The sequence below is a fragment of the Triticum urartu genome, chromosome 3A, assembly GCF_056163025.1.
Source record: "Triticum urartu cultivar PI428250 chromosome 3A, HENAU_Tu73, whole genome shotgun sequence".
In the NCBI taxonomy this organism is placed as follows: domain Eukaryota; kingdom Viridiplantae; phylum Streptophyta; class Magnoliopsida; order Poales; family Poaceae; genus Triticum; species Triticum urartu.
Genome location: NC_141875.1, coordinates 55,616,460 through 55,688,548, shown reverse-complemented (window position 1 = coordinate 55,688,548; position 72,089 = coordinate 55,616,460). Strand labels below are relative to the sequence as shown.

Genomic DNA, 72,089 nt, shown 5'->3' with positions numbered 1-72,089 from the left:
TTTGGAGTAGTTTGTCATTTGCTCTAGTGCTTCACTTATATCTTTTTAGGGCATGGTGGTGGTTTTATTTCATAGAAATAGATGAACTCTCATGCGTCACTTATATTATTTTGAGAGTCCTAAACAGCATGGTAATTTGCTTTGGTTATGAATTTAGTCCTAATATGATGGGCATCTAGGAGGGATATAATAAAAACTTTCATATAAGTGCATTGAATACTAAGAGAAGTTTGATACTTGATGATTGTTTTGAGATATGGAGATAGTGATATCAAAGTTGTGCTAGTCGAGTAGTTGTGAATTTGAGGAATACTTGTGTTGAAGTTTGCAAGTCCCGTAGCATGCACGTATGGTAAACGTTGTGTAACAAATTTGAAACATGAGGTGTTATTTGATTGTCTTCCTTATGAGTGGCGGTCGGGGACGAGCGATGGTCTTTTCCTACCAATCTATCCCCCTAGGAGCATGCGTGTAATGCTTGGTTTTTGATGACTTGTAGATTTTTGCAATAAGTATGTGAGTTCTTTATGACTAATGTTGAGTCCATGGATTATACGCACTCTTACCCTTCCATCATTGCTAGCCTCTTCGGTACCGTGCATTGCCCTTTCTCACCTTGAGAGTTGGTGCAAACTTTGCCGGTGCATCCAAACCCCGTGATACAATACGCTCTGTCACACATAAACCTCCTTATATCTTCCTCAAAAAAGCCACCATACCTACCTATTATGGCATTTCCATAGCCATTCCGAGATATATTGCCATGCAACTTTCCACCGTTCCGTTTATTATGACACGCATCATCATTGTCATATTGCTTTGCATGATCATGTAGTTGACATCGTATTTGCGGCAAAGCCACCATTCATGATTTTTCATACATGTCACACTTGATTCATCGCAATCCCGGTACACCGCCGGAGGCATTCATATAGAGTCATATCTTGTTCTAAGTATCGAGTTGTAATTCTTGAGTTGTAATTAATAAAAGTGTGATGATCATCATTATTAGAGCATTGTCCCAGTGAGGAAAGGATGATGGAGACTATGATTCCCCCACAAGTCGGGATGAGACTCCGGACGAAAAAAAGGCCAAAAAAGAGAAAAAAATAGAGAAGGCCCAAAAAACAAAAAAAATATGAGAGAGAGAAAAGGGACAATGCTACTATCCTTTTTTCCACACTTGTGCTTCAAAGTAGCACCATGATCTTCATGATAGAGAGTCTCTTGTTTTTTCACTTTCATATACTAGTGGGAAATTTTCATTATAGAACTTGGCTTGTATATTCCAACAATGGGCCCCTTAAAGTGCCCTAGGTCTTCGTGAGCAAGCAAGTTGGATGCACACCCACTTAGTTTCTTTTGTTGAGCTTTCATACATTTATAGCTCTAGTGCATCCGTTGCATGGCAATCCCTACTCCTTGCATTGACATCAATTGATGGGCATCTCCCTAGCCCATTTATTAGTCGCGTCGATGTGAGACTTTCTCCTTTTTGTCTTCTCCACATAACCCCCTCATCATATTCTATTCCACCCATAGTGCTATATACATGGCTCACGCTCATGTATTGCGTGAAAGTTGAAAAAAGTTTGAGATTAATAAAGTATGAAACAATTGCTTGGCTTGTCATCGGGGTTGTGCATGATGAGAGCATTCTTGTGTGACGAAAATGGAGCATGACCAAACTATATGATTTTGTAGGGATGAACTTTCTTTGGCCATGTTATTTTGAGAAGACATGATTGCTTAGTTAGTATGCTTGAAGTATTATTATTTTTATGTCAATATTAAACTTTTGTCTTGAATCTTATGGATCTGAACATTCATGCCAAAATAAAGAGAACTACATGGATAAATATGCTAGGTAGCATTCCACATCAAAAATTCTGTTTTTATCATTTACCTACTCGAGGACGAGCAGGAATTAAGCTTGGGCATGCTGATACATCTCCAACGTATCTATAATTTTTTTATTGTTCCATGCTATTATATTATCAATCTTGGATGTTTTATATGCATTTATATGCTATTTTATATGATTTTTGGGACTAACCTATTAACCTAGAGCCCAGTGCCAGTTTCTGTTTTTTTCCTTGTTTTAGAGTATCGCAGAAAAGGAAAATCAAAAGGAGTCCAATTGACCTAAAGCTTCATGGAACTTATTTTTGGACCAGAAGAAGCCCACGGAGTATCGGAGTTGGACCAGGAGAGTCCCGGGCTACCCACGAGGGTGGGGGCGCGCCCACCCCCCTGGGCACCCCCCCCCCCTGCCCCGTGGACAGCCCGGAGGTCCACCGACGTACTTCTTCCTCCCATATATACCCATATACCCTAAAAACTTCGGGGAGCACAATAGATCGGGAGTTCTGCCGCCAGAAGCCTCCGTAGCCACCAAAAACCAATCTAGACCCGTTCCGGCACCCTGCCGGAGGGGGAATCCCTCTCCGGTGGCCATCTTCATCATTCCGGTGCTCTCCATGACGAGGAGGGAGTAGTTCTCCCTCGGGTCTGAGGGTATGTACCAGTAGCTATGTGTTTGATCTCTCTCTCTCTCTCTCTCATGTTCTTGAGGTGGTACGATCTTGATGTATCGCGAGCTTTGCTATTATAGTTGGATCTTATGATGTTTCTCCCCCTCTACTCTCTTGTAATGGATTGAGTTTTCCCTTTGAGGTTATCTTATCGGATTGAGTCTTTAAGGATTTGAGAACACTTGATGTATGTCTTGCGTGGGATACTCGTGGTGACAATGGGGTATTCTATTGATCCACTTGATGTATGTTTTGGTGATCAACTTGCGGGTTCCGCCCATGAACCTATGCATAGGGGTTGGCACATGTTTTCGTCTTGACTCTCCGGTAGAATCTTTGGGGCACTCTTTGAAGTACTTTGTGTTGGTTTGAATAGATGAATCTGAGATTGTGTGATGCATATCGTATAATCATACCCGCAGATACTTGAGGTGACATTGGAGTATCTAGGTGACATTAGAGTTTTGATTGATTTGTGTCTTAAGGTGTTGTTCTAGTACGAACTCTGGGATAGATTGAACGGAAATAGTAGCTTCATGTTATTTTACTACAGACTCTTGAATAGATCGATCAGAAAGAATAACTTTGAGGTGGTTTCGTACCCTACCATAATCTCTTCGTTTGTTCTCCGCTATTAGTGACTTTGGAGTGACTCTTTGTTGCATGTTGAGGGATAGTTATGTGATCCAATTATGTTATTATTGTTGAGAGAACTTGCACTAGTGAAAGTATGAACCCTAGGCCTTGTTTCCTAGCATCGCAATACCATTTGTGCTCACTTTTGTCATTAGTTACCTTGCTGTTTTTATATTTTCAGATTACAAAAACCTTTATCTACCATCCATATACCACTTGTATCACCATCTCTTCGCCGAACTAGTGCACCTATACAATTTACCATTGTATTGGGTGTGTTGGGGACACAAGAGACTCTTTGTTATTTGGTTGCAGGGTTGCTTGAGAGAGACCATCTTTATCCTACGCCTCCCACGGATTGATAAACCTTTGGTCATCCACTTGAGGGAAATTTTCTACTGTCCTACAAACCTGTGCACTTGGAGGCCCAACAACGTCTACAAGAAGAAGGTTGTGTAGTAGACATCACCATCCTACATGTGGGACCCATGTGTAAGTTATCTCTCCTTCCTTCTGTCTGTTCTTCTCTCCCTCTGCTCCAGCCACGACGTAGCTACCGAAGCAGTAGCAGGGTCGGCAAGGCAAGGAGGAGCAGCGACGGCGGCCGGAAATTAGCAGCAGCAGCAGGGTCGGGCAAGGAGCAGCAGCGACTACCTCGTCGGGCACAGGAGCCGCCGCACAGGTGTCCAAGATCCTGGGCATGGCCGACGCATGGACTGGCCCATTCACCGGCCGCCCCCGCCACCATTGTGTCAACAAGGAGCAGCAGCGTTCGGCCTAGGCCGCGACCTGGCCGCTGGCACCGTTGCTTAGGGTGAGGCCGGCAAGGAGCAGCGGCAGCGTTTGCCCGCATGGCTTCTTCGACCTGGGCCGCGACCTGGCCGTCGGCGAGCCGTTGGGGCTGTTGCTCAGGGCGGGGATAGCAAGGAGCAGCAGCAGCATTCGGCCGCATGGCTCCTTCGGCCTGGGCCACAACCTGGCCGCCGGCGAGCCGCCGACGCCATTGCTCAGGGCGGGCTGGCGCAGCTTCTCAGGGACCCGATTGCTTTTTTCAAAAACATATAGGGACCTAGTTGATTTTTTCAAAAAACTTACAAGGGTTATTCTAGAAAAATGAGGACATATATTGGTAAACTTACATGATATTTTTTTCATTGAAATACGATGAAGAGACACTAACATGTGGACCCCACATGTCAGTTAACGGTCAAATAACTGGTCAAACAATTAGTACTCTTACATGCGGGCCCCAACTGTCATAATCACGATCAATTGTAAAGCAGAAGGTGATTTGGGTTTTTTGAAATAGCCGACCCTTGAGTTGGTAGTTATCAGTGAAAAAAAATTCCAGTAGTTTTTTGGAACCCAAACGTGTAAAGTAGTAGTTTTATGCTACTTACTCAGTTTAACCCGAGTATTCCGCATGTGCAAAACTGTCTTGCACCCGTTGTATGTGAACGTAGAGCTTATCACACCCGATAATCACGTGGTGTCTCGGCACGATGAACGGTCGCAACGGTGCATACTCAGGGAGAACACTTATACCTTGAAATTTTAGTAATTAATCATCTTATAATGCTACCACCGTACTAAGTAAAATAAGATGCATAAACGATAAACATCACATTGAAGGAAATATGACCTAGAGGCAATAATAAAGTTGTTATTTATATTTCCTTATATCATGATAAATTTTTATTATTCATGCTAGAATTGTATTAGCCGGAAACTTAGTACATGTGTGAATACATAGACAAACAGAGTGTCCCTAGTATGCCTCTACTTAACTAACTCGTTAATCAAAGATGGTTAAATTTCCAAGTCATAGACATGTGTTGTCATTTGATGAATGGGGTCACATCATTAGATAATGGTGTAATGGACAAGACCCATCCATTAGCTTAACACTATGATCGTTTAGTTTATTGCTATTGCTTTCTTCATGACTTATACATGTTCCTATGACTATGAGATTATGCAACTCCCGGATACCGGAGGAACACTTAGTGTGCTATCAAATGTCACAACGTAACTGGGTGGTTATAAAGATACTCTACAAGTTTCTCCGATGGTGTTTGTTGAGTTGGCATAGATCGAGATTAGGATTTGTCACTCCGATTGTCGGAGAGGTATCTCTGGGCCCTCTCGATAATGCACATCACTATAAGCCTTGCGAGCAATGTGACTAATGAGTTAGTTACGGGATGATGCATTACAGAGCGAGTAAATAGACTTGTCGGTAACGAGATTGAACTAAGTATGATGATACCGACGATCGAATCTCGGGCAAGTAACATACCGATGACAAAGGGAACAACGTATGTTGTTATGCAGTTTGACCGATAAAGATCTTTGTAGAATATGTAGGAGCCAATATGAGCATACAGGTTCCGCTATTGGTTATTGACCGGAGATATGTCTCTGTCATGTCTACATAGTTCTCGAACCCGTAGGGTCCGCACGCTTAACGTCCGTTGATGATTTGTATTATGAGTTATGTGATTTGATGACCGAAGTTTGTTCGGAATCGCGGATGAGATCACGGACATGACGAGGAGTCTCGAAATGGTTGAGACGTAAAGATCGATATATTGGAAGGCTATATTCGGACATCGGAAAGGTTCTGAGTGGTTCGGGTATTTTTCGGAGTACCAGAGAGTTACGGGAATTCACCGGGGGAAGTATTGGGCCTTCATGGGCCATAGTGGAAAGGAGAGAAGGGCCACAAGGGGAGGTTGTGCCCCCCCCACCCCATGGGCTGGTCCGAATTGGACTAGGGAGGGGGCGGCGCCCCCCTCTTTCCTTCTCCCTCTCCTCTCCTTCCTTCTTCTCCTACTTGGACTAGGAAAGGGGGAAACCTACTCCTACTAGGAGTAGGAATCCCCCCTTTGGGCGCGCCCCTTGTGGCCGGCCCTCCTCCTCCCCTACTTTATATACGGGGGAGGGGGCACCCCATAGACACACAAGTTGATTTCTTAGCCGTGTGCGGTGCCCCCTCCAGAGTTTTCCACCTCGGCCATATTGTCGTAGTGCTTAGGCGAAGCCCTGCGTCGTTAACTTCATCATCAACGTCACCATGTCGTTGTGCTGACGAAACTCTCCCTCAGCCTCAGCTGGATCTAGAGTTCGAGGGACGTCACCGAGCTGAATGTGTGCAGATCGCGGAGGTGCCGTGCGTTCGGTACTTGATCGATTGGATCGCGAAGACGTTCGACTACATCAACCGCGTTACTTAACACTTCCTCTTTCGGTCTACGAGGGTACGTGGACACACTCTCCTCGCTCGTTGCTATGCTTCTCCTAGATAGATCTTGCGTGATCGTAGGAATTTTTTTAAAATACCATGTTCCCCAACAGTGGCATCAGAGCCAGGTCTATGCGTAGATGTTATATGCACGAGTAGAACACAAAGAGTTGTGGGTGATAATAGTCATACTGCTTACCAGCATGTCATACTTTGATTCGGCGGTATTATTGGATGAAGCGGCCTAGACCGACCTTACATGACCGCGTTCATGAGACTGGTTCTACCGTCGTGCTTCGCACACAGGTGGCTAGTGGGTGTCTGTTTCTCCAACTTTAGTTGAATTGAGTTTGACTACGCCCGATCCTTGTTGAAGGTTAAAATAGCACACTTGACAAAAAAATTGTTGTGGTTTTAATGCGTAGGTAAGAACGGTTCGTGCTAGAAGCCCATAGCAGCCACGTAAAACTTGCAACAACAAAGTTGAGGATGTCTAACTTGTTTTTGCAGGGCATGTTGTGATGTGATATGGTCAAGACGTGATGAGATATAAATTGTTGTATGAGATGATCATGTTTTGTTAAAGTTAGCGGCAACTGGCAAGAGCCTTATGGTTGTCTCTTTATTGCATAAGATGCAAGTGCCATATAATTGCTTTACTTTATCGCTATGCGATAGCAATAGTTGCAAAAGCAATAGTTGGCGAGATGACCATATGACGACATGTTGATAAAGATCAAGATGATGGAGATCATGGTGTCATGCCGGTGACGATAGAGATCATGATGGTACTTTGGAGATGGAGATCAAAGGCGCAAGATGATGATGGCCATATCATGTCACATATTTTGATTGCATGTGATGTTTATCTTTTATGCATCTTATTTTGCTTAGTACGATGGTAGCATTATGAGATGATCCCTTACTAAGTATGCACCGTTGCTCGTCAAGGTATAAGTGTTCCCCTGAGTATGCACCGTTGCGACAGTTCTTCGTGCTAAGACACTATGTGATGATCAGGTATGATAAGCTCTACGTTCACATACAACGGGTGCAAGCCAGTTTTGCACATGTAGAATACTCGGGTTAAACTTGACGAGCCTAGCATATGCAGATATGGCCTCGGAACACTGAGGCCGAAAGGTCGAACATGAATCATATAGTAGATATGATCAACATAGTAATGTTCGTCACCATTGAAAGCTACTCCATCTCACATGATGATCGGACATGGTTTAGTTGATTTGGATCACGTGATCATTTAGATGACTAGAGGGATGTCTATCTAAGTGGGAGTTCTTAAGTAATATGATTAATTGAACTTAAATTTATCATGAACTTAGCCCTAATAGTATTTGCATATCTATGTTGTAGATCAATTGCTCGCGTATAGCTTCCCCGTTTTATTTATGATATGTTCCTAGAGAAAAACTATGTTGAAAGATGATAGTAGCAATGATGCGGACTTGGTCCGTGATCTCAGGATTATCCTCATTGTTGCAGAGAAGAATTATGTTCTTGATGCACCGCTAGGTGACAGACCTATTACAGGAGCAGATGCAGACGTTATGAACATTTGACAAACTCAGTATGATGACTACTTGATAGTTTAGTGCACCATGCTTCACGTCTTAGAACCAGGACTTCAAAATGTTTTGAACGCCAAGGAGCATATAAGATGTTCCAAGACCTTAAATTGGTATTTCAGACTCATGCCCGAGTCGAGAGGTATGAGACCTCTGACAAGTACTTTGCCTACAAGATGGAGGAGAATAGCTCAGCCAGTGAGCATGTGCTCAGAATGTCTGAGTACTACAATCACTTGAATCAAGTGGGAGTTAATCTTCTAGATAAGATAGTGATTGACAGAGTTCTCTAGTCACTATCACCAAGTTACTAGAACTTCGTGATGAACTATAATATGCAAGGGATAACGGAAACGATTCCCAAGCTCTTCGCGATGCTGAAATCGGCGAAGGTAGAAATCAAGAAAAAGCATCAAGTGTTGATGGTTGACAAGACCACTAGTTTCAAGTAAAAGGGAAAGGGAAAGAAAGGGAACTTCAAGAAGAATGGCAAGCAAGTTGCCACTCCCATGAAGAAGCCCAAAGCTAGACCCAAGCCTGAAAGTGAGTGCTTCTAGTGCAAAGAAAATGGTCACTACAAGCGGAACTGCCCCAAATACTTGGCGGATAAGAAGGATGGCAAAGTGAACAAAAGTATATATGATATACATGTTATTGATATGTACTTTACTAGTATCCATAGTAGCCCCTAGGTATTTGATACTGGTTCAGTTGCTATGATTAGTAACTTGAAACGGGAGTTATAAAATGAACAGGGACTAGTTGAGGGCAAGGTGATGATGTGTGTTGGAAGTGATTCCAAGGTTGATAAGATCACCATCGCACACTCCCTTTACCTTCGGGATTAGTGTTGAACCTAAAATAAATGTTATTTGGTGTTTGTGTTGAGCATAATATGATTGGATCATATCTATTGCAATACGGTTATTCATTTAAGTCAAAGAATAATTGTTATTCTGTTTACATGAATAAAACCTTCTGTGGTCATACACCCAAGGTGAATAGTTTATTGAATCTCGATCATAGTAATACACATATTAATAATATTGATACCAAAAGATGCAAAGTTGATAATGATAGTGCAACATATTTGTGGCACTGCCATTTAGGTCATATTGGTGTAAAGCGCATGAAGAAACTCCACGCTGATGGGCTTTTGGAATCACTTGATTAGGAATCACTTGATTCTTGTGAACCATGCCTCATGGGCAAGATGACTAAGACTCCATTCTCTGGAACAATGGAGCGATCCGATGAGTGTTGAGGCTCGCGGCGGGTATCGTTATTTTCTGACCTTCACAGATGATTTGAGCATATATGGGTATATCTAATTGATGAAACATAAGTCTGAAACATTTGAAAAGTTCAAAGAATTTCAGAGTGAAGTGGAAAATCATCGTAACAAGAAAATAAAGTTTCTACGATCTGATCGCAGAGACGAATATTTGAGTTACGAGTTTGGTCTTCATTTGAAATGATGTGGAATAGTTTCGCAACTCACGCCACCTGGAACACCATAGCGTAATGGTGTGTAACCTTACTTTATTAGATACGGTGCGATCTATGATGTCTCTTACCGATTTATCACTATCGTTTTGGGGTTATGCATTAGAGACAGTTGCATTCACGTTAAATAGGGCACCATCTAAATCCGTTGAGCTGACGCCATATGAACTATGGTTTAGCAAGAAACCTAAGCTGTCGTTTCTTAAAGTTTGGGGTTGCGATGCTTATGTGAAAAAGTTTCAGCCTGATAAGCTCAAACCCAAATCGGAGAAATGCATCTTCATAGGATACCCAAAGGAAACTGTTGGGTACACCTTCTATCATAGATCTTAAGGCAAGATTTTCATTGCTAAGAATGGATCCTTTCTAGAGAATGAGTTTCTCTCGAAAGAAGTGAGTGGGAGGAAAGTAGAACTTGATGAGGTAATTGTACCTTCTCTCGAATTGGAAAGTAGTTCATCAGAGAAATATGTTCCTATGATGCCTACACCAACTAGAGAGGAAGTTAATGATGATAATCATGAAACTTCGGATCAAGTTACTACAGAACTTCATAGGTCAAGCAAAGCATGATCCGCACTAGAGTGGTACGATAATCCTGTCCTGGAAGTCATGTTACTAGACCATGATGAACTTACGAACTATGAGGAAGCGATGATGATCCCAAATTCTGCAAAATGGCTTGAGGCCATGAAATCTAAGATGGGATCCATGTATGAGAACAAAGTGTGGACTTTGGTGGACTTGCCCGATGATCGGCAAGCCATTGAGAATAAATGGATCTTCAAGATGAAGACAGACACTGATAGTAGTGTTACTATCTACAAAGCTCGACTTGTCGAAAAGGGTTTTTGACAAATTCAAGATGTTGACTACGATGAGATTTCTCACTCGTAACGATGCTTAAAGTCTGTTCGAATCATGTTAGCAATTGCCACATTTTATGAAATCTGACAAATAGATATCAAAACTGCATTCCTTAATGGATTTATTAAAGAAGAGTTGTATATGATACAACCAGAAGGTTTTGTCAATCCTAAAGGTGCTAACAAAATGTGCAAGCTCTAGCGATCCATCTATGGACTGGTGCAAGCATCTCAGAGTTGGAATATACGCTTTGATAAGTTGATCAAAGCATATAGTTTTATACAGACTTGTGGTGAAGCCTGTATTTACAAGAAAGTGAGTGGGAGCACTACAGCCTTTCTGATAAGTATATGTGAATGACATATTGTTGATCAGAAATGATGTAGAATTTTCTAGAGAGCATAAAGGAGTGTTTGAAAGGAGTTTTTCAAAGAAAGACCTCAGTGAAGCAGCTCACATATTGGGCATCAAGATCTATAGAGATAGATCAAGACGCTTGATCAGTTTTTTCAATGAGTACATACCTTGACAAGATTTTGAAGTAGTTCAAAATGGAACAGTCAAAGAAGGAGTTCTTTTCTGTATTGCAAGGTGGAAAGTTGAGTAAGACTCAAAACACGACCACGACAGAAAATAGAAACAGAATGAAAGTCATTCCCTATGCCTCAGCCATAGGTTCTATAAAGTATGCTATGATGTGTACCAAACCTACTGTGTACCTTGCCATGAGTTTGGTAAGGGGGTACGATATTGATCCAGGAGTGGATCACTTGACAACGGTCAAAATTATCCTTAGAAGACCAAGGAGATATTTCTCGGTTATGGAGGTGATAAAGAGTTCGTCGTAAAGAGTTACGCCGATGCAAGCTTTTACACCGATCTGGATGACTCTAAGTCTCGATCTAGATACATATTGAAAGTGGGAGCGATTAGCTAGAGTAGCTCCATGCAGAGCATTGTAGACATAGAAAATTTGCAAAATACATATGGCTCTGAATGTGGCAAACCCGTTGACTAAACTTCGCTCACAAGCAAAACATGATCACTCTTTGGGTGTTAATCACATAGCGATGTGAACTAGATTATTGACTCTATGATGTGAACTAATCACATAAAGATGTGAACTATTGGTGTGAAATCACATGACGATGTGAACTAGATTATCGACTCTAGTGCAAGTGGGAGACTGAAGGAAATATGCCCTAGAGGCAATAATAAAGTTGTTATTTATATTTCCTTATATCATGATAAATGTTTATTATTCATGCTAGAATTGTATTAACCGGAAACTTAGTACATGTGTGAATACATAGACAAACAGAGTGTCCCTAGTATGCCTCTACTTGACTAGCTCGTTAATCAAAGATGGTTAATTTTCCTAGCCATAGACATGTGTTGTCATTTTATGAATGGTATCACATCATTAGAGAATGATGTGATGGACAAGACCCATCCGTTAGCTTAGCACTATGATCGTTTAGTTTATTGCTATTGCTTTCTTCATGACTTATACATGTTCCTATGACTATGAGATTATGCAACTCCCGAATACCGGAGGAACACTTAATGTGCTATAAAACACCACAACGTAACTGGGTGATTATAAAGATACTCTACAGGTGTCTCCGATGATGTTTGTTGAGTTGGCATAGATCGAGATTAGGATTAGTCACTCCGATTGTCGGAGAGGTATGCTACCTCTTGAGCATTGCGTTGGTTTCCCTTGAAGAGGAAAGGGTGATGCAACAAAGCAGCGTAAGTATTTCCCTCAGTTTTTGAGAACCAAGGTATCAATCCAGTAGGAGACCACAACGAGTCACCTCGTACCTACACAAACAAATAAGAACCTCGCAACCAACGCGATAAAGGGGTTGTCAATCCCTTCACGGCCACTTGCAAGAGTGAGATCTGATAGAGATAATAATAATAAGATAAATATTTTTGGTATTTTTCTTATATAGATTGAAAGTAAAGATTGCAAAATAAAATAGATTGGAAACTTGTATGATGGAGAATAGACCCGGGGGCCATAGGTTTCACTAGTGGCTTCTCTCAAGATAGCATAAGTATTACGGTGGGTGAACAAATTACTGTCGAGCAATTGATAGAAAAGCGAATAATTATGAGAATATCTAGGTATGGTCATGTATATAGGCATCACGTCCGTGACAAGTAGACCGACTCCTGCCTGCATCTACTACTATTACTCCACACATCGACCGCTATCCAGCATGCATCTAGAGTATTAAGTTCATAAGAACAAAGTAACGCCTTAAGCAAGATGACATGATGTAGAGGGATAAACTCATGCAATATGATATAAACCCCGTCTTTTTATCCTTGATGGCAACAATACAATACGTGTCGTTTCCCTTTCTGTCACTGGGATCGAGCACCGCAAGATTGAACCCAAAGCTAAGTACTTCTCCCATTGCAAGAAAGATCAATCTAGTAGGCCAATCCAAACTAATAATTCGAAGAGACTTGCAAAGATAAACCAACCATACATAAAATAATTCAGAGAAGATTCAAATATTGTTCATAGATAAACTTGATCATAAACCCACAATTCATTGGATCTCGACAAACACACTGCAAAAGAAGATTACATCGAATAGATCTCCAAGTGAATCGAGGAGAACTTTGTATTGAGATCCAAAGAGAGAGAAGAAGCCATCTAGCTACTAGCTATGGACCCGAAGGTCTGAAGTAAACTACTCACACATCATCGCAGGGGCCATGGAGTTAATGTAGAGGCCCTCCGTGATCAATGCCCCCTCCGGCGGAGCTCCGGAAAAGGCCCCAAGATGGGATCTCTTGGGTACAGAAGGTTGCGGCGGTGGAAATAGGGTTTCGTGGTGCTCTTGGATGTTCTTGGGGTATATGAATATATATAGGAGGAAGAATTAGGTCGGTGGAGCAATGAGGGGCCCACGAGGGTGGAGGGCGCGCCCACGGGGGTAGGCGCCCCCCCCTGCCTCGTGGCCTCCTCGATTGTTTCTTGACATCCACTCCAAGTCCCCTGGATCATGTTTGTTCCAAAAATAATGCTCCCAGAGGTTTCATTCCGTTTGGACTCCGTTTGATATTCCTTTTCTGCGAAACACTAAAATAGGCAAAAAAAATAGCAATTTGGGCTGGGCCTCCGGTTAATAGGTTAGTCCCAAAAATAATATAAAAGTGTAAAATAAAGCCCATTAACATCCAAAACAGATAATATAATAGCATGGAACAGTCAAAAATTATAGATACGTTTGAGACGTATCAAGCATCCCAAGCTTAATTCCTGCTCGTCCTCGAGTAGGTAAATGATAAAAATAGAATTTTTGATGTGGAATGCTTCCTGACATATTTCTAACCATGAATGTTCAGATCCTAAAGATTCAAGATAAAGTTTAATATTGACATAGAAATAATAATACTTCAAGCATACTAACTAAGCAATTATGTCTTCTCAAAATAACATGGCCAAAGAAAGTTATCCCTACAAAATCATATAGTCTGGCTATGCTCTATCCTCATCACGCAAAATATTAAATCATGCACAACCCCGATGACAAGCCTAGCAATTGTTTCATACTTTTGATGTTCTCAAACTTTTTCAATTTTCACGCAATACATGAGCGTGAGCCATGGACATAGCACTATGTGGAATAGAATGGTGGTTGTGGAGAAGACAAAAAGGAGAAGATAGTCTCACATCAACTAGGCGTATCAATGGTCTATGGAGATACCCATCAATAGATATCAATGTGAGTGAGTAGGGATTGCCATGCAATGGATGCACTAGAGCTATATGTGTATGAAAGCTCAATAAAAAACTAAGTGGGTGTGCATCCAACTTGCTTGCTCAAGAAGACCTAGGGCAATTTGTGGAAGCCCATCATTGGAATATACAAGCCAAGTTCTATAATCTAAAATTCCCACTAGTTTATGAAAGTGACAACATAGGAGACTCTGTATCATGAAGATTATGGTGCTACTTTGAAGCACAAGTGTAGAAAAAGGATAGTAACATTGTCCCTTCTCTCTTTTTCTCTCATTTTTTTATTTGGTCCTTCTTTCTCTTCTTTTTCCTTTGGCCTCTTTTATCTTTCTTTTTTATTTTTCGTCCGGAGTCTCATCCCAACTTGTGGGGGAATCATAGTCTCCATCATCCTTTCCTCACTAGGACAATGCTCTAATAATGATGATCATCACACTTATTTTTACTTACAACTCAAGAATTACAACTCAATACTTAGAACAAAATATGACTCTATGTGAATGCCTCTGGCGGTGTACCGGGATATGCAATGAATCAAGAGTGACATGTATGAAAAAATTATGAATGGTGGCTTTGCCACAAATACGATGTCAACTACATGATCATGCATGGCAATATGACAATGATGAAGTGTGTCATAACAAACGGAACAGTGGAAAGTTGCATGGCAATATATCTCGAAATGGCTATGGAAATGCCATAATAGGTAGGTATGGTGGCTATTATGAGGAAGGTATATGGTGGGTGTATGATACCGGCGAAAGGTGCGCGGTAATAGAGAGGCTAGCAAATGTGGAAGGGTGAGAGTGCGTATAATCCATGGACTCAACATTAATCATAAAGAACTCACATACTTATTGCAAAAATCTATTAGTTATCGAAACAAAGTACTACGCGCATGCTCCTAGGGGGATAGATTGGTAGGAAAAGACCATCGCTCGCCCCCGACCGCCACTCATAAGAAAGGCAATCAATAAATAAATCATGCTCCGACTTCATCACATAATGGTTCACCATACGTGCATGCTACGGGAATCAAAAACTTAAACACGAGTATTTCTCAAATTCACAACTACTCAACTAGCATGACTCTAATATCACTACCTCCAAATCTCAAAACAATTATCAAGTATCAAACTTCTCATAGTATTCAATGCACTTATATGAAAGTTTTTATTATGCCTAAAAGCAAATTGCCATGTTGTTCTAAAGGACTCTCAAAATAATATAAGTGAAACATGAGAGATCAATTATTTCTATAAAATAAAACCACCACCGTGCTCTAAAAGATATAAGTGAAGCACTAGAGCAAAAACTTTATAGCTCAAAAGATATAAGTGAAGCACATAGAGTATTCTAATAAATTCCGATTCATGTGTGTCCCTCTCAAAAGGTGTGTAAAGCAAGGATGATTGTGGTAAACTAAAAATCAAAGACTCAAATCATACAAGACGCTCCAAGCAAAACACATATCATGTGGTGAATAAAAATATAGCTCCAAGTAAAGTTACCGATGAACGAAGACAAAAGAGGGGATGCCTTACGGGGCATCCCCAAGCTTAGGATATTTAGTGTACTTGGATTTTACCTTGGAGTGCCTTGGAAATCCCCAAGCTTAGGCTCTTGCCACTCCTTGTTCCATAATCCATCAAATCTTCACCCAAAACTTGAAAACTTCACAACACAAAACTTAACAGAAAATCTCGTGAGCTCCGTTAGCGAAAGAAAACAAAACACCACTTCAAGGTACTGTAATGAACTCATTATTTATTTATATTGGTGTTAAACCTACTGTATTCCAACTTCTCTATGGTTTATAAACTCCATTACTAGCCATAGATTCATCAAAATAAGCAAACAACACACAAAAAACAGAATCTGTCAAAAACAGAACAGTCTGTAGTAATCTGTAACTAACGCAAACTTATGGAACCCCAAAAATTCTAAAATAAATTGCTGGACGCGAGGAATTTATCTATTAATCATATTCAAAAATAATTAACTAAATATCACTCTCCAATAAAAAATGGCAGCAATTCTCGTGAGCGCTAAAGTTTCTGTTTTTTACAGCAAGATCAAAAAGACTTTCCCCAAGTCTTCCCAACGGTTCTACTTGGCACAAACACTAATTAAACACAAAAAACACAACAAAAACTGAGGATAGATAAATTATTTAATACTAAACAGGAGCAAAAAGCAAGGAATAAATACAAAATTGGGTTGCCTCCCAACAAGTGCTATCGTTTAACGCCCCTAGGTAGGCATAAAAGCAAGGATAGATCTAGGTATTGCCATCTTTGGTAGGCAATCCATAGGTGTCTCTCATAATAGATTCATATGGTAATTTAATTTTCTTTCTAGGGAAGTGTTCCATGCCTTTCCTTAATGAAAATTGGAATCTAATATTCCCTTCCTTCATATCAATAATTGCACCAATCGTTCTAAGGAAAGGTCTACCAAGAATAATAGGACATGAAGGATTGCAATCTATATCAAGAACAATGAAATCTAAGGGCACATAATTCCTATTTGCAACAATAAGAACATCATTAATCTTTCCCATAGGTTTCTTAATAGTGGAATCCGCAAGGTGCAAGTTTAAAGAACAATCATCAAATTCACGGAAGCCTAGCAAATCACACAAAGTTTTTGGGATCGTGGAAATACTAGCACCCAAATCACACAAAGCATAGCATTCATGATATTTAATTTTAATTTTAATTGTAGGTTCCCACTCATCATAAAGTTTTATAGGGATAGAAACTTCCAACTCAAGTTTTTCTTCATAATATTTCATCAAAGCATCAACGATATGTTTAGTAAAAGCTTTATTTTGACTATAAGCATGAGGAGAATTTAGCATGGATTGCAACAAGGAAATACAATCTATCAAAGAGCAATTATCATAATTAAATTCCTTGAAATCCAAGATAGTGGGTTCGTTGCTATTTGAAGTTTTGACCTCTTCAATCCCACTTTTAACAATTTTAGCATCAAGATCTAAAAACTCCGAATTTTTGGGATGCCTTCTAACTAAAGTTGACTCATCTCCAGTCCCATCATTATCAAGATTCATGTTGCAAAATGAAGATTTAATTGGGGACACATCAATCACTTTTAGATCTTCATCCTTATTATCATGAAAACTAGAAGAACACGCTTTTATGAAGCAATCTTTCTTAGCACGCATCCTAGCGGTTCTTTCTTTGCACTCATCAATGGAAATTCTCATGGCTTTGAGAGACTCATTGATATCATGCTTAGGTGGAATAGATCTAAGTTTCAATGAATCAACATCAAGAGAAATCATATCCACATTCCGAGCCAACTCATCAATCTTAAGCAATTTTTCTTCAATCAAAGCATTGAAACTCTTTTGCGAACTAATAAATTCTTTAATACTAGATTCAAAATCAGAGGGCATCTTATTATAATTTCCATAAGAATTGTTGTAGGAATTACCATAATTATTGGATGCCAATAAGTGCCACATGTGTGGGCATTAGGGGGTCTGCCCACATATTTTGTGTGGTGTATAAGAGGAACAGCCCACACATCTACGTGTGGGAAAAACAAGTAATGCACATACACCTCTTTTTCCCTCCCGATCCCTCTCACACGCGTGCGTGTGGGCGAAATAGATAACGCCCACGCGCCCCGTACGTCAGGCCTCGTACCTCGTGGTCCCGCACGCCCCGCGTGACAGTCACCGCGCGTACCGCGGTTGCCATGGTCCAGAACCTCGTTCATGTTCGTTTAACTGTAGTTGCCATGTCGCTGAACTTCGGTTGCCATGTCGGACAACTACAGTTGCCATGGTTGCTCAACTGCAGTTGCCATGTATGGTCTGATCTACTGCAGTTGCCATGATTTCAAAACTTTAGGAGTTGCCACCCACTAACACTAGGCAATTGTCGTGTAGCACTACAAAAAGTCATGGCAAAAAAACATGTTCGGGTAAAAGAGAGAGTTGCCGTGTGCTCACAAGCACGCTAGGGCAGTTGCCCTGTAAAGATAAAGAGTGCCATCTGCTTACGTGCACGCTAGGGCAGTTGCCATGTACCATGTAAAAACACATGGCAACTCGGGTAAAAGAGAGTTGCCATCTGCTTACAAGCAAAGCTAGGGCAGATGCCGCGTACCCTGCAAAAACACATGGCAACTACCAGCTTTGGGTGTGGGCGAGGAGACGGGCGTGTGGGCGAAGTGATAAACGCCCACACACCAACCCCCTTTGCGTGTGTGAAAACTGGTGTGTGGCGAATTGTTAAACGCCCACACACCAGCCCCCCATGTGCTGAAAAAGGACGTGTGGGCGACCGGATGAATGCCCACACACTAGCTTAGTCCTATGTGGCACACAAAAACTGTTAGAACGCGCCAAGATTCGTGCAGAATTGGTTGGACGAGGATCCATGCGTGTGGGCGAGTTGCCAGACGCCCACACGTGTGGGCGTTAGTGTTTTCATAATTATTATAGGAATTACTAGGAAACGTCCTAGAATTAAAATTACCTCTATACGCGTTGTTACCAAAATTGTTCCTACCAACAAAATTCACATCCATAGATTCATTATTATTCTCAATCAAAGTAGACAAAGGCATATCATTAGGATCAGTAGGAGCACTCTTATTAGCAAACAATTTCATAAGTTCATCCATCTTTCCACTCAAAACATTAATCTCTTCAATCGCATGAACCTTTTTACTAGTAGATCTTTCAGTGTGCCATTGAGAATAATTAACCATAATATTATCTAGGAGTTTGGTAGCTTCTCCTAAAGTTATTTCCATAAAAGTGCCTCCCGCGGCCGAATCTAAAAGATTTCTAGAAGCAAAATTCAATCTGGCATAAAAATTTTGTATAATCATCTTAAGTTTAACAATATCATTATCCACATCTTTCTTCTTTTGCATATCACATAAATCAACAAAGTTGTTTAGATGGGTAGCGGCATCTTCACTAGGAAGGCCAGAAAACGGATCTTTCATGACAAGATTCAGCAAAGCAGTATTAATTTCACAAGATTCAGCATCGGTAAGAGGAGCAATTGGAGTGCTAATAAAATCATTATTGTTGGTATTGGCAAAGTCACACAATTTATTATTATCTTGAGCCATCGTGACAAGCAAGCAATCCAACACACAAGAAAACAAGTGAAGAAAAAGCGAACGGAAAGAGAGGGCGAAAGGAAAAGAGGGCGAATAAAATGGCAAGGGTGAAGTGGGGGAGAGGAAAACGAGAGACAAATGGCAAATAATGTAATGCGAAGGATAAGAGTTGTGATGGGTACTTGGTATGTCTTGACTTGGCGTAGAATTCCCCAGCAACGGCACCAGAAATCCTTCTTGCTACCTCTTGAGCACTGCGTTGGTTTTCCCTTGAAGAGGAAAGGGTGATGCAGCAAAGCAGCGTAAGTATTTTCCTCAGTTTTTGAGAACCAAGGTATCAATCCAGTAGGAGACCACGTGCGAGTCACCTCGTACCTACACAAACAAATAAGAACCTCGCAACCAACGCGATAAAGGGGTTGTCAATCCCTTCGGCCACTTGCAAGAGTGAGATCTGATAAAGATAATAATAATAAGATAAATATTTTTGGTATTTTTATGATATAGATTGAAAGTAAATATTGCAAAATAAAATATATTGGAAACTTGTATGATGGAGAATAGACCCGGGGGCCATAGATTTCACTAGTGGCTTCTCTCAAGATAGCATAAGTATTACGGTGGGTGAACAAATTACTATCGAGAAATTGATAGAAAAGCGAATAATTATGAGAATATCTAGGTATGATCATGTATATAGGCATCACGTCCATGACAAGTAGACCGACTCCTGCCTGCATCTACTACTATTACTCCACACATCGACCGCTATCCAGCATGCATCTAGAGTATTAAGTTCATAAGAACAAAGTAACGCCTTAAGCAAGATGACATGATGTAGAGGGATAAACTCATGCAATATGATATAAACCCCGTCTTTTTATCCTTGATGGCAACAATACAATACGTGTCGTTTCCCTTTCTGTCACTGGGATCGAGCACCGCAAGATTGAACCCAAAGCTAAGCACTTCTCCCATTGCAAGAAAGATCAATCTAGTAGGCCAATCCAAACTAATAATTCGAAGAGACTTGCAAAGATAAACCAATCATACATAAAATAATTCAGAGAAGATTCAAATATTGTTCATAGATAAACTTGATCATAAACCCACAATTCATCGGATCTCGACAAACACACCGCAAAAGAAGATTACATCGAATAGATCTCCAAGAGAACCAAGGAGAACTTTGTATTGAGATCCAAAGAGAGATAAGAAGCCATCTAGCTACTAGCTATGGACCCCGAAGGTCTGAAGTAAACTACTCACACATCATCGGAGGGGCCATGGAGTTGATGTAGAGGCCCTCTATGATCAATGCCCCCTCCGACGGAGCTCTGGAAAAGGCCCCAAGATGGGATCTCTTGGGTACAGAAGGTTGCGGCGGTGGAAATAGGGTTTCGTGGTGCTCCTGGATGTTCTCGGGGTATATGAATATATATATATATATATATATAGGAGGAAGAAGTAGGTCGGTGGAGCAACGAGGGGCCCACGAGGGTGGAGGGCGCGCCCAGGGGGGTAGGCGCCCCCCCTGCCTTGTGGCCTCCTCGATTGTTTCTTGATGTCGACTCCAAGTCCCCTCGATCACGTTTGTTCCAAAAATAACGCTCCCAAAGGTTTCATTCCGTTTGGACTCCGTTTGATATTCCTTTTGTGCGAAACACTAAAATAGGCAAAAAAAATAGCAATTTGGGTTGGGCCTCCGGTTAATAGGTTAGTCCCAAAAATAATATAAAAGTTTAAAATAAAGCCCATTAACATCCAAAATAGATAATATAATAGCATGGAACAATCAAAAATTATAGATACGTTGGAGACGTATCAAGGTATCTCTAGGCCCTCTCGGTAATGTACATCACTATAAGCCTTGCAAGCAATGTGACTAATGAGTTAGTTACAGGATCATGCATTACAGAACGAGTAAATAGACTTGCCGGTAACGAGACTGAACTATGTATGATGATACCGATGATCGAATCTCGGGCAAGTAACATACCGATGACAAAGGGAACAACGTATGTTGTTATGCGGTTTGACCGATAAAGATCTTCGTAGAATATGTAGGAGCCAATATGAGCATTCAGGTTCCGCTATTGGTTATTGACCGGAGATATGTCTTGGTCATGTCTACATAGTTCTCGAACCCGTAGGGTCCGCATGCTTAACGTTCGATGACGATTTGTATTATGAGTTATGTGATTTGATGACCGAAGTTTGTTCAGAGTCCCGGATAAAATCACGGACATGACGAGGAGTCTCGAAATGGTCGAGACGTAAATATCGATATATTGGAAGGCTATATTCGGATATCGGAAAGGTTCTGAGTGGTTCGGGTTTTTTTCGGAGTACGAGAGAGTTACGGGAATTCGCCGGGGGAAGTATTGGGCCTTCATGGGCCTTAGTGGAAAGGAGAGAAGGGCCACAAGGGGAGGCCACCCCCCTCCCCCATGGGTTGGTCCGAATTGGACTAGGGAGGGGGCGACGCCCCCCTCTTTCCTTCTCCCTCTCCTTTCCTTCCTTCTTCTCCTACTTGGACTAGGAAAGGGGGAAACCTACTCCTACTAGGAGTAGGAATCCCCCTTTGGGCGCGCCCCTTGTGGCCGGCCCTCCTCCTCCTCCCCTCCTTTATATACGGGGGAGGGGGGCACCTCATAGACACACAATTGATTTCTTAGCCGTGTGCGGTGCCCCCCTCCACAGTTTTCCACCTCGGTCATATTATCGTAGTGGTTAGGCGAAGCCCTGCGTCGGTAGCTTCATCATCACCGTCACCACGTTGTTGTGCTGACAAAACTCTCCCTCGGCCTCAGCTGGATCTAGAGTTCGAGGGACGTCACCGAGCTGAACGTGTGTAGATCGTGGAGGTGCCGTGTGTTCGGTACTTGATCGGTTGGATCGCGAAGACATTCAACTACATCAACCGCGTTACTTAACGCTTCCGCTTTCGGTCTATGAGGGTACGTGGACACACTCTCCCCGCTCGTTGCTATGCTTCTCCTATATATATCTTGCGTGGTCGTAGGATTTTTTTGAAATACTACGTTCCCCAACACATATGCAATCAAAATATGTGAAATGATATGGCCATCATCATCTTATGCCTTTGATCTCCATCTCCAAAGCACCATCATGATCTCCATCGTCACCGGCTTGACACCTTGATCTCCATCGTAGCGTCGTGGTAGTCTCACCAACTATTGCTTCTACAACTATCGCTAACGCATAGTGATAAAGTAAAGCAATTACATGGCGTTTGCATTTCATACAATAAATCGACAACCATAAGGCTCCTGCCAGTTGCCGATAACTTTTACAAAACATGATTATCTTGTACAACAACGTATATCACATCATCTCTTGACCTCACATCACAACATGCCCTGCAAAAACAAGTTAGACGTCCTTTACTTTGTTGTTGCAAGTTTTACGTGGCTGCTACGGGATTCTAGTAAGAACCGTTCTTACCTACGCATCAAAACCACAACGGTGTTTCATCAAGTTTATTGTTTTAACCTTCAACAAGGACCGGTCGTAGTCAAATTCGATTCAACTAAAGTTGGAGAAGCAGACACCCGCCAACCACCTTTATGCAAAACTAGTTGCATGTCTGTCGGTGGAACCGGTCTCATGAACATGGTCATGTAAGGTTGGTCCGGGCCGCTTCATCCAACAATACCGCCGAATCAAAATAAGACGTTGATGGTAAGCAGTATGACTATCACCGCCCACAACTCTTTGTGTTCTACTCGTGCATATCATTTACGCATAGACCTGGCTTGGATGCCACTGTTGGGAAACGTAACATGCAATTTCAAAAAAATTCCTGCGCTCACGCAAGATTTATCTAGGAGATGCATAGCAACGAGAGGGGGGAGTGTGTTCACGGACCCTCGTAGACCGAAAGCGTAAGCGTTTAACAACGCGGTTGATGTAGTCGAACTTCTTCCCGTTCCGGCCGATCAAGCACCGAACGTACGACACCTCCAAGTTCTGCACATGTTCAGCTCGATGACGTTCCTCGAACTCTTGATCCAGCAAAGTGTCGAGGGAGAGTTCCGTCATCACGACGACATGGTGACGGTGATGGTGAAGTGATCCGCGTAGGGCTACGCCTAAGCACTACGTGAATATGATCGGAGGCGTAAACTATGGAGGGGGCGCCGCACACGGCTAACAAACGTTGGTCTGTGTTCTAGGCGCCCCCTCCCCACGTATATAAAGGAGGGAGGGGGATAGAGGCAGCCTAGGGCGCGCCCAAGTAGGAGGAATCCTACTTGGGCCCCTAGTCTAATTCGGCCTCCCCCCTTTCCTTTTACCGGCGGGGGAAGAGGGAAGGAGGAAGGAAAGGGGGACCGAATCCCCACCTCCTTCTCCTATTTGGCCTCCTACCATAAGGGGGGCGCACCACCCCTTGTGGGTTGGTGTGCTCCCCTCCTATGGCCCATACCCTCTCCCGGGGGGTTCCGGTAACCCCCCCCTGGTACTCCGATATGTACCCGATACATCCCGGAACACTTCCGGTGTCCGAACACTATCATCCTATATATCAATATTTACCTCTCGACCATTTCGAGACTCCTCGGCATGTCCGTGATCTCATCCAGGACTCCAAACAACATTCGGTCACCAAATCATGTAACCCATATAATACAAATCGTCATCGAACGTTAAGCGTGCGGACCCTATGGGTTCGAGAACTATGTAGACATGACTGAGTCAACTCTCTAGTCAATAACCAATAGCGGAATATGGATGCTCATATGGCTCCCACATATTCTACGAAGATCTTTATCGGTACGTTACTTGCCTGAGATTCGATCGTCGGTATCTTCATACCTAGTTCAATCTCTGAAAGGATCGATATGGTTGACTAGAGGGGGGGTGAATAGGCAACTACCAATTTTTAGCTATTCTTTACCAAATTAAACTTTGCATCAAAGTAGGTTGTCTAGATGTGCAACTAGGTGAACAACCTATATGATGCAACAACAACAAGCACACAAGCAAGCAAGGGAACAAACACTAAAGAGCTTGCACAAGTAAAGGTAAGAGATAACCAAGAGTGGATCCGGTGAAGACGACGATGTGTTACCGAAGTTCCTTCCTTTTGAGGGGAAGTACGTCTCCGTTGGAGCGGTGTGGAGGCACAATGCTCCCCAAGAAGCCACTAGGGCCACCGTATTCTCCTCACGCCCTCACACAATGCGAGATGCCGTGATTCCACTATTGGTGCCCTTGAAGGCGGCGACCGAACCTTTACAAACAAGGTTGGGGCAAACTCCACAACTTAATCGGAGGCTCCCAACAAGACCACGAAACTTCACCACAATGGAATATGGCTCCGAGGTGACCTCAACCGTCTAGGGTGCTCAAACACCCAAGAGTAACAAGATCCGCTAAGGATGAGTGGGGGAATCAAAAATCTCTCGGTGGAAGTGTAGATCGGGGCCTTCTCAACCACTCCCGAGCAAATCAACAAGTTTGGTTGGCTAGGGAGTGAGATCGGGCGAAAATGGAGCTCGGAGCAATAATGGAGCTTTAATGGTGGGAGAGGTAGGTCAAAGGGGGAAAGAAGACACCCTTTTATAGTGGGGGGAACAATCCAACCGTTACCCCCCACTCAGCCCCGCAGAGAGCGGTACTACCGCGGGGGCAGGGCGGTACTACCGCTCATAAGCGGTACTACCGCTCCACCTCAGCGGTACTGCCGCGCTAGAAGAGAAGAGGCTGGGGCTGGGACCCAGAGCGGTACTACCGCGGAGGCAGGGCGGTACTACCGCTCACAAGCAGCACTACCGCCACTACTACTGCAGCTAGTACCGTAAAACCCGACACGAGAAAATGCGCACTCGAGTCGAGGCGGTAGGAGCACAGAGCCACAGCGGTACTGCGGCTGAGGCCATCCAGCGGTACTACCGCTCGGAGGAGCGGTACTACCGCTTGCTGAGCTTCAGCCGTACTACCGCTATACTGCAGCTAGTGCCGTAAAACCTGACACGAGAAAATGCGCACTCGAGTCGAGGCGGTAGGAACACGGAGCCGCAGCGGTACTGCTGCTGAGGCCATAAAGCGGTACTACCGCTCCGAGGAGCGGTACTGCCGCTTAGTGAGTCTCAGCGGTACTACCGCTGTGGCCCGCGGTACTACCGCTGGGTCCAGGAAAACACGCAAAGAGGAGCTCCGGAGAGACGGAAAGAAACGGTGGGTGAGAGAAGAACGTGTACGTGTTGATTCCACCCAAACCATACCGAAGCAGATCCCCTCTTGATAGTACGGTGACTACTACGAAACTTAGTCCACCAACAAAGTCACGAAGGAAGCTACACCGTCTTGAGTAGAGCGCCGAGGGGAAATAATCGTTTCGTGCCGAAGGATGAATATCTGAAAGAACTCAAAGCACCTGATTAGTCCGCAAATGCATTGTCATCAATCACCAAAACACCGTAGGGATAAATATGCCCTTACAATCTCGTTACCGGAAAGTCTCTTTACTCGTTTTGTAATACATCATCCCGTAACTAACTCATTAGTCACATTGCTTGCAGGGCTTATTATGATGTGCACTACCGAGAGGGCCCAGAGACACCTCTTCGATACTCGAAGTGACAAATCCTAATCTCGATATATGCCAACCCAACAAACATCTTCGGACATACCTGTAGAGCATCTTTATAATCACCTAGTTACGTTGTGACGTTTGATAGCACACAAGGTATTCCTCCGGTATTCGGGAGTTGCATAATCTCATAGTCAAAGGAATATGTATAAGTCATGAAGAAAGCAATAGTACGATCATTATGCTAAGCTAACGGATGGGTCTTGTTCATCACATCATTCTCCTAATGATGTGATCCCGTTCATCAAATGACAACACATGTCTATGGTTAGGAAACTTAACCATCTTTGATTAACGAGCTAGTCTAGTAGAGGCTTACTGGGGACACTGTATTTTGTCTATGTATCCACACATGTATCAAGTTTCCGGTTAATACAATTCTAGCATGAATAATAAACATTTATCATGATATAAGGAAATATAAATAACAACTTTATTATTGCCTCTAGGGCATATTTCCTTCATTAATACAATCCTCACTATCTGGGATCTCATACTTCATGATGTCCTTTTGTGGACTGTTTGTTGGGGTGTGCAAAAGAATGGACTTCTTTAGAGCTAGATTATTATGGCAGGAGAGAAATGATAAGAAAAATATATCATTTGGTTAAATGGTCAGAGGTGTCTAGACCCAAGGATATGGGAGGTTTAGGGATCCAAAACCTAGAGTTGATGAATATAATTTTACTTTGTAAATGGTGGTGGAAGCGGTTTACTTCTGAAGGACTTTGGCAAGATATTATTCATAACAAATATCAGAAAAACAACAATTTAAATGTAGTCGCTGCCAGGAAGGGTGATTCGCAGTTCTGGCGTGAGATCTTAAAATACAAAGATCTTTTCCTCTCTCTTTACAGATTTACTATGGGAGATGGAAAAATTGTGAGATTCTGGGAAGATTGGTGGATTGGACCCACAGCTCTAAAAAAGAGCTTCCCTCGTTTATATAACATTTGCTTTGATAAAAACAAAACCGTTAAAGAAGTTTTGGAAAAAAGGTTCAGATTCAGTACAGTTTGGAAGAACCTTAACTGGTGACTCTTTTGAGCTGTGGAAACACATAAAAGGAGGATGTGCTTCTTATGCTTTGTCAGACAAAAAGGATGATGTTAAATGGACCTTGAATAAAAATGGTATTTACTTTGTCGAATCTCTATATAGACATTTGATTGAAAATGGTATTAAATATCCACATTTCTTTATGCGGAAAGCAAAAGTTCCCCCTAGAGTTAAAGTTTTTATGTGGTTAGCTCTCAGAAATAGTATACTTACGAAAGATAATTTATTACGCAGGGGGTGGAAAGGGGACAAAAATGCCATTTCCGCGGGCAAAATGAAATTGTTAATCATTTTTTCTTTACATGTTCGATAGCTTGTATGCTGTGGAATGTTCTGAAGTGTGCTTTCAATCTGTCAGACATCCCTGAAATTTTGGATTCTGTAATGGGATCCTGGGTTAAGAAATTTAGTAGAGATGAGAGAGGTCTGGTAATGGTAGGGATTTCTGCCTGGACACTTTGGAAATTAAGAAATGGTGTGGTGTTTGATAACAGCAAGGTAGATGACCCTTGTATACCAGTTAACTTCTTTCTAAAATGTCTTCATGATTGGATGATTTTGCAGAAAAACCCCGAAAGAAGTGAGATGATGGCAGCAGGAGTGAGGCGGGTTGGAAAAGTCGCAAAAGAGGTATTCTTGGTGGCTCATGGGTGGCGTCCTTGTGTGAGGAGGATTGCAGCTGAATAAAAACAGCTGATATTCTGCATCCTGGGACGACGACCTTGGCCAGAAGGGCACATCTGGGACAGCTTTTGCTTTACTCTCCTGTTATCCTATATATGCCATGATGTAATACGTCTAGAACCTTTTATGTTCATGTTTGCTCGGCCTGGACCTAGATTTGAGCCCAGTCCTTAGATCAGAGCTGCTAGATAGTAGATGTAAGGGGGCGAGGGATGGCTCCTACTCCTGTCTTGCTTTTAGCTGCTTGGATGCAAGGTTAAGGCTTTGCTATCTTTTCATATTTTGCTGGTGTAAGAACCTGTTGATTTCTAGTAATGAAAATCGGAGAGATGGCTTTCTTTTATATTATTAAAAAAGAAAAGAAAGAAGAACAAACTCGCAACATTCCACGGCCCAGCGTGTCGAAAGCCCTGGCGGCCTGGCCTAAAGGAGCAAATTTCACGCTCACCACTGCTCCCTCCATCCTATAATGAAAAACGCGTCTTATATTATAGGACGGAGGGAACAGTAACCTGCACAAAGCAGTATCCGCCGCCTACCTGCACCACCGATTGTCGCCGGCCCCGGCAGACGCCAGTGCTGTCCGTCCGTCCATTTCCCACCGCCCCACGAGCTCACCCAAAGCGGCCCCGGAACAAATCACCGGTCACATGATTAAACATGATTGCCCGTCGCAGCGCGGCCAACACGAACGGGGACAGATGCATGCACGGCAATGGGAATGTGGAGCGGCGTCACGTCACCAGATCACAGTCACGCCAAAGAGATCATGGAGATTGGACAGGATTAATGTACACACACGCGCCAGATGCGATGCATCGTCTGCATCACCAGGCGTTGGCTATGGTATTATGCGAATTATTGCTGTTGCTTGTGTTACTGTGGTACGTGGTTCGCGGTGGCGTCTTCTACCTTGTTTGCTCCACCGGGCCGGACCACACGATGCGTCGATCCCACCCTGTCCGGCGAGGCTAGCTCCTGGGCCGGCGGCGGGCCGGCGACAGCGCCACCGCCGCTCGACGACGCGCGGTGCGGTCGCCGTCGCCACAGTGCCGCGTTTGGCGTCACCGGGACGGGATCCATCCTCTTGCTTGGTCCAACGAGCTACACGCTCCCGGTTGTTGAGTAGGCCAGCGAGCTGGAGTGGGCCTGCGTCTGGCCCGGGCGCGGCAGCGGCACCGGTCTACTCTGCTCGCTCCACTTGCCGAAGGACCCGCCGTCGCCGCCGCTCATCTTCCGCGACTCGGCGCCGTCGTCGTGGCGGAGGCCGCGGAGGAGCGCCGCCACGTCCTTCATCGTCGGCCGGTCCTCCGGGCGCGTGCTGGCGCAGAGCAGCGCGATCCCGAGGGCCTGCAGCATCTCCTGGACCTGCGTGTCCGGCCGGCCCTGCAGCCGCGCGTCGACCACCTCCGCCGGGTCGCACTTGCGGTGGAGGTGCTCGCGCACCCACTGCACCACGCTCTGCCCCTCGCCGAACGCGTGCTCCACCGGCCGCCGCCCCGTGATCATCTCCAGCAGCACCACCCCGAAACTGTACACGTCGCTCTTGGTCGTGATCTTGATCATGCATCCGTACTCTGCACCACAAATTTGAATGGGATCAGATGACGTATAACGAACTTCACTAACTGACAGCAAAAGTACGGTGGTACAAAGATGGAATTCTGTGGCTGAAATGGATGCCTTACCGGGAGCGATATACCCGTAGGATCCGGCGAACGGCGGGGGCGACGAGTTGGCGCCCTCGTCGGCGACTCTGGCGAGGCCGAAGTCGGCGACGCACGCCTCGTAGCGCTCCCCGAGAAGGATGTTGTCGGCCTTGACGTCGCGGTGGAGGATCGCCGGCACGCAGTCGTGGTGGAGGTAGGCGAGGCCCTCGGCCACGCCGACGGCGATCGAGAGCCGCAGCTCCCACTCCACCACGGGGGCGCCCGCCGCGCCGCCGTGCAGCAGGCCGCCGAGGGTGCCGTTGGGGAGGTAGTCGTAGAACAGGAGCCGCGCCCGCCGGTTGGAGGCCCACCCCAGGAGCCGCACGATGTTGCGGTGGCGCACGCGGGGCAGCACGCCGATCTCGCACGCGAACGCCTCCACGGACGCGTCGTCGCACGACCGGAACTTCTTGACGGCGATGGCGACCCCGGTGGACGGGACGCTCGCGCGGTACACCACGCCGGACCAGCCTTGCCCGATCACGTTCGCCGGCGTGAGGCTGCGGGTCACGTCGCCCACGCTGATCTCCAGCTTCTGGTACAGCGTCACGTCCCACGGCGGCAGCATCTCGGCGTCCTTGTCCTCCTCCTGGCGCGCGCCGCCGAAAATCGAGCCTTGGCGCCGGCGACCGAGTAGGACGACCGCCGCGGCAATCAGGAGGACCACGAGAGCAGAGAGCAGAACGGCCGTGGCGACGCGAGCGGCGCGCTGAGCTGCACGTTCACGGTCACTGGCGTCGCCGGGGCACCGGGAGAGGCAGAGCGCCGGGTTGCCCTCGACGTCGCTCATGGGCAGCTTCGCGAAGAACGCCGTCTCCGGCGCGCGCCCAGAGAAATTGTTGAAGGAGACGTTGAGCGCGACGAGGTTCTGGAGAGCGGACAGCAGCTGGAGGTCTCCGGAGAGCTGGTTGTGCGAGACGTCGAGCACGCCGAGCCGCGTGAGCCCGGCGAACTCCTTGGGCATGGCACCCGACAGGCCGTTGCAGCTGAGGTTAAGACCAATCTCCAGACCTGCAATCTTGCCGATGCTCGCCGGTATGGCACCGGACAGCGAGTTGCCGCCGAGGTCCAGTAGCTGGAGCCGCGCGCACGAGCCGATCTCGTGAGGTATCTGGCCGGAGAGCCGGTTCCCGCCCAGAACGAGCTTGGTGAGCGAACCGAGCATGCCCACCTCCGACGGGAGTGAGCCGCCGATGGCATTGTACGAGAGGTCGAGGTACTGCAAGGACATCATTCCTTGAAACAGGCCCTGCGGCAGCACGCCGGTGATGGCGTTGCCGTGCAGGTCGACGAACGTGAGGTTCCGGCACCCGGCGATCTCGGCGGGGATGGCGCCAGACAACCTGTTCGAGCTGAGGTCCAGGAAGCTGAGGTGGCCAAGCTTGCCGATCTGCGCCGGTATGGCGCCGGCGAGGTGGTTGCCGCTTGCCCGGAACCGGACGAGCGACGTGCAGTTGCCGATCTCCTGCGGTATCTCGCCGGAGAGGACGTTGTCGATGAGCAGCAGCTTGGACAGCTTGGGCAGCCTGAACATGGACGGCGGGATGGGCCCGGTGAGCGCGTTCTGCGACAGGTCGAGCGACTCGAGGCTGACGCAGCCGCCGATCTCCGGCGGGATGGTGCCCGTGAGCTGGTTGGCCCAGAGGTACAGCATGCGCAGCGCCGTGAGCTTGCCGATCTCGGCCGGGATGGTGCCGGATATCTGGTTGTTGTCGAGCTCTAGGTCTGTGAGGTTGGTGCACCGCGCGAGCTCCGCCGGGATCGGGCCGGACATCTTGTTGACGCTGAGCTGCAGCTCCTGCAGCGCGACGAGGTTCCCGAGCGACGCCGGGATGTGGCCGGTGATGCCGTTCATGGACAGGTCGATGACGTTGAGCCCCGTGCACTTGCCCAGCTCCGGCGGGATGACGCCGACGAGGTTGTTCTGCCACAGCAGCAGGTTCTTGAGGTTGCTGAGGCCGCCGAGCTGCGCCGGGATGGAGCCGGACAGCGCGTTCTCGTACAGGTAGATGTTCTGCAGGCTGGCGCATTTCCCGAGCTCCGGCGGGATCGGGCCGGAGAGCAGCGCGGTGTAGATGGCCAGCGTGTCGAGGTTCTTGAGCTGGCCGAGGCTCGCCGGGAGGGGGCCTGAGATGCTGGTCTCGGCGAGGCCGAGCATGGTGAGGTTGGAGCAGTTGCCGATCTCCGGCGGGAGCGCGCCCTGGAGGTTCTTGTTGCCGCCACCACGGAGCACCTCAAGGCTGGCCATCCTGCCTATGGAGGCCGGGATGGCGCCCTCGAGCTGGTTGTCGTAGAAGATGAGCTCGCGCAGCACCGTGAGGTTGCCGATGGCGTCCGGGATGGCGCCCTCGAGGTGGTTGGAGTTGACAGCGAGGCTCTCCAGCTTGCTCCCAGGCCGGCAGAGGCTCACCGGGATGGAGCCCGTGAGCGCATTGTTGCTGAGATCAAGGTGCGTGAGCGCCGGCAGGTCGCCGAGCTGCGGCGGGATGGGCCCGGACAGGTTGGTGCCGGTGAGCACCAGCCGCTCCAGCGTGGCGCCCACAGCCGCCGCCAAATTGTCCGGCACGCCGCCCAGCAGGTCGACGAACTGTAAACTCAGCTCCGTGACGCCGCCGTCGGCATTGCACGACACGCCGGTCCACCGGCACGGCGACTTGTCGGCCGAGCTCCAGCCCCCCAGCGCCCCCGCGCCGCCGCCGCCCAGCGTGCGCTTCCACGCCAGCAGCGCCGCGCCCTGCGCGTCCACGGCGAGCGCGCCGCCGCCCATGCACGCCACGACGACCGCGCAGCACAGCACCGCCGCCACGCGCCCGCAACCGCCCATATCAGGAGGCATGCGCGTACGACGAGCGAGCAGTCAAGCCAGCTACAATGGACTGATTGACACCGCACTGTCGACGAACAGATCAAGAGGCGGTGCGGCGGCGGCTCAGCTGCACATGCTGCTGCGTCAAATTCAGAAGCAACACAAGCACAAGCAAAATCTTGGTTCTTGCTTGTGTTGGAAGGGTAGATAGATGGACGGATAGATAATAACAGAGCACTTGCTTTTAGGTGGCTTGTTGGCGAGGTTTACTCACTCAGTCTCACACTCACACTAAGGTTTAGTAAGGAGGAAGAAGAGAGGGGGGCGTGCAGGCCGGCATGGCTGCAAATTTTATATCTTCTCCATGGGAAAGGAGATCGGCAGGGGTGGGGGAGGGGGATGGACGGAGCAATCCAATCAGCAGCGGCAAACCAGCAAGGAAATGGCGGATTAGGCGGCCGCGAGCACACCAGCGGTGGAGCCGTGTTACTAATAATTTAACTGAAATTTTAACCGGATCAAAGGGTTTTGAGCCGCTGACATTGTAAAGCGGCAGAGGGAGAGGGAGGGGTGTGTGTGTCATGTGTGTCTGCAGAATCTCCGGATCCAAGGCCACCGGTTGGGTCAGGGGCACCCCTGTCCCTCCTTGTGCTTAGCTTAGCCTAGCTTAGTTTATTACCCCATCCACTGCAGACTGTCGGTTAACCATTAGATTAGTAATCCCCAGTTGTTTATGCCTGGCGATAATTAAGAGGGCTGCAGGCCTCCTCGATCGATCTGGTTTCAAATTTCCGGCTCGCCAACGACTAATTGCTTTCGCTTTGCCAAAATTAGCGGGAAAAGGAGAGGTGCGATGCTTGAGTGAGCGTATTTTTTAACTGCCGCAGCAGCTTTGCTCTTTGCTCCTCTGGGGATTCAGGGAAAGATGGTTGCATCATCAGAGTCACGGCGGTTGCCGCGTTGCGTCGGGAAGGTCCGGTGAAAACCTCATGAAAAGGCATGGCCCCATCAGAGGAAAAACTACGGACGATCTTGCAAGCAATTGGAGGTGCAAAATGCTCATCATGCATGCAGTGCAGTCCAGCGGCAGCAACAAAAACCGCAGCTGCAGCTAAAGCGGCGCGGGAATATCTCGGAAATGCAGCGCAACAGTGTGGAACAAGTTCCTTTCAGGAAATTTGGAGCAGCATGAGACAGCCTCTCTGTCCTTGTGTAAAAAGGGTCCAGTCGGTGAGGCTTTGAGTAGTAGCTGTGATTGTGATCATGGGCATGGCCTCCCTGCCTGCAGGAATCTTCAAGGGTTGAAATCAAAGGTGAAAAGGGGTAGAGAATAATCAAGCTAGGGAAGGGAGGTGGCAGGCATGCATCACAGCTGGTGTAACACTCACATGACAGTTCATTCCCACGCAGTGAAAACCATACTCAAACTGTAGGATTAGCTAGTGGCTGTCTAGTGTCTGCCCTGCAGGTTAAAGTTAAACAAAAGGGTTAGATCTAATCTACCACTACTACTACACCCCTAATGGAGGGCACCATGCACATGCAAAGCAGTGGGAGTAGATGGGATCTACCGCTGCTTAGCCAATACTTTTCACTGCATGGCTTAGCTTATAGCTAGCTCATGGTTAAACTAGTGGGCGGCCGGCCTCCTCACCTCACCCCTGCCTGCCTTTCTTGTACTTTATGTTAATTGCGAGGAAGCCGCCGTTAGCGGCGGTTAAAAAACTCCTGCCATTGTACTCCACTGGGAGAAATTTCGCAGGCTCACAGATCTAGATCTACCCCTGAGGCGACTACAAATTCCCATTGGTAAATGTGGCGGCAGTCCTAATTAACCGGGGCGCAGCGCCTCTAGCTAATCCCGTGGAGGATAGGAGTAGTAATTCCAATGAGTGGAGGTTACAGAGTATTTACATCGGAACTAGGGCTTCCATTTGGGCTTGGGGCAGGCAAATGTCATGCATTGTAAGGCTGGACACAATGGGCAAGAATATAGTCTAGTAACTTACACACTTCCCTAGACTATATTACTATCTTCACAGTGGGTAGGAATATCTATGTAGTGTCATGCAACAATGTATTTATTAGGTTATAGACTCATTGTTTCTTGAAGTGTGTGATGTTCCGGTAACTTAGCTAGTTACCACAAGCACCTCTCTCTTCATTAAATATGTGACACATAAACAAAGTTGTATTGGAGTGTGTGATGTTACTCCTAAATTCTTCCCTATTGTGACCAGCCTAAGTTGCATTGCCTGATACTAAACAACAGCAGCAGCAGCACCATGCTTTTCTGTTCTTCTCTCGCAGTAACTAATTAATTACACTCTGGTGTGTTGATTCATGCTTCAGATGACTTTTTACTGACAAAGTTGGGTAAAAACATCTGCTTGCCTCGGTTCGTCTAAGGGCAAGAAAAATATATTCATGACTGTGGGTAGGCTTAGTTCACAAGTACTCCCTCCATTCTAAAATATAGTGTGCCCGCGCTTTCCGAGGTCGAACTTTGACCATAAATTTAACGAACGAGATCGACTGCGGCGGAAGAAAAAGTTACATAATTAAAAACTTCTTTTAAATATGAATTCACTGATATAACTTTTGCTCCCGTCGCAATCGGTCTCGGTAGTTAAATTTACGGTCAAAGTTGAAGCACGCGGATAGAGGAAGCACTACATTTTAAAATGGAGGGAGTATGTCTATGTTGGTAGAGCTAGTGTGTTGGGCAATGATGCGCCAGCATGCGGTGAAGCTTAAAAGTGGTGTCAAAAGCTGGCCAGTTTTCTACACGGATGATGAAAAAGACTGCAAAATTGGAATGGAGTTTAACGGACTAATTATTAACCCCATGCACAGCAGCTTAAGTTTTTCACCACATCAGAGTGTAGATCTACCAGACTAGACTAGCAGTTCCTGCTTTACCAACTCAGCTAACAGTCTGCTAGCTTCTACCATGTTCATACTGCTAGCATAGACTACATGCACATAGTACACAGCACAGGCAAGTTTTTCTGACCAAATGACTAGATTTGAAGTCTGGCATGGGAGGCGATCTGGCGGTGGTAATTAAGGGCGAGACGATCTGCAGGATCCAATATTACTGCCGAGCAGAATCTGAATACAATCGCTCTTCTCATCATAATTAAAGGAAAAGAAAGATGGGGTGCAGATAAGCCTGAAGTTGATCAATGGATCACGTGAGGCAGTGGACTCCTCGAGCTGCTTGCCGCGTGACAGCATCCGCTCAATAATTTTGAATTTTCCATCCCAGGATGGCTCATCCAATTTGTTAGTAACACTTGTATTGATATATGCAGGTCGTTCTACAAAGTCGATCATGCATGAACTGGGAAAAACACATGGCATGAGATGGGTGTGCCCGCGCAGCGGAAAGAGACACCGGATAAACTCGAAGAAGAAAAACGTCTAATGAAAGGGAGGGAAAGAAATTTTGGTGATTGAGCAGCAATGTTTGAACAGGCTTGCAAGCAACAGTTAGCATATGTTTATAAACAGGAGCAAAGATTGGGTTAGTTAATATAAATGGTGTCGGTAAGGCACGGCGGGAGCGCGTGAGTGAGGGGAGAAAGTTGTTGAGGGGGGCAAGGGGAGAGGAGAATCTAGGCATGAGGGGTGGGGGGTGGTAGGGGCACATGGAATGGGCTAAAGACAAGAAGAATACAAGTCACAAGGACAGGGCCCGGATAGGGGTAGGGTTGGGGTCATGTGAGGAGGAGATGGTGCTTGCAACGCACTTCTTACTGACATGATAGGTGTCCGTTTGTTTAGCTCCGCTTCAGTGCAATTAAGGCCAGCAACGGTGAGCAAGCATGCAAGGGTTAACCGTAAACAAGCATCATCATTCAGTGCCCTACCTAGCTTAGCTTGGCTTGGCTTAGCTAGGGGTGTGCAATTATTTGCAGCCCTGTGGCTGGGGCCATCAGGCAAGCAGAGCACACGAGCATGACCGTGACACGCATGAAAAGAAGAGCAGGCACCTTCACTAGAGTGGTGTGGCGGAGCCAGGATTTGATTATAGGGGGACCGAGTACGTATATTGATCTAATCTCGTTGGTAATTACTCGTCGCTCCTATCTAAAATTGTCGATCGTTGGGGGGGGGGGGGGGGGCAGGCCCCTGCTCGTCCCCCGGCTCCACCCCTGCCTAGGACTTTTTCTAGTCCCAACTAAAAAGTCCATAGTCCTTAAAAAGTCTCTCCCTGTTTGTTTTCAAAAACTAAAAAGTCCCTAGTCCCTTTCTAGAGGTTATTAAATGATTATGTTGCCCCTAGTATATGAAAAATAACAATCAAACAACACCATGGAGTGGCGGGCCAATAGGTGTATGGAGGGGCATTGTTGGAAAAGTCCCAAAAAGTCCAAAAAAGACTCTTCTTGAGAGTCTTCTTCATTTAGTCTCAAATGCCTAGTTTGGTCTCTAAAAAATCTTTCCGTTTGATAAAAAAGTCTTTAAAAAGGATTAAAAGTCTTTAAAAAGGATTTTTTTTAGTCCCTACATAAAAAAATCTCTGGAAACAAACACCCTCTAAATCTAGATAAAGCTCCAGGTTAGGAGAAAGTTACACGCAGCAATGGCCAATGGGTTGGGCCAGGGACTGATAGGGTGTTCACCTTGCCGCCAAGTTTCCTTTCCTTTCTCTGCATGCAAGCTGCAGACACGTGCGTCAAACTGAGTCTGATGGATGGATGGATCGGGACTTGCTCCTCGACCAGGGCGATCATCTGGATTGGAAGGTTTCTTCTTTTTCTGCATGGATGGACGGGCACCGGCAGGCCGCTGTCTGAGGTAAGGACGTGGCATGGGAAATCGCGATTGCATCTTTTCCTGTCGAGGCCGGACAACAGTGCCAATGATTTGACACGGCTAGATGCCCGGACGCCAGTACGTTGCGTACGTTCCCGATGGAACCGGCAGTGGCAGGGGTTCGTCCCCGCCATGCATGCATGCTGAGTCAAACATGGATCGAGACACGGCTGATGTTGGGTGCTTAGTGAACAGCCTAATCAGGCCTGATCGCACGCCTCAAACCCCTGGACTGACTCCGTATCCAGGCCAAATATAGGATGAATATGGAGAGGCCCGAGCGCGATCGAGCATGTTTGTCACGTTGGATCGACACCCATCCACATCATAAATTGCACCAAATTTATTCCCTCGACCTATCGATTTCATTTGTTCTCTCCTCTCTTCTTCTTCCTTCGCGCCAGACGTCTCGTATATCAACCGTCACCCTTGCTCCAAAGTCGTCCTGAGCCTTGTCGCCGCCAACACTGGCACAACAATCCTTTTAAACATGCTCTCACCGCCCGGACATAGTCACCGTCCCGGACGCCACTGCGGTACGTCCGGCAACTATCGGGCTGTCCCTTGCGCTCTATTGTTCAACCCATTGTCCAACCCATTTTTGTTGGAGTACTCTTTTTGTTGTGATTTATTCGTAGGGAAAATGATGGATTCCAATGCTTCCTCGGGCCATGAGTATGGACTGACAAAGATAAAATGATTGAAGATGAGTTCTTCGATTCGCCGAATTCAGACGAAGAAGTGAACATGATCATGCTCATGAGCATGCAAAAGGAAATGGATCGGCAAGTGGAGTATATTCTCAATTTCAAGGGCTCAATCAAAGGGATAAGAGTGATCGGTCGGGATAGGGTCTCCGGAGCATGGGTATTGCACAAGGACTACTTTGCTCTGGACCCAACTTTTCCCGATGATCCATGGTTTCGTCGCCATTTTTGTATGCGCAAACCATTGTTTTTGCGCGTTGTGAAGGGAGTGGAGGCACACGATGACTACTTCAAGCTCACAAGGGATTGTTGCGGCCAACTTTCTTTCTTTGCTAAGCAGAAATGCACGACTACTCTGAGAATGCTTGCAGTTGGTACTGTCGTCGATGTTGTTGGTGAGATGGTCCGGACGAGGGAAGGAGGGATCACATGCTTGAAGAATACTGTCAGGTTTGCCTACTGTCATGATGCAAGTGTTTGGAGCAGAGTATCCGAGAGAACCAAATGTGCATGACACATAAAAGTTGTTGGCTATTTGGAGAGGTGAGAGGATTTTCATGAATGCTCGATTCAATTGATTGCATGCATTGGCAATGGAAAAACTGCCTCAAAGATTTGCATGGAACGTATCAGGGTCACGCCAAAGAGGCCACTTATGGATTTGACATGCTTTCTTCAGAATGTCAGATTCTCGTAACGACATCAGCGTGCTTCAATTCCCATGTTTAGGAGACTTTGTGATGAGGAATCATCGCCGTGCAACTACACTGTCAATGGTCATGACTACAACATGGGATATTATCTTGCCGATGGCATCTATCCAAACCACAAGGCGACAAACAAAGCGACTTTACAAGAATGCAGGAAGCAGTAAGGATGTGAAGAGGGCATTCAGAGTGCTTCAAGATTGTTGGGGAATTGTTTGTGGCAGCTAATGACATGTTATTTATTTTGCACGATATGATTATCAAGGATGAGGATGATGGTGTAGCTCAAACCAATGGTTTTGAAGTGCCTAAAGAACAAGTTCAAATGCCGGAAGATCAAGATGCAAATCAGCTTATGGACTTTTTGTGGATGCATCAGAAGCTTCGAGATCATGAGGTGCACGCGCAGCTACTCAATGATCTCGTGAAGCATATGTGTACCCACAACGAAAACCAAAGAGCTAATGTTTGAGTTGTGCATTTAAAATAATTTTTATATAAGAATTATGTATTTTCGCTACCGGCATTTTTTATTTACGTGCGATATTGATGTGTATGATGGACGTGCATGGATTTGCATGTATTTAAGAGTCGGGGTTTGAGGTATGTGGCTACCGGGCACGAGAGGGGCGGTTCGGATGCATTCTCGGGCGTGTCGAGGGGCGTCCGCGGATGTATAGGGGCCGGATTTGCAAGTCCGGTTGTAGATGCTCTTACTCACCTCACCTCACAAAAAAAAGTGACGTTTCAAACATTGACACAGTTTAAGATGTAACGTTCATCAGTAGTTTAGTGCTACTATATGCATAATGTTCAACACAATTATAGTACTATGTGAACACTTTTTAAGACAAATCTACACATGTAATTTTCAAGTTTCCAGTCTAAATACTTAAAAGGATTTTGGCGGTCAAAGCTTACGATGTACTACCCACTCCGTCTCTGATAGTGTCAAAAATAATCTTATATTTTAGGACGGAGGGAAGTTAGGAATTGACAGTATACCAAGGCCAAAATTATCTAGGAGTAAGAGAGTTTCGTTTGTGTGCTTTACCTAATAGGAACTGGTGAAGCCTTAGTAGATTGATGGAGGAGAGCTTCGCCGTATAAGGCTTCAACTGTTCAGTAGAACAAGTATTTGCAACTCCAGTGAAAAATCTCAGAAGTTGTGTTGGTTTTTCCTTCTGTTTGTTTATCGCATGTTCTTCAGTTTCACCTCTTCTTTCACATGGATCAATCCTCTTTACTGTGGCTTCATAAGAGTGAATCATTTTCATGAGCAAAGGGTCGGGGCCAGCAAATCAACTATAACACCATTAACAAATATAAAAGAGTAAATGGAGATGGATATTTTGACCGTCGCATCAAATGATTTCTCTTGTTATATTTACAAATCAAAATAGATTAGTCACAAAAGGAGCAAGAACTTCGTCAATCCATGGTAACCGCTGCTGAAATTCAAATTTCCACAGTATCCTCTGGTGCCTGCAGGACCAAAAAACGTGCATAAGGTCTCTTGCTTAATCTTAGCAACAAAAGATGCAGACAATCACGATGAATTATGCAGACGAAAGTAGTAGTAAATCATTGCAGATTCAAATAGTAGTAGTGTGAACCCACGTCAGAGTAGCTCTGGCGTCAACTCACACTTGGGCAGTTGAACCCACATCAGAGTGATTGCCACACCAGGACACCAAGAACTGTTCTTTACATAGCCACATATTGGGAGCAGTGCCCGGGTTTCCAGGGTCGTGGAATTGAGCCCTTTGGTTTCTTTCCGCCCTAGAAAGCAATTAGGCCAAAAGTACGCGTATAGTAAGTCCTAACCACCCCTCTTCCCTCCTCTCTGTGATCTCATTGGTCTTTTGTCATATGCGGTACATATATACCTTGCTTGTGCACAATGAGCAGCCCCAGCCTCCTCCCAAAACATTTAGATTGTTAATCACTCCCAAGGAAGACTAACTTTACTTTTCAGTACACTTTGATCATATGATCTCAGCGTCTTTTGTCATATGCAAGAGACTTGCTTGTCCAAGGTACTAATTCACACCGCATGAAATGCAGGATCAGGATGACTAATCAATCCTATTAGACCCCGAATGTGCTCTTTCACTTACGTCGTAGTATAGTGGCACGGCCAAGAGTTCCACTCTAGCATTTTTATGAACCTCGGCTACTGTTCTACATCAATCCAATGAATGCAATTTCTTGAAGAACCGAGGTACTAGTTGTCAGTCAAATGACATTAAATAAGATAATGAAGCTGAAATCCATAGCATAACGCTACTTCCAAAGAAATATGTTTATGATATGATGGTATCCTAGACTCCTAGTGCCTCGTAAATAGAAATTAATTGCATCTACTACTAAATAGGAGTAGTACACCTAAGAAAAGCATGATCAACAATCCACAGGTTTAAAAGCATTTTGTCACATTACAAATAGAGAAATAAACAGTGTTAAAAGAGCAATTCCAGGTCGTTGCACATTTTATCAGGTCTCAGGTGGAAAAGCACAAAATATGTAGATTATATTAAAATGACAGGTAAAGCCATCCTTAAGGATTTTAATCCAGACAACTTCAGCTACACGATAGGTTTCCTACATGCAGTACAGGACAAATTAAACATAAGTCGGAAACAGAACCTTTACTGCATTAGTAATACAATGTCCTTGGAACAGTCAGGACTGCCGCGATGACCATGAATCTGTTACACCTATCCTGCGTAGAAGTTACACCTCAATCAACCATGCCAAAGTTTGAGAAGTTACTACTTACACTTTCAAGATACAACCAAAAATAATAGTCAGTGAATTTCCATGTCTCAGATAGCAAACTATGTTCAACATATGCTCTCCAGTATGAGTTATTAAGTTCCAATTTTTAAGCTGCTTGAGAGAAGTTTTGCAAACTAATGAATATATAAATTTGGTGCATTCTCACTATCTTATTAGATGCAAAATTTACCTCCGGAGGTAAAAGAAATGTGGGCTGGAATCACCATGTACAGGGGTTCAGAGATCAGAACTTCTCAGCGGGTTTGATTCCATCCCAAACCAGCACCATGTTTGTTGAAAGTAGGCTGTATAGGTTCTACAATACCCTGTCTGCTTTTACCAAGGGCCTCTCCCTAAACAAGTTTGACAATAAAACAAAATCAATAGGAAAGTCGAATATTCGGTGTAAGAAATAGATTACTTATCAATATTTTGCTATGTGTTTGCTAAAAAAACTGATCAATGAAAAACATGCCTCACCAAATATTATACATGCTAAATAAACTGTTCAGAAACGTATTTTAGCACACAAAAGAGAAATAACTATAGGAAATATGTTCTTCGTAGATATGTCTGCCCTGATGTCCTCAGGCACTGAGATACGAGAGAAGTGGTGTTTACAAAAAACTATATATACAGAATATTTTTTGTTCTTATAGAGTTGAATTTTTTTCTCGTTGTTCTTGATAGTATATTTTTTTCCATCCTAGAATGCAAAGGCATATACCAAGTCCAACAGTACAGATAAGATATACACATACTTCTTTCCAGCCCATGTTCTCCATGATTCTCTTCGCAGACTTCAAACCGCTGGAACATAAGTTCATATCAACTGGTCCAGCTCCCAAGGAGTCCATGTCCTCGATTGCATCTTCATATTCATCAGAACTCATGCCGTTACTTTGCTTCTGCCCAGGTCCTATCCCTAAGCCGCGGTGTAGCTTTCTTCTCTCAGCAGCCCTGTCCCTATAAGTATTTATCTTGTGCTCCTACAAATATTGCAGACATTTCAGAATATTGTTGTCAAGAACATCAGCGCTGATGCTTTAAGTTTGTTATTTACAACATAAATTACAAATGTGGCTGTATAAGGAAACAATTCAACAGAGGTGGTACTCCAAACTTCCATAGATGATGAAATTAAGAAAGATTAGAACATGGAGCAATATAGCATTATCAATGTATTTTGATATGGCAATATGATACAGTACTCTATTTAACTTTTCAATCATGCATATACATTGTTTAAAACACCCAGAATCAGGCTACATAGTGTACATAAGCCATAAAACTACTGTCAATAAAATTCTAATTCGATGGAAAGCATTGTTGCCATAAAATAATTAATAAATCTCTGTCTATATAAATATCAAACTTCTTGAGTTTAACGTTGGGCATTTAAATTGTTACCTAGGAGTAGTACTCACTAGACAAAGGAAGCATTGATGCTTCCTCTAGCCTTTAAGATTTCTTCTATGTTTTTTAACAATTGCTCCCAATCACATGATCTCCAATGCGGCATGAGATGACAAACAAATAGGTTGCAAAATTCAAAATTACTAATAAGCTGAAAATAGCACAAAGTTAAACACTGTCAAAACCAACTTAATGTTTCAGTAAATAGATCTCCAAATGGGTTTGACTATCAATAAATTGTTGGGAAACAAACAGGTTAGACAATATTTCAGTAAATGGCAACGAGAGGAATCAGTTAAACATTAACTTACCTTGCCACTAGCAGCTGAAACACCTTCCCCGGTAGAAGATTCATGAGCAACATCAGACAGGCAACATGCAGTAGACTGCTTATCTGAGTTGTTATTAGGGTTGGCATATAGGTCAGGAAAATCCCAATCTTTTGTTGGGTTCGAAGAGTCATACGCTGATAAAGAGGCCAGGTATTTTCTGCTTGGGTTCCTCAGCCTGTACAACTTCCCTGATACATGAGTACTAGTATAAGTATTACATGGAGTTTTAGGCCCAATAATTGTCAACCAAAGAACAGCGGAAATTTTTCTTCACAGTATTCTGTCTTACTGTAAGCTTTAATAATGGTATCTGATATAGAAAATTCCATCATATTATATTCAAGTTTCAGCAAAAGAAACTTACTCCCTCCATCCTCAAATAAGTGGACGTTTAGCATTCGAAATTTGTCCACAAAAGAGTGTGCTTCTATCTTCCCAATGCACTTTAAAGTAGAAAAGATGTTTCTGTCTCATCACATGGGAATCAAGCCCAATAACATTCAACAGGTCTCCTCATTTTCTACATGCACTTAGCTCATTCGAGGTGGGGAATTAAAGAGGAGAGAGATAGTGGCTTGCACCTTCCCGATGCATTTTCTACTCCACCCCATAATCTGTCTTAAAATTTCTATATGTCCACTTATTTGAGGACGGAGGAAGTATATTAGGAAGGAAAACCATCTACGCCTTGGTATCAAAAGAGCGGTGCACATTCCTATCTTTCTACCCTATCCAAGTATCCAGTCTTACCTGATGAAACACGTACAAGATCAAGATGAACTTCACGAACAGGAGCGGTTCTTAGAAGGCCACCACGAGCAGGCAGAGAAGGATGAAGCTTACTAGAACCCCTAGTTAAACGTCCCACAAGCCTAGTCATGGGCTGACCTTTGCTAACAGGTTCTGTGACCATATGCCAGTCCCAAAGATCAACGCTTGGAAACAATGGCAGCTCATCATTTACTCTCTCTACTTGACCATACTGAGAAAGCCAGTTCTCTTCTTCTGGGGAAACAATATGCAAAGCAAAATATCAGTAAGACGCACACATCACACAGAGACAACACACCAGATAATCCCTAACATGTGTCAGTGCTCAGCATTTCAGTAAATAAAATGAAGATAGTAATATGATGGCCCTCACCTTCCCCTAAAGATTCATGCACAACTGTGAAGCTCTCGATTTGCATTTTATCTTCTATTTGCTGTAATGTAGCATCATTCAGAGAGTCTGATGCATTATCTGAAGCCACGTTACTGAGTTTGTTCTCAACTGCATCACTTTTGCCTTCCTCTGGTGACCATAATAAATTTATTAGAATTGCCAGTGCAGACTTTCAGCATCCCACAACACAAGAAGGTAGGGGAAAACAGCAATAATTCAAGTTACTAACCACTTATCTGTGATTCTCCTAGTAAATTTTCAGTGTTGACCTCTATATTAGAGTATCCTGATAAATACATGTTAATTAGTGTTTCCTCCAGCCTGTAAAAGAAATAACAGAATCAAGCGCAAAAGAATCAGGTGTCTAAAAAAGATGTTTATCAGATAAGAGAGAGTGATTATTTATGCAAGAACCATTCTGATGGCGGTTGATGTGGAATATCCGGTTCCGGTCCTGCTATTAAATGTAAAAAAAATATCGCATTATCTCTCCAATACCAACTGTTACAAAGACTTCTATTTCTCATGATTTGTTTCCCAAAAAGATAGCCTGGACCCTTTCTATACAAGAAAAACAAAACTACAACACTGTGCTACAGGTTCCCTTTCAGATATGGCTGGTGTTACTGTTCTGAAGCTAAAGATCGCATGTTTATATTTCAACAATTTATTCCAAGATAGATATAGATGCCGAACAAATATGCCCTCAAAAGTTGCAGCATTATCAACTAATGAGACTAACAAGAGGATTCCAGGAAACTTTGGCTAGCTTCATCACATGGACTCTGTACACTGGGTTCCTTGCCCTGTTTGAATATGGACATGGGTGTAAGATCACACAAGACAATGATACATTGAGAAATTTTGAGGAACCAGATGAACTTGTAAGTACCGCATCTGAAGTCCATAACACGTAATCTCCATTCTCATAGATGTAGTACTGACCATCTGTGCTGCTGTAGTACCAGCCAGCGACAGGGTCATGGTAAAACCCAGTACTGAAAATGTAAGTAAACATCAGAAGATAACCAAAACGAGAAGGATGAATAATATGCTGAACAGAGGAGTACAGTAGAGTTTTGGACAGAGAAAGCCTTATATTTCTATAAAATGAACTGTATCCAAAGCCGTAGCTCCGTAAAAAAAAACTGTATCCAAAGAATAAGTTAGGTCGATACAACAACAAAAATGAACTATCAAGCAAATTACAAGCTATTTGTGCTCAGTATTCTGCACCTACTGATTTACTGTTGAAGAATGAAGTGAATGTGACATAAATCATCCAAACTCTGTATAACACAATGAACAGATATAAGAAATGAAGTATTTGCACAGTCAAAAAGGTCACCCGAGTGATTATCATAATTAGCAGACCACTGTCCAGTGTTTATGCAAAATCAACACAGCTAGACTCACTTAAAACTCAGAGATTTCTTCACTTAAAATGGCCAGATCCAGTCATTTTTGGCGGCGGGGTGGTGCCGGAGTGGATGGGGGTGGGGGTGGGGGCGCGCCGGTGGGGCTTGGGCGGCGGCAGAATGGAAGAGGGGGAGAGATGAGGTGTGGGGAATTTTTACTCCGCGGGTGGGCGGAGTATATTTGAAGGCCGCGGCCGCCGCGGAGTAAAAAATATCCTCCACTAACGGTTATAAGGGTCCGGTTAGGTGCACTTTAGAGGAGGAAACATGATTTTATCCTCCTCTAACTGATTATAAGGGATCGGTTAGAGATGCTCTAACATAACTAACCCTATGTGCTCTCTTAGACTCTTACTGCTAATTATTGTGACAATGCATCATAAAAAAAACTTCCTATTCCAAAACAGGAGAGATTCAACCCCTTTCACAAACAGACAGAAGTACATATTCAAGTGAAATTCACAACAGCAACAGATATTTAACCCAAAAATGTAAATAATCGCAAGTAATCTGCACTGGGGCAGCAATGCATGCTAACCCCTGAACCCTGATGTCCCTAAATTTGCTACTAACTACCAGCCCGTTCTCGAACAAATGATTCTATCACTCATCAACGCTCCCGCCTGGGGAAGAACTGGATACCAGAATGGATTCGAGCAGCCGCAACTGCTCGAGCTTTGGAAGAAGAAACCTAGACCGTAGGGGGTAGGAAGGGGAACCTGGCGTGGTAGTAGAGCTGGGAATCCGCGTCCCACTCGAACCCCCCGCCGCCGCTTCCCGTCCCGGGGTCGGCGTCGCTCCCGTCCATCGCCGCCGTTCGCCGGAGGGGCACTCGTGGGTGCCGCGCCGCTTCCCAGCGTCCTCGCCTTGCCGGAGTGGTGTAATGGGCCGAATAAAATGGTGCTGAAGGATAGGTGCAGTAATAAACACATGGGCTGAAGAGACCTAAAGGCCCACGAGAAGTATCCCCTCCTTGTTGCTTAGCGTCTATACCTCGCTTGAGTGCGGAGGATAGGGAGACGAGAGGCTTAGGCCTTGTACAATGGGAGATGCTTGGGGATGTGCTTAGAAAAATAAACCGGATTTTTTTGAAGCATCGGTGCTTATTTCTATAGGAGAGACGCTTAGTTAAGCGTCTACTCTCTACAAATAAGCACCGGTGCTTAAGGAAATTCTGGTTTATTTCTTTAAGCACCTCTCCTAAGCACCTCCCATTGTACAAGGCCTTAGGGCTCCACAGGCAGTTGCCAGGGATTTTCGCCGTGCTGCAAGGTGAGAGGAACCTTGCATCTTCATAGTGTATTCAAAAGTTTGTTTTTACTTTTCAAGGTGAAAAGGAATTTTATTTCATAATTATAGAGTGGCCTCACTTCTCCAATCTGACCACAGTCTTTCTATAGAAGTCTTGTCAGTATTTCATGTTGCAAATATTTATACCATGAAGAAAATAATTCTAGGATATTTTAATGTAATTATTAATTATAGGACTTATTTTGTAATCTTTTTTTATGAATGAAAAGGGTTTCCCCCGCCCCATTTTATTAATGAAGCGAAATCAGAAACCAGAGTTGTTCAACACCCACAAATAGCACCCACCGGTGTGACGCCACCCTAGCTAATTAAAAGATAGGATCCAGAGAGCATAGTTCTCTCAAACCAAAGTATTAGAGCTATTTATTTTATTACAGGTCCAGAAGTACAAAAACACCATAGAAATCTAACAGAACCCCTTGCACGCCTTCAACTTCTCGGCCTTCACGATCATCTCCAGGCGATCCGTGGAAGTTCTCCGTGACGTTTTCCAGAGGAGAATGCACCGTTGCAAATGTGTTGCCTGAGCGTCGTCGCAGAGAACTTTCCATTGCTGCAGATGGGAGCTTAGCTTCGCAAGAACACATTTGACACTTCTCCAGATACGGCCTGAAAGCATAAATCATTTCTTAATTTCCAAATGCTCTATAAGGATGCAGCCACTGTCAAATTAAACACGGGTTTCCTTTTATGCATTCGCCACAAGGCGCACACATAATTGAAATTGTTGATGTAAGGATAATCGAAAGCTTTAGAGACAAAATCACAAACCTGTTTTGCAACCACACAATCAAATAACAAGTGTTGCACAGATTCGTTTTCAGAGTAAAACACACAAGTTAAATCTTCTACAAGTCTTCTCTTAGCCAAATTATCACGGGTAAGAATCTTGTTATAAGCACCTAGCCAAAGAAACACATGTATTCTTTGAGGTCAAAGGACTTTCCAAAGCTTGTCACCAATATCAGAGACCACATCCCAAAAGTTGATTTGTTTATAAAAAGATTTCGCCGAATACACTCCATTCGCCTCCAAAGTCCAAATAGGAGAGTCAGCTTCATCACTCAAATGAGAGCTTTTGACCAGATCTACCAACTGAATCCAGCATTCAAAACCCGCATTGTCTACACATCTTCTAAAAGTTAACTTAAGATTATCACCATCCCAAACCTGGGCCACTGAACATTCAACTTGATTGCAAATGCAAAAAAGTCTCAAAATTGTGTTTTGAGGGAACAATTCCCAACCCTTGTGGGATTGTTCTAAAAGAATTTTGTAATGTTTGTGTATCTATGATCTGAAGTATTACATTGTAATTTTGTGCACGATAAAAAAATTGTAGCTAATTCGCAATAAGAATAAACACCAAGTTTTTTTTAGCAAACCCCGCTTGTTCGAGACGTATGACACGCTCGCCTACCATGCACCTTAAAACCCCTCCAAAAAGAAAACACGCACCTTAAATGGGTCAGGCCTAAATTTCTGTTCGCTTAGCTCTCACCCGACCCACCGTTCGGCACAATGTACACATGTTCTTTTCCTTTTTTCTCTTTCTTTCCATCTTTAATTTTTACTTATTTAGTGTTCAACAAAAATATTTATTACCCCTATTCATAAAATTAATGTATATTTGGTAAAACATGCTACTTTTATGTGATTTCAAAATATTATTTCTGCAGTACAACAAAGTTTTCTTGTAGTTCAAAAAAAGTGTTCTTGCATTTTTTTAATGTTTCATGCATCCAGTTTTTTATGAAAAAATGTTTGTATATTTAAAAAAAGTTTGTACCATTTAAAAAAATGAGTGTCCCATTTAACAAAAGTGTTCACACGCCCCAAAAATGGTTAATGACATAAAAGAATGTTCATGAAAGGGCATCACACAATTTTTTTCTAAAAAATAATAACGTATAAAAATTGCCATTCAAAAATTTTGTTCACAGAACTTAAAATATGTTCATAAAAATATAAAAGTTTGTTCGCGTAACTTTTATTAAATGTTTATAACATATAGAAAAATGTCTGTATCGATTAAAAAACTCACAGCAATCAGAAGATGTTCACACCTATAACAATATTCATGAAAATGTAAACATTTTTTCACATAATTTCTTAAAAACGTTCATGACTTATAAAAATATTCGTACACTGAAGTGGGCAGATTAAAATGTTGACAAATTTAAAAGATAAAAAAGGAAAAAAAGAAGGAACATAAACGAAAGGACAGAAAAAACACCAAATAGAAAATCGAAACCAAGAAGAAAGACGGAAAACCGGCAAAAATTACAAGGAAAATGGAAAGACTGACTACAAGCTTCCTCAAACCACCCAGAGCATAGTAGATGCTTCCTAAAAATAGCTCTCACCCTTAACGCGCCATTTGGCGCAACCACGCACAACACGTCACTGCATGGCCAAGCCCAACAATGTTGCCCATCTGCTCACTCGACTTTGCTGGATCACCCGCTCGCTCGCTAAGCCCATGCCGTTAATTGGTTTTTTTGCTCATCGGTCTCAGGAAAAACAGGTCATTTTTTCTGATATTTTTATTTTTTTTTTGTGAAAAAAGGCGAATAAAAATGAATTTTAAAAAATATTCATGGATTTAATTATTCTTTCTCAATATATAAAACATGAGGTTTAAAAAGTTACAAAATTTTAAAAATAAAAATAAATAAATAATAAAATGGAATAAATAACCAACAAAATAGAAGTAAAACAGATAGAAAACTTGCCTGAAAAACCGGTGAGGCAAAGGACTGCATGGGTCGACCCACTTAGAAACTAGTAAAGGGAGGAGGGTGTGTGCTGCATATGGAAGTGTTCAGTCAAATGCCATAGCGCATTTCTTTCGATGTTTTTGTTGTTTACATTGAAGCAAACACGAAGGATTCGAACGAGGAGTACTTTTACACCGAGTTTATGGATTCATCTTCATCGGATGAGGACGAAGGTGATACTGAAACTATAATGATGATGGCAATTCTTGATGAAACGGAGCATGTTGAGGAGCATTTTCTCAACCTCAATGGTTCAACGCCGGGACATCAAGTGTTCAATCAGCATCGTGCATGGTGACATGCTAGTCTCTACGAGGACTACTTTTCCTCCGGTGCGCTACTCGGCCGCAATTTTCGACGTCAATACTGGATGCAGCGACCATTGTTCTTGCGCACCATAGAAGGTGTCATGGCGTATGATGATTACTTCAAGCTCAAGATGGATGTCATTGGCTGCGTTGGGTTCTCTAGTCTTCAGAAGTGCACGACTGCTATGAGGATGCTTTCGTTGGCACAACCGCAAACTAGTGGAATGAGTACCCCCTCGATGTCTGAAAGCACGTCTCGAACCCATGGTCAGGTTTGCTACTAAAGTGTTCAAGGTGTTTGGACTGGAGTACTTTAGAGAATCAAATGTCGAAGACACATGAAGACTCATGGCAATGGGAGAAGTAAGAGGGTTTCCATGTATGCTCGGATCCATGTATTGCATGCAGTGAAAAATGAAAGAAATGCACATGCTAAACAAAGGCAATATCAGGTCATCACAAAAAGCCCATCATCATTTTTGAAGCGGTTGCATCGCAAGATCTGAAGGCTTGACACTCTTTTTCCGACATGCCAGGGTCTCATAATGACATCAATGTATTGCATGGTCTCCATTGTTTGCAAGGTTGTGTGTGAGAAGCTCCTGCGTGCAAATATACCATTAATGGGCATGCGTACAACACAGATATTATTTTTGTGATCGTATCTATCCTTCATGGGCGACTTTTGTCAAACCATCTTCAATTCATTAGGTAACCAAAAATCCCACTTTGTTGCAAGACAAGAATGTGCTAAAAAGGATACAGAGAGGACATTTGAAGTACTCCAAACCCATTTTGCAGTTATTAACATGAAAATCCAACTCACAGACCTACTAAACAAATGAGATTTAGAGACATTCATGTGAGGTCATGACAGCTTGTATGTGCACAACGTGATTGTGGAGGATGAGAGTGAGGCAGTTCATCAAGTTCTGGATTTAGAACAGATGGATCATGTCCAACTTCCAGAGAAGAATGCGCCAACATGTGAGCAATTTCTATGAATGCATCATTAGATCCGCAATCGAGAAACTTAAATACAATGTTAGTGTTATGTGGGGGAGCATTTGTGGACGGTTCATATAGACAATTAGAGCATGTGTCCAAATAATGTAAGTTTAAATTTGAACTATTTTATTTCAAAACTTTATGTTTGTATTGGATAGCGTTGGATGGCATCTGCCCGACCGGATGTCTGTGGACATTTGAGGGAGTGAGTTTGAGGGATAGCTTGAAGTCACCCTTAGAATGCTCGGTTGTCAAAAGAGTTTTTTTTTGGAAGTCGTTTGTATCCGGCTGGCCGGCTGAAACTTCGATAAACCACGTCCCATGCATACGATCGAAGCGAATTGTGTGTCCCTAGTGCGCCTCTTTCAGATCATGTATCTTCTCTCCCTCCACTAACATATTCCTCTTTTTGTTCTCTCTCCCCTGGCAAATCACCACCACCCGTTGAGCTCGCACGATCGCACGCCCTTGCCCTGCCCCCGCCACTGACCAAGAGCCTCTCCCTACCTCCCTCTTGCGCCACAGACCCACCCCCACTGCTTTTTTTGGGCTCTTCACATGCTCCATGTAGAGGACGCCATGGCCGCGCGCAAGGAGGGGCGAGCACCGACCAGCAAGCCAGTCGGTGCACCTAGCGATGGTCGGAGATGCGACCCGGCAGCCCGAGGTTGGAGAAGCGGTCACCACGCGTTAGAACTAAGTGACGTCGAGCTACAAACATACTGGAAATTTGCTAGAATCAGCCGACATCGGAGTTACAACAAGAGACGACAATGCTACGACCCTGCACGGCAAGCTACAAACCGGCGAGGACGGCGGAAGTTTTTGCTTGCTACATCCATTCACAAACTCCCGCATTACTTCATGGGGCTGCGAGATGTTGGTGGTGGGTTGCTGCAAACCACAGACGACAACAACGAGCGTGGTTGCGAGTAGGACGACTATCCAGCATGGAGCGACACGCGACGCGGTCCCCCCCCCCCCCCCCCCCCCAATCTGATATTATAGTCCTAGTGTTGATAGAAATTCCCTTATAATCTAATTCCGAGCGATAGTAAATACTAGGACTTAGCAATATTTGATTGACCGGAGGCGACAGAACGTAGCGGCCCATATCCGAGGAGCTGCGCGAGATGCGGGACCAACGCAAGGAAGGAGAAACTCGGGGCAAACTGATCCAATGGCACGGCTCGCATCGGATAGATCGCGCGCGACCGGCCAAAATTTTGGGCCGGCCGGCGCAGAACACAACCCTTTTTTTTGCTTCTATTTTGCGCATCTTTTCATAAGAAAATAGAAAAATGGAGAAATGAAACTCTCAGAAACCTTTGCTATATGGGTTGTTTGATTTCTGCGAATGAATATTAAAATATTTCTTTTGTAACGATTTTCATTGTATTTTGTAGAAAGCTTCTACCACTCAAATCTTTTGGAGACTCCTTTGTTTTCCCTAATGTGTGTTCTTTTTTTTACCACTCAAATCTTTTGGAGATTCCTTTGCTTTCCCTAGTGTTCAATCGAACGACCTTCCTATTTCAGGGTTTTCCGAATCAAGTGACAGTACGCTGCAAGTGCCGTTTTCAAAAAAAAAAAAACTGTAAAGATCTTGTGTCTCAACTGAAACAAAACAGGTGAAGAGCAGGTTTTGTTACTACGCACAGGCCAACAAAACTTTGACAACTCAATGTAATGTTGATTTTACGTTCAGGCCAACAAGTTTCGAGAATTCATGTGTAAGTATAACAAATATCACGAGAAAAATATATAGAAGTATTTAAGTCCCCCAAACCACTTACTTTTACGCTTACCACACAAGTACATCTGCAATGTCAGTTACACAAAGTTAGATAATTTGGGCAGCAAAATCCTTGCAGCCCAACCACGTAGGTAACTGAATTTTGGAAACATCAAGCTGAGGAAAATAAACTACAAGAGCAAGAAAAGTGCACCGGTACACAGTCTGAAATCCCCTGCAGATGCTCTCGTACTAAGAGCATCTCCAACAGGCGCCGGTCACGCTGCGCGCAAAAAACACGTATGCCGCGCGCGCATCGCCTGGTTTGGCGCGGCGCGCAACGCTGACTCCAGCAGCCGCGCTAAAATGCAGCGCGCGCGTGCCGCTCCAGCAGCGCGCAAAAATGCAGCGCGCGCGACTCGCAGAAACAACATATGCATTCAAAAATAAAAGCAAAAAAATCAAAAACAAACAAAGAAGAATAGTTCAATTTCGTTTATTACAACTCAAACAAACAGTTTATCGTTCAATACAACAAATAGTGCAACTAAACACAACAAATAGTTCAACAATACAATACCAGCGGGGATAGGCCAGGGAAGCACCGGAACGGTCGCCGGGTGGCGCGGTCGGCGGCGGCGGCGCGGCTGGAGGGGGCGGGTGGGAGGTGCGAGCGAGCGCGCGAGAGTCCAGCGCGCGGGAGCGGGCGCAGCAAATAAGCGGCGCGCGATTGTGTTTCGGCCCGCGCACTGGACTACGTATGTCGCGCGCGCGGTTTTCGCGCGTCCGCTGGAGCAACTATTCCGGTTGCAGCTCGCGGAGAACCGGCACGCTCTCGCGGAGAAAGGCTTTTTTCCCCTAGGGTTCCCCTAGGGTCCAACCTGTCCTCCGACGGCGACGGCGGAGTCTACATAGTTTCTACACCGATCGGGCCGTCTCTCGCGGGCGTCTACTCTGGAGTTCGCGATCGGGTTGGCATGGCGGAGCTAGTAGTTGATGGGACCGATGGGGCATCCAAGGCGGTGCTGATGGAGACGCAGTCTGAGGGCGGTTTCGATGGAGTTAAAGCGGCGGGGGCTGGCCAGGAGAAGGAGGTGGTAGATGGGGCGGATGTTGGAAGTGATGAGAGGGCGAGGGTGGAAGATCGGGAGAAGGAAGATGAGGAGGAATTCGGCCATCTGGGTCTAGATCCAAACCTGGAAGATGCGTTCGAAGGCATGAACCTGCATGGGGAGGAAGAAGAAGACCTAGACCTGTCTGGAGAGGTGGATGATCTGATTAGGGATGTGCGTTGGTTGGCTCTGTTTAGGGTTCATACGATGAGACCGTTTAGCCATGCGGCGTTGCTAAATTCGATGAGGAATGCGTGGACATGCGCGCAAGATGTCACTTTCAATATCAAGGGGCCGAATCTGTTCTTGGCTCAATGCCATTGTCTTGGCGATTGGAAGAGGGTAATGGAGGGTGGTCCTTGGCAGTTTCGAAGGGATCCTGTGATTCTTGTTGAATATGATGGCTTTACCGATGTGGCGGAGTATGCACTGGACATGTATCCGCTATGGGCTCGTGTTAAAGGCCTCCCGGACGGCCTCACAAGGAAGAAAGAGTTGGCGGAGAAGGTCGCAAAGAAGGTGGGGAAGCCACCTTTCACAGTGGTTGTTAATGAAGGAAGGATAAACCCTTCAAATCATCTTCGAGTAAGAGTTTTCGTGAATGTGGATGAACCTTTGGTGAGATTTGTGCCGATCACCTTGAAGGAGAGAAAGAAGTATCCGGTTAGATATGAGAAGCTCCCAGATTTTTGCTTTTTCTGTGGACGTATGGGGCATGTAGTGGAGGAATGTGGTGATGGCATACATGAACCAGCATCTTGTGAGTGGGGAGATTGGCTTCACTGGACAAATGAACCGACTGGTGCAGGAGGAGGTGACAGAAGAGGGAGCGGGATGGGTTCGGGGCGTGGCGGTGGAACTATGGGTGGTAGAGGGAGAGGCGGGGGAGGACATGGTGGTGGTACTGGTGGAAGAGGTGGCCGGGGACATGCACCAGTAAGAGAGCAGGGTGCGGGGCAAGTAGCTCCCGGTGTCAATCTTGTATTAGGTGAGGATGGGAAGAATGCTAAGAAACGTTTGATCAATACAGATGGGTCTATTAATGTAAGAGGTCAGGAGGTCCCAAACATGATAGGCAGAGTTTCGAATACAGTGTTGCAGATAGAATATGCAGCAGCAATGGAGGCTTCATCTAGCGGTGGTGTAAGCAATGCAACACCAGGGAAGGTACCGATAGTAAATAGAAGGAAGCAGGGAGGAGAGGAGGATGGAGTTGATTCACTAATGTATGATGAGGCGGCCTCCACGCAGGAGGACCGCCGAGCCCAATGAGTATACTAAGTTGGAACTGCCGGGGAGGGGGGAATTCCCGGACAGTTCGTGACCTCGCGACGATTTGCCAGTCGCATTCCCCCAATTTGGTTTTTCTGTGTGAAACTAGGCAAAAGGCGGAAAAGATGATGAGGATTCGGGGGCGTCTCGGCCTCAAGGGTTTTTGTGGTGTAGATAGTGAAGGAATGAGTGGTGGGTTGGCTTTGTACTGGCATGAGGCGTATGTAGTGGAGATTCTTGACAAAACAGAACGATATATCGATGCTCTTGTACAGGTAGAATGCAGAAAAATGGAGGGTCACTTTCGTATATGGAGAGCCAAGAGTTGAGAATAGACATCTTATGTGGACAACATTACAGAGCCTTAAAACCGTGAGTGACTTACCTTGGTTAGTGCTGGGTGATTTTAATGAAGCTATGTGGGATTTTGAACACATGTCGGCAACTCCGAGAGCTGAATCTCAAATGGTGGCGTTTCTAGACTATTTGGAAGTATGTGGTCTGGTGGATCTCGGATTCGTAGGGGTGCCTTTCACCTACAACAACAAACGAGTTGCCGCAAATAATGTTCGGGTTCGTCTTGACCGAGCGGTGGCTACAAATATGTGGAGGAATATGTTTGCTTTCTCTGTTGTCTCTCATATTACTTCACCGTGTTCAGATCATATAATACTTTTGCTCAAGACCTCGGCCAACCCAGGGCTGACGGGTGCAAAACCAAGGAGGTATGAGTTATTCTGGGAGACGGATGGTACTCTGCCGGAGGTGATTAAGGAAGCATGGGATGCAGTAGGGGGTGTACGCAACCTTGCTCAGCTGCGTGACGCCTTGTCAAAGACCATGATCTCACTCGGCACTTGGGGTAGGAAATTTGGGAATGTCACTAGGGAACTGGCTAAATCCAGAACCCAACTTGAGGAGCTTATGCATATGAACGCAGATCAAAATGATATTGGCAGGGTGACAGATAAGATGAATGTGCTATTATACCAAGAGGAGATGATCTAGTTGCAAACATCGAGGATCTCATGGTTGAAAGAGGGGGATCAGAATACTAAGTTTTTCCAGAATAAGGCTGTGTGGAGGGCACGGAAAAACAAAATCAGACAGCTAACTGATAGCGTTGGTGTAATGCACTCAGAATTTGCAGCGATGAGCGAGATTGCAAATAATTACTTTCATGAGATATTCTCAGCGGATGCAACTCTTGATGCTGGACCGGTACTGGATCTCTTGGAGCCAATGGTGACGGAGGAGGATAATGCTAAATTATGTGCGGCCTTTTCAGATAAGGAGATAGCGGACACAATGTTCCAAATTGGTCCACTTAAGGCACGGGCCAGATGGTTTTCCCGCGAGGTTTTTTCAGCGGAACTGGAGCACTGTTAGAGATGATGTTATTGCAGTGGTTAAGGATTTTTTTGTCACTGGAATTATGCCAGAAGGGGTAAACTCGACTTCCATTGTTTTGATTCCTAAAATTTCTAACCCTGCAAAGATTTCTGACTATAGGCCCATTAGCCTCTGTAATGTAATTTATAAAGTGATTTCGAAGTGTTTGGTGAATCGACTTAGGCCACTCCTAGACACTCTGGTTTCACCGGAACAGAGTGCCTTTGTGCCAGGCAGGATGATTACAGATAATGCTCTTGTGGCCTTCGAATGTTTACATTACATAAAACAGGAGAAGGATCCCACGAAGAGTTTTTGTGCATACAAGCTGGACTTATCAAAAGCTTATGACAGAGTGGATTGGGTTTTCTTGGAGCAGGTGATGCAAAAGCGGGGTTTCACTCAGCGATGGATTGACTGGATTATGACTTGTGTCACATCGGTGAGGTATCGTGTTAAATTAAATGGGACCCTCTTGGATTCATTTGCACCGTCGCGTGGGCTTCGGCAAGGCGACCCTCTATCTCCATTCCTTTTTTTGTTTATTGCGAATGGATTATCAGCGATCTTAAAGAGCAAGGTTGCGGCTGGTAGTATAACACCCGTGAGAGTTTGCAGAAGAGCTCCGGGTATATCACATTTGTTATTTGCGGATGATACCTTGCTGTTTTTTGAGGCTTCTAGTGAACAAGCAGAGAATGTGAAGGCAGCGTTGCTCATGTATGAGAGTGCCACGGGACAAAGTTTGAATTTTAACAAGTGCTCAATATTTTTTGGTGCTGCATGTCCAGGGGCGACACAGGTGCAAGTGCGAGACGTTCTGGGTGTTACTTCGACGGTGTTTGAAGAAAAATATTTGGGCCTCCCAACCCCCGAGGGGCGCATGTCCAAGGGGAAATTTCAGAATCTTCAAACTAGTCTAACAAAGCGACTGATCCAATGGGGTGATGGCCTATTGGCGCAACCAGGAAGAGAGGTCTTGATTAAAGCTGTAGCTCAAGCATTGCCAACATATATCATGGGGGTTTTCAAGCTACCTTTCTCGGTGTGTGACGATTTGACACGGATGGTAAGGAATTTCTATTGGGGTTCTAGTAAAGGAAAGAGGAAAGTACACTGGAGAGGCTGGGATCATCTTCTACAGCCAAAGAGCAAAGGGGGTGCAGGTTTCAGGGACTTCCGGTTGTTCAATCAAGCACTGCTGGCCCGGCAGGCGTGGCGATTGTTGACGAAGCCTGAAAGCTTGTGCGCGCAAGTTCTCAAGTCGAGGTATTACCCTAGTGGCAATTTGGTGGACACTGTATTCTCTGGCAATGCTTCTTCTTCATGGCTTGCGATATCTCATGGTCTTGATCTTTTGAAGAAAGGTTTGATATGGAGAGTTGGGAATGGGCGCAATATTAGGGTGTGGAGAGACAACTGGATCCCGAGACCATTCTCTTACAAGCCAGTATCGCTATCGGGTCGGTGTCGTATTCGGTTTGTGTCCGGACTACTAAATGAGAACGGATCATGGAATTTGGAGGTACTGCAATGATTCTTTGTACCAGCGGATGTGGAGGAGATATTGAAAATTAGAGCATCCCCTAGGCGTCGGGACGACGTTATTGCATGGGGTCCCGAGAAGCTGGGCAGGTTTACGGTTAAGTCGGCATATAATCTAGCGTTTGAGGAGGCTAACAGGGCCACGGCTGTGGCATCTAGCTTGTCGCCGGACGGTAATCGTTCGTGCTGGAAGTATATCTGGAAGTGTAACATTCAACCTACAGTACGTAACTTTGCATGGAGACTGTCAATTGATTCACTGCCCACTTGGAAGAATAAATACAGGATTGGTTTGGAGGTGAGTAGTACATGCCCTGTTTGTGGCCTGGAGGAGGAAGATAATTTCCATCCTTTTATTAGGTGTCAGTTTGGTCGGGACTTATATGAGCAGATGTCTACCATATGGTAGATTCCCCAGCTATTATCTTTTCAAAACTCAGGGAAGGAGTGGCTCCTCAATGCGCTTGCTGAACTGAGTGATACTCAGAGAGGCATGATTTTGCTAATTTTTTGGAGATGTTGGTACATACGCAATGAGGTAACACATGGCAAACTGGCCCCTCCCATGGCAGTGTCAGCGCGTTTCCTCCAAAGGTACATGGATGAACTGATTGGGATCCGAGCTGGGGACTGTGGGGATCCAGCAAAAGGAAAAGCAAGCATTATCTATGGTAGTGCAGTGCAGCAGGTGAAGCGTGTGGTACAGGATACAGCATGGAAGCCTCCGAAACAGGGCTGGGTGAAACTAAACACTGATGGTTCCTTTGCTGAATCAGATGGAGCGGGAGCCGGGATGATCTTGCGGGATAGCGCTGGGGCGATCATTTTCTCAGCATGCAGAACCTTGTTTTCGTGTAGAGATGCTCTGGAAGCTGAGCTAGGCACATGCATGGAAGGATTATCCTTTGCTATTCAGCGGTCGGACCAACCAATTGAAGTTGAGATGGATTCGAGCAATGCTGTGTCTATGATTTCATGTGAGGAGACGGACCACTCAGTTTACGCCCCTTTGGTGGGTGAGATCAAGCACCTGTTGAGTCTTAGAAAGTCTTGTATTACTCATGTACCTCGTAGTCAAAATAAAGCTAGTGATAAACTTGCTAGTTTCGCTAGAATTGAGGGCCGAACTATTACTTGGGTTGGTTCGGGCCCGGAGGAAGTGTTGAGGATTGTTCATGATGATTGTAAGAATTTGATTTTTGAGTAATACAAATTCTTTTCCCGTAAAAAAAAGCTATTCCGGTTGCGCGCGCTAAAAGGGGGGATTTTGCGGCGCGGCGCTAGTTTGGCGCACCTGTTCGAGATGCTCTAAGGCAAACAACAGCAACAAAAGGTCAAAGTAAAAACAGGTTCAGAAAGATAAGGAGAATATTGAGAAACATAAAGGCTCATTTGGTTGTTGTGGTGAAAAAACCATGGGCGGTAAACATCCAGAGGGGGATTTCCCTATTCATATGAGATCCTCCTCCTGCCATGTGAAATTCCCCGTTGCCATTTGGGCACCAAAGGAGAGGGAAGAGAACAAAGGGAGAAGAGCAGAAGAATGGAGGGCCAAGGTGACTGAGATCGCAAGAAAGAGACGAGGGGAGCCCGGGAGAATTCTCCTAGAGTGCGGTGGTCGGGGCGAGTGGCCCGGGGATTTCGGGAGGATCGGGCCAAGAAAGCCTTTTCCACTATGTTACCAATTGGGTCGCCTAAAAAATCCGGGGTGTAAATTGCATGCGGATTTCTCGCCCGGGGAAAGGACGGGTATCCCAGGGGGATCCATGGTTACCAGACGAGGCCTAATGGTTGATGACAGGGACATCCAACTGATTGATGCAGAGCCAGCCTCAGCAACACCTTGATCAGAAGAGGGTTTTGAACTGACAAATTTTGGAGGCTACTTCATCAACGGCACTCTAAGAACGAAGGAAAAAAAATAGCGCGATATAGCGGCGCTAATAGCGCGCTATAGCGTTTCTGGAAACTAAACGCTACGCTATGCAGATTTAACTCGCTACCGCGCTATTCGCGCTAAATACGGCGATTGCGCGCTATAGCGCGTATCGGCGCTATTTTCTCGACGGTGTTTTTTTTCAAACGAATTTTTCATCAGCCCACTATACTTTTGGCCTTTCTGGCCCAGTAACCAAGCATATCTTGTCCTCCAGCCGAGCGAACCCTAACCAACCTACCGAGCGAGCCCTTCCCAAATCGAACGAGGCGACGGTGGCAGCGGCGGTCGCCGGTGCTTCGCCCGTCTCCTCCAGCCACGGCCGGCCGCCTCTTGCCGCCTCCTCGGGTCGTCGCATCGCCTCCTCGGGTCGCCGTCGCCTCCTCGGGTCTTCATCGCCTCCTCTAATCCTCTTGCTCGGGTCGCTGTTGCCTCCTCTTGCTCCAACTTGATGTCGGCGTCAGCTTCAGCGGCGGCGAACCAGCAGCCAAGTAAGAGTTGCTTCAATTCATAAATCTTAAATTCTTAATTAGTCAATCTTGATGCTTGACGAACACTGATCTGAAAATAGTCAATCCTAAATTCGTAATTAGTTAATCTTAAATGGGACATTTACATCTATGCCCCTAATTTGCGCCCACTCTCAGATTTACCCCTAATTTCAAAGCCTGCTCAAATTTGCCCCTCCGCCGTTAGGTGCACTTACAGAAATACCCTTCTGTGCCGTTACCGTCCGGTCAAAGCAGGTCAAAGGGCTCTGACCATCCTGAAAAAAATAGCAAAAAAATTCTAAAAAATTTGAAAATTTGTGGGATCAAAGATACTCAGGTTTGCAAGGTGCGTGAAAAGTTTCGTGCTGTTTGTACATTTCAGGAGCTCGTGTCAGAGGAAAAACAATAAATATGTAAGCCTGTGAAGAGTAAATTCAAAAAATAGCAAGAAAATTAAAAAAAATGAATTTTTTTGGCATCAAAGAGGCGCGAGTCTGCAAGCTGCGTGCAAATTTTTGTTGTGTTTGGACACTGGAGGGGCTTGTGGAGAAAAAAACAAAATTTGGCTCGGGAAAAAACTTGGGAAAAATGACTATTTTCTTTTTTCTTGCTAGAGCTCCTCGCATGTCATTTGATCACAAAAACTTGCAAGCACCTTGTGCACCCAAGCCACTTTGATGCCAAAAAATCATATTTTTTTAAATTTTCTTGCTATTTTATTTCAAATTTATTGTTCACAAGCGTGCAGATTAACTGTTTTTTCTCGCCACGAGCTCCTGGAATGTCCAAATAGCACGAAAATTTACACACACCTTGGGCACATGAGTATCTTCGATCTCACAAAAATTTAGATTTTTTAGATTTTTTTTGCTATTTTTTCAGGACGGTCAAAGCTGTTTGACCGGACGGTAACGGCGCAGAAGGGCATTTCTATAAGGGCACCTAACGGTGGAGGGGCAAATTTGAGCAGGCTTTCGAATTAGGGGTATATCTGATTAGGTGGTTCGAGTTAGGGACAGAAATGCAAATGGCCCATCTTAAATTGTCCATGACTTGTGTAGTTGTGTCTACTATCTAGTACTCTACTTTCTAATTAAATCATCTCCATGTTAACTTTGTTAGTAGTAAGCTAGTAAGTACTTGCTGATTGCTCTCAGTCTCAGTGCTTGTAGTTAGTACTTTCCAGATTTGGTACTAGTAAATGTAAATAAATACTTTGCTGCAATCATATGTTCCTTATTTGCAAGCCAGTTAAAATTTCTGAAATACTTTGTTGTATTCATGAATGTAGGCGGTGTTGTGTCAAGCACATCATCAACAACTACACAGGGAGAAGGAGCACAGGTTGTTCCTAGATCAAAAGATCCAGCATGGAAATATTGCACATGTCTGGACATCAGCAAGAAGAACTGTCTAAAATGCATATTCTGCGGTCATTTGTCCAGCAATGGCACTAGTCGAATCAAATTGCACCTTGCATGCATTCCTAAGTCTGGTGTGGATCACTGTGAGAAAGTGCCAGAGGAGATCCTTCAGTACTTGACAAAGAAGGGTGACAAAAAGGTAGCCAAGCTTATGGAGCAGGAGAGACGCAGAAATGGAGTTGACTTGAGCCACTCGGAGGGGGAAGAACAAGCTACAAGTGATGAAGATGGCCTAAACCATTCTGCACTTGTGCTTCAGCCATCGAGATCAACAAGAAATAAATCTAAATCTTCAAGTGGCCCCATGGACAAATACTGTGAATTAACTCCCGAAGAGCTTGTTGTCGCAAGGAAGAGGAAACGTGGTGCCGACACGATCCAGGGGAAGCTGACAACTGAGAAGAGAGAACAAAAAAGGGCTCGTGCTTGTGAGTTCATCTGCCAGTGGTTCTATGAAGCTTGCATTCCATTCAACGCAGTCACACTTCCCAGCTTTGACCTCATGCTTCAGTCAATTGGACAGTATGGTGAGGACTTGGACGGTCCTACTCCTTATGAAATGGGTGGCCCAATATTGAATAAGAGGAAGAAAAGAGTTCAGGAGTCCTTCAATGCACACAGGAAGACTTGGGAGCTTACTGGATGTACAATCATGACAGATGCATGGACTGACATAAGAGGAAGAGGGGTAATGAATCTTGTAGTTCATAGTGCTCATGGTGTGGTGTTTCTTAATTCTGTGGACTGTTCAGCCGTGAAGAAAGATGGGAAGTACATCTTTGAGCTTGTTGATAGATGCATAGAAGAGGTTGGTGAGAAGCATGTAGTTCAAGTTGTGACTGATAATGCAAGTGTTAATCAAGCGGCATCAACCTTGTTGAAAGCAAAAGCGCCCCAACATATTTTGGAATGGTTGTGCTGCCCATTCTATTGATCTGATGTTAGAGGATATTGGCAAGCTTCAAACAGTGGACTCTACTATTACACAAGCTAGAGCTGTCACTGTTTTCCTTTATGCACACACTAGAGTTTTGTCTCTAATGAGGGAATTCCTTGGGAAAGATCTGGTGAGGTCTGGCATTACAAGGTTTGCTACAGCTTACTTGAACTTGAAAAGCATGCTGGACAACAAGAAAGAACTGCAGAAGCTATTCAGATCAGATCAGATGGATGAAATGGGTTACTTAAAAAAGGTGAAAGGACGTGATTCAAACCGAAGTGTGCGCTTTGAAAATTTTTGGACGGGAGTAGAACGTGCTGTCAACTTCTTTGAGCCTTTGGCTAATTTGCTGCGGCGAATGGACAGCGATGTACCAGCTATGGGTTTCATATATGGCACTTTTTTGGATGCAAAGAAGGAGATTGCAGCTAGATTTGACAATGAGGAGGCTAGTATCCAGGAAGTGCTACACATTATTGATAAGAGATGGGACAACAAATTGAAGGGGCCCCTACATAGGGCTGGATACTTCTTAAACCCATACTACTACTATGAAAACAAGCTGAAGATTGAGTTGGATGGAACATTTAAAGATGGCCTTGTTGCTTGCATGAAGAAGATGGTTAGAGATGGTAAGAAGGAAGATATAATGACAGCTGAGTGTCAGGCATATCAAAATGAAGGGGTCGTTTGGAAGGGACAGTGCTAAAAGGCAGTGGAGAAACAAGAACTTTGATCCAGGTAAAGAACTAAATATTTACATTGTTGAAATAAGATGTGTAGGCTGCAATGTGAATTACATGTTGCAGCTTTGTTAACTGTTATTTGTTACTTGTTGATGCAGCTGAATGGTGGTCCAATCATGGATCAAGTGCACCAAATATCAGGGTACTGGCTATGCGGATTTTGAGCTTGACATGCAGATCAGCTTGTGAGAGAAACTTCAGTGTTTTTCAGCAGGTAAGAATGTAGTACAAAGTACAAACTGTCAACATATCCTTTATATGCACATATGTTTCTTTTTCTTACTGATGTTTATTTACTTGCAATGTACAATCAGGTTCAAGGCAGCAAAAGGCGCAACAGGCTACTTCATGACAAAATGAGAGATCTTGTCTTCATCAAGGCAACTCCCAACTTGAACAAAAGAGAATGAACAAAGACAGGTATCCACTTGTGGACAAAACACATGCAGATGTTGTAGAAGATGAAGATAACGAGTGGATCACAGGAATTGTGCCGGTTCCAGTTGTGGATACTGCAGATGAACCTGGAGAAGAACCAATACCACAACCGAGAGCAAGAGCTGCTGCGTCAAAAAGAAATAAATCTCGTCAGCCTAGGAAGAAGTTGCTCCCAGTTTTTCGTGATGATGAGCTGCAATCTGTGGGTTCTTCTTCTGATTCGGATGATGATGCCATGGCAGCAAGTTCATCTGATTCTGATTGAGCTTCTGCATCGTTGTTGGCTGGCTCCTAAAGTCCTAAGTCCTTATTTCTGCTATTCTGGACCTTGCTTGTTGGCTGTTTAATTTATCTGTCTACTTTGTTTGTCTAAAATCTGAATGTATGAACTCTGAACAGTGCTATATGCCTATATCTGGACCATGCTTTGTTATCTGAACAATGTTTTAGCCTTGGTTTTAGCTGCTGAAATCTGTCATTTGTGTTGATATATCTGTCATTTGTATGCTATATGCTGAAATCTGAATAATGTTTTGTGAAACGCTATTTTGCAAAATAGCGCGCTATTAGCACGCTATTTCGTTTATAGCGTTTTTTTGAAGGTTGCGCTATTTCAAATAGCGCGCTATTTTTTTCCTTGCTAAGAACCCATGAACAATTTTTCTAGCTCGCTGAGGGGTACAGACTCGGAGTATTGAACTGATCTGGCAGCTCCACACACTGCCTGCTCAGAGACGCAGCAACAGCGTTCAATGATCAGAGACTCTAACTTCTGTGAATGTGCCAGCTTCGATACTCCAACATCAGTCACACCTTCACAGAGCCGGAGCGTGAGATTAATCAAGCATGGGGCATGCACAATGAAACCCAGCCCAGAATTAGTTATAGCCTCGCAATCCACAAGCTCGAGAGTCTCCAGTAATGGAGCAGAAGAGAGGGCCTTCATTCCCTTGTCATTAAAGAAGTTAGCACCCCTTAGCACGAGCACACGAATCGGACAAGACTGAATGAGAGCCACTAGGCCCTTCCGTGTGAAGCCTATTTCTGACTGGTACATGGGAGAACAATCTGCAAATGTGAGCTCAACAGTCTCAAGCATAGGGCAGCTGAGAGCTAGAGCCTTAAGGCTGTTATCAGTAAATGCCGTCCTGAAATCATTGGGATAATACTAAGGATCCAGCGAAAGTGAGATGCTTTTAAGGTTGTTGCAGCTCTGGGATAATGCAATCATATCGTTGTCATTTAGACCCCGAACATACTCCAAGCAAAGCTTCTCCAGTGCTTTGCACCTCCCAAGGAGAAAACGAAGTCCTTTTCCTGTCGCAATTTCAATATCCCAACTTCAAGTCCTTCGTGTTCTCACAACTGAAATCATACATATTCAGGCTATGAGGGTCGTATGAGGGATCATAGCCCCCATTAGGACCAGCCCACCTATTACGAAAGAATCTTTTCTTGATTTCAAACACAAACTTCTGTAGATTTATCCATCCCGAGCCAAACTTCAGGAGGTCATCCTGGCTGATGCCCTCGCAATTCTTTACTACAAGCTCCTCCAATGATCCTACAGAGCCAAGGTACTCCAACCAATCTTTGCTACCTACTTTGTTGCAGTCAATAATGTGAAGAGCAGAAAGACTCTGGCAATGAACAGACACAGTGAGAAGCCCTCTTGAAGTTATGTTTGGTGTGGACGTCAACCTGAGGGACGCTAGTTTCTTGGAACAGGCTAGATAACCAAGACCGGAGTCATCGATGTATGAGCAAAAGCTTAAACCGAGACTAGCCAGAGAGGGGCAGTGAGATGATAACACAGAGAGGCCTTGGTTGTCCAACTGATTGCCATGGCCTGCCGTCCAACCGGAGTAGTCGATTTCCACTTTACACAAACTAGTAATCGTGTGCGTGCAAATGCACGTATCTAAGTAAAATTGATCATTATTCAATTTGCATGCAGGTACAAATCTGAACAAATGATTTTAAGAACATAACTAACATATATATATATATATATATATATATATATATCTTTTATTTGAAATTGCTGCTTCACCTCAGAAATAAAAAGCAAACAAAATTCCAATTATCATCTACATGCAAGCCACATATTGATCAACGCAAATACTGCAAAAACATACTATTTCAAATGCAAGAAACTTATAATCTTTGTACACAATTTTATCCGAGCTAAGCGAAATCACAGAAGTACTCCTTGCACAGCAGTTTTATAATTTATACAGCTAATTGTATAATTTCCAGATTTTAGGAAAATAAGAACTTCTGCTACTATAGACTTATAGAGATCTTATTCGAAGATGACACCATTCAAACATATTAAAACAGATTTTTCTTTACGGGAATACACTCACAAAACAACAAACATCAATAAGAAACTCTTTATATTAATATTTCAAATGACTTACATAATTTTCAATATATATCGAAAAACTTGAAACAGGTCTATGCCTATATGATTGGCTTGCAATTCCATGCGTGACTCTATTCCATTGTTTGATGCTCTAACTCTTCACATCTTCTATATAACAAGACATACTTTGTACTACTCTTCACATCTTCTCATTAACGACAAATACATGATTATCATCGCAACTACCAGTCAAGAGAAATGAATGGAAGATGGAAAGTGCCTGTCAGCATCTCCCTTATTCCCAATATTATGCTTCCTCTCTCTGTTTCCTTCCCTTCTCCGGATTCTTTTCATCAAACTAACAGCATGAAGGAGAAAATCAATCAAGCATACCAGTCAAGAGAAACAAAATATAAAAACATGAATAAACCTTGTCTCACTTCAATGCAAATCTGGGATACTTGTGGGCACCGAGCCGCTGATTATCCTACTACTCGTTGGACTGCTCAATGCAAATTACCCAGAAGGTTCAGCTTTGGTGGTCCTGCAAGCAAATATCTTGTCTGGATATAATAATAGTAGGGACAAACTTAAAAACTTTATTAGATGCCCCTGATGCACCGTAAGGCCTTCCAGTGGTAGCTTGAACAGCCCAACAGTATAGACCTGTAAATCAGGTACCAACATGAAAATATAGAGGAAGATTCCATTCATTCTTGTAGGTGAAGAAAAAACCCTAGTTAGTAGTTGTTACAAGCTTGCAAGTACATATGTATTGTAAGATTCTACATACAATATGATATATCAGTCCAGTAAAAGTGGTGACAAGTCTATACATATTGCAGCATTGTATACATAGTAAGATATGGGGTGAAGATAACATATCATTACAAAACTCAGTCCCCAAAAGTGAGGTCAACCTTCTGCATATTTGCACGGGAAACACAATATAGTCAGACATATGGAAAATGTATTTACATGCCAAAATCATACAATTAGATGGCATATATTTAGACATTTGTTCAGACTGTCTTATTTTTTTATAAAAAGTAGTACAAATATGCTAATGCTGCTATCGTTCTTCTTATGTAAGCAAACGCCTTCTAATGGATGGCATGGAAACTTGTTTTCTAAAATGCATTCAGAAGGATAAAAGTTTCCTCTTTTTATGTAAGCAAACGCCTTCTAATGGATGGCATGGGAACTTGTTTTCTAAAATGCCTTCAGAAGGATAAAAGTTTCACATGGAAACTTATTTTATAAAATGCCTCTAGAAGAATACATGAACTATACATATGAGAAAATCCCTGTTGTTTAAATTGAAATTTTATTAATGACGTTGAAGTTGGGATAGAAAATATTTATGTTACCCATTCGTCTAGCAAATAACAAAAAAATGACCATATATATACTTGCATCAAAATCAATTTTAGTGTCTTGCACAATTACTTCTCGAACCCAGTGCTGGTACGGATGCTTGGCTAGGAGGTATGTAAAAGTCCTAAATGAAAATAAATATACACTCCTACTTGTTTTATCTAATTCAATCATGCATATCGGTGAATAGTAAAAAAAACATATTGGTTCAGGAATAGGAGTTAATCTGAAGCATGTGTGTTGTTCTGAACTTATCTCTGCCTGCTCTCTCCTCCTCCTCCCGGTTGCTCTGTTGATATCCTCTTTCAGAAGCACATTCAGTAGAAGGAACAAAATTGAGTTTGAAGGAGAACCGTATTTTTAGAAGAAAAAAACAACGGAAATTTAGTACAGGTCAAATTCAGTAGCTTCACAAAAATATGCAATTGATACACATCATTTTGGGCCATGCTTAAGAACAATACCAATTACAATTTAAGATTGCTTATTGTGCCACCGAATTTACGTAAGCCAAATTGGCAATGGATGTCAGGTTGCACGTACATTAGGGAATAGGTGAAAGCATCTTACAAGGAATACCTGTACCTGTAGTGCGTTATGGAGTTGTACACGTCAACTGGAGATTAATTTGCGAAGGGCCGTACAGAGAACGAATGCCCAAGAAACAAGCACAAAGGCAGATTTTCTCAGAGATGAGTGCAACCTCCGATGCACAAGGATCGACCAAGGACGTGAATCGGCGGCCGCTCTTGCATGGGTCCACGTCCCCAGCGACGGCACCTCCTGACCTACGTGGGCATTCGTTTCCGGCGGCACATGCCCGACAGTAGCACCCTTGGCATCCGAGGCTTCGCGTCGAGAGTTGGGTTGGGGCAGGTGCCGTGCGTAGGGCAGCGGAGGCGCGTGGTAGTGCAGTGCCGGCGGCTCGCGCGTAGAGGGCCACCAGCGACGGCGGTGGCGGCAAGTCCCGCGCGCCTCGCCGCGTCGCCGGCCGAAGAGCGCCCTCGCCTAGGGTCAGGCCGGCGGTGGAGCGGTCGGTGGCCCCAGCGAGATGAGGCAGTGAGTGCGGCGACGGCGGCGGCGCAGCATACTGCAGCGATCTTGGGGAGTACAGACGGCGTGGCAGTTGGGGCGAATTGTGGACGCAGAGGTGAGGCGGAGAAGAGGTAGTGCGGGCGATTGTGTTGTATGAGGACGTGGAGGTGCGGGGATTAGTTGTCGATGGGTTGATTAGTGGCTTGTTGCGTTAAACATCTGGACATTTTAGTCCCTTGGATCTGATAGATAGACGGTCGTCCTTATTTGGATTTGCCCCTCTCTTTTTTTTATAGTGGTAGTAGATTAGGGAATCAGGTGCACAGCGATGTCAAGGCTTCTGTAGTAGGGCAAAGGCCACATCCAACATGGATAGCACCCCTCTGATCTTCCTCAATCCTGTAGAGCCGCTTCGACACAAGGGAAAGAGAATTCAGATCACTTGCCATGATGATCCTTTTGAGGAACTCTGCAAACAGTTCCTCCGGGAGATCCTCCATCGAGCAATGCAGTGTGCAAGTATGGTAATCCTAAGGTTCAAGGCAGTGGCGGAGACAGGGGGACCAGCAGGGGCCCTGGCCCCCCTGTCGGTGTCAAAACCGGCGGATCTCGGGTAGGGGGTCCCGAACTGTGCGTCTAGGCCGGATGGTAACAGGAGACAAGGGACACAATGTTTTACCCAGATTCGGGCCCTCTTGATGGAGGTAAAACCCTACGTCCTGCTTGATTAATATTGATGATATGGGTAGTACAAGAATAGATCTACCACGAGATCAAGGAGGCTAAACCCTAAAAGCTAGCCTAAGATATAATTGTTGTATGATGAAGTTGTCCTACGGACTAAAACCCTCCGGTTTATATAGACACCGGAGAGGGTTAGGGTTACAGAAAGTCGGTTATAATGGTAGGAGATCTTGAATATCCGCATCGCCAAGCTTGCCTTCCACGCCAAGGAAAGTCCCATCCGGACACGGGATGGAGTCTTCAATCTTGTATCTTCATAGTCCTGCAGTTCGGCTGAAGGTATAGTCCGGCTACCCGGACACCCCCTAATCCAGGACTCCCTCAGTAGCCCCTGAACCAGGCTTCAATGACGACGAGTCCGGCACGTAGATTGTCTTCGGCATTGCAAGGCGGGTTCCTCCTCCAAATTCTTCATAAAAGTTTGTAAACACCAAGAGTAGTGTCCGGCTCTGCAAAATAAGCTTCCACGTATTGCCATAGAGAGAATAATATTAACACAAATCTAATCTGCTGACGTATTCCGCAGCGTGACATCACACTACGGCCTAGCCTTTATTCAAATCGTTTTTGCTTTTCCACCTCAGCGTGTTTTGCGAGGCGGTTTCCTTGGCACGTCTTGTCAAAGCAGAGATCGTATCCCCTTTATTTACGGGATTCTCATCAATACGGACGTGGGTAACCCAATCGTGCTCGTTAGCATGTTTTCTTGATTAAAGGCGAGTCCCAAACGGTTACGGGGAGGGCTCCTGGTATTCAACCTCTTATAAAGAGACCAAGGCCTTACTCCTTTTCTCCAATCTCAAAACAAGTTCGCCTGTCGCCTCAAGTTCCAACACCCTAGGCTCCAGATTCCAAGCGCTTCAGACCTTCGACAATGTCCGGTTCCGACCTTCGAGGCCGATGGATGCCCTCCTCCATCACGGAGGAGGACATGCTAAGGTTGAGAGAGGCTAAGTTTTTGACTGCCGAAATTTCGCATAGGTTGCCTGCTCAAAGGCAGGCTATTCCCAGTCCCCAGCCTGGTGAGAGCGTAGTGTTCATGTCTCACTTCCTTCAGGGTTTAGACTTCCCGATGGATCCCTTCATGAGGGGGCTGATGTTTTATTATGGGCTGGAATTTCACGACCTAGCTCCGGAGTCCATCCTCCACATTTCCTCATTCATCATTGTGTGCGAAGCATTCCTCCGTGTTACTCCTCACTTCAGATTATGTCTCAAGACTTTTGGAGTGGAGCCGAAGATGATCGAGGGACGGCACGCAGAGTGCGGAGGTGCTGTCATAAGTAAGAATGCCGATGCTCCATGGCCCGAGGGCTCCTTTCAAGAGGAGCTCGGTTTGTGGCAACGAGAGTGGTTCTATATCATCGCTCCCAGGAGCGCCAAGTGGGTGGCGTCTCCTGCCTTTCGATCGGGTCCCCCACCACGGCTAGCGTCATGGGTCAACAAAGGATTAGATTGGGGGTTATCCAAAGACGTGCCCTTGTTGCAGGGCCGCATTAGGGATCTCTTAGAAAGAGACCTCAACCTGGTCAAGGTGACGCAGGTCATGCTGATTCGCCAAACATTGCCCGGCAAACGTCGCTCCCTTCGTCTGTGGGAGTTTAATCAGGAGGGACCACGAGCTCTCCAGCATTTTATGGGCGCAATGCCCGTGGAGATGTATAAGATGTTCTTCGGATCACAAGCAATGTGTCCGGATTTGACCGAGGACGCAGGTTTAAGCTGCAATCGCCCAGATACTCAAGTAAGTAACCTTGTGACCGGACTCGCTATCTGTAAAATTGTCATAAACTCGCCCCTAAAAGAGTCCTTTTAAACAGGAGTGGGTAGCGAAGGTGAAGCTGATCAGGTGTTTGGCTCTCCTTCCTGAGACCAGGCCGGATCCCGTGCTAGTCAGGATGTTGAAGATCGTGCCTTTGGAGGGAAGTGAGGGGGAGGACAAGGAAACTATGGCCTCCTCGAAGGAGGCTGCTCCGAAGGGAGGAACCGACAATTCCTCTCCTAGGGGGAAGAAGAGGGCCGCCTCTGACGACCCGGAGACCATGGCCTCAAAGCGGGGGGAGAAGTCCTCGTCAGAGGGTCCGGCGCCGGGGAGATCCTCGGCCGAACTACGCCCCCAAAGGGATCAGCCCTCCAGCGAGCCGTAAGTAGAGAAAGATTTTCCTTTAGAGGGATGAGAGAAATCCTTACTTTTTATCTAAGAAGATTAACCGAAATTTTACCTTGCAGCTCAGACCTCAGCCCTTCTCAGCAGAGCTCGTCTTCGGGGGATCTTCTTCCGGAGATGATGGAGAGTGGAACGCCTCCCCCTGCCGTACCGCCTAGCGAGGCGGGCGACCCTAAGGTGTCGTCGCGAAGGATTTCTCCGAATCCGGCAGGGGTGGAAGGTAGCCATATGGCCCCCCAAGGTTCTCCGCGTCCTGTCTTCGATGGAGGTCATAGGACGAGTCCGGCACCGTCTGGTGCGCGGTCGGAGGAGCTGGTGATTCTGCTGGGGCGAGCTTCTATCTCAGAGGAGCACCGTGCATTGATGGGTATGGTGATTGGAAGGATTTCGTCCGCGGAAAGCGGATTGCACGAGGTCGTCAGAAGTTTGCTGACGGGTTTTGAGGTACGTTTGATAATGTACTTCTTTGTCAGTTGCGCATA

The 72,089-nt window shown here is 44.8% G+C and overlaps 2 protein-coding genes and 2 pseudogenes across 5 annotated transcripts; 1 reads left to right on the top strand and 3 right to left on the bottom strand.

The window, feature by feature from the left end:
* Positions 1-28,264: 28,264 nt before the first annotated feature.
* LOC125542777 (uncharacterized) lies at positions 28,265-32,615 on the bottom strand. The gene is made up of 2 exons (XM_048705951.2): positions 29,302-32,615; positions 28,265-29,190 (listed from the first exon to the last, which is right to left on the bottom strand). Exons 1-2 carry the CDS (start codon positions 32,156-32,158, stop codon positions 28,718-28,720), a joined length of 3,330 nt encoding a protein of 1,109 aa, XP_048561908.1. The 5' UTR covers positions 32,159-32,615; the 3' UTR covers positions 28,265-28,717.
* Positions 32,616-39,667: 7,052 nt separating this feature from the next.
* Positions 39,668-46,375, bottom strand: LOC125542776 (D111/G-patch domain-containing protein). 4 transcript variants are annotated; one of them, XM_048705946.2, is made up of 12 exons: positions 46,198-46,375; positions 44,953-45,058; positions 44,803-44,866; positions 44,475-44,517; positions 44,290-44,381; positions 44,040-44,189; positions 43,646-43,900; positions 42,875-43,083; positions 41,909-42,136; positions 41,338-41,500; positions 41,016-41,091; positions 39,668-39,851 (listed from the first exon to the last, which is right to left on the bottom strand). In XM_048705946.2, exons 1-10 carry the CDS (start codon positions 46,284-46,286, stop codon positions 41,402-41,404), a joined length of 1,335 nt encoding a protein of 444 aa, XP_048561903.2. In that variant the 5' UTR covers positions 46,287-46,375; the 3' UTR covers positions 39,668-39,851; positions 41,016-41,091; positions 41,338-41,401. The 4 variants fall into 4 exon arrangements, with proteins under 4 accessions (XP_048561903.2, XP_048561904.2, XP_048561906.2 ...); XM_048705947.2 differs by having other exon boundaries at positions 41,016-41,086; XM_048705949.2 differs by having other exon boundaries at positions 43,784-43,900.
* Positions 46,376-56,156: 9,781 nt separating this feature from the next.
* Positions 56,157-64,387, top strand: LOC147978507 (uncharacterized; annotated as a pseudogene).
* An 87-nt stretch (positions 64,388-64,474) lies between these two features.
* On the bottom strand, positions 64,475-69,196 carry LOC125546646 (F-box/LRR-repeat protein 14-like; annotated as a pseudogene).
* Between the last annotated feature and the right edge of the window lie 2,893 nt (positions 69,197-72,089).

What these genes read in the sequence shown, in the direction of transcription:
- LOC125542777 (XM_048705951.2), bottom strand. Translation starts at nt 32,158, where the DNA reads ATGCCTCCTGATATGGGCGGTTGCGGGCGCGTGGCGGCGGTGCTGTGC. An exon ending in CTACGGGTATATCGCTCCCG is followed by an intron (nt 29,191 to 29,301) that starts GTAAGGCATCCA and finishes TTTGTGGTGCAG; the next exon opens with AGTACGGATGCATGATCAAG.
- LOC125542776 (XM_048705946.2), bottom strand. Translation starts at nt 46,286, where the DNA reads ATGGACGGGAGCGACGCCGACCCCGGGACGGGAAGCGGCGGCGGGGGG. An exon ending in TGTTATGGACTTCAGATGCG is followed by an intron (nt 44,867 to 44,952) that starts GTACTTACAAGT and finishes ATATTCAAACAG; the next exon opens with GGCAAGGAACCCAGTGTACA. An exon ending in TCTTGTACGTGTTTCATCAG is followed by an intron (nt 43,084 to 43,645) that starts GTAAGACTGGAT and finishes CTCATGTATCAG; the next exon opens with GGAAGTTGTACAGGCTGAGG.